General features: G+C 39.9%; 3 protein-coding genes and 1 non-coding gene across 5 annotated transcripts; all 4 read left to right on the top strand.

The window, feature by feature from the left end:
- The first annotated feature begins 39,695 nt into the window (after positions 1-39,695).
- Positions 39,696-44,168, top strand: LOC117701894 (olfactory receptor 1468-like). 2 transcript variants are annotated; one of them, XM_076706317.1, is made up of 3 exons: positions 39,696-39,797; positions 42,336-42,516; positions 43,176-44,168. In XM_076706317.1, exon 3 carries the CDS (start codon positions 43,214-43,216, stop codon positions 44,147-44,149), a length of 936 nt encoding a protein of 311 aa, XP_076562432.1. In that variant the 5' UTR covers positions 39,696-39,797; positions 42,336-42,516; positions 43,176-43,213; the 3' UTR covers positions 44,150-44,168. The 2 variants fall into 2 exon arrangements, with proteins under 2 accessions (XP_076562432.1, XP_034349196.1); XM_034493305.2 differs by having other exon boundaries at positions 39,777-39,852.
- A 10,677-nt stretch (positions 44,169-54,845) lies between these two features.
- Positions 54,846-58,474, top strand: LOC117701896 (olfactory receptor 1468-like). Its single transcript, XM_076706316.1, has 2 exons — positions 54,846-55,106; positions 55,507-58,474. The coding sequence occupies exon 2, from the start codon at positions 55,548-55,550 to the stop codon at positions 56,487-56,489; it is 942 nt and encodes a 313-aa protein (XP_076562431.1). The 5' UTR covers positions 54,846-55,106; positions 55,507-55,547; the 3' UTR covers positions 56,490-58,474.
- On the top strand, positions 58,307-58,413 carry LOC117701898 (U6 spliceosomal RNA). Its single transcript, XR_004605890.1, has one exon. It is a non-coding gene; the product is annotated as a U6 spliceosomal RNA (small nuclear RNA).
- An 8,506-nt stretch (positions 58,475-66,980) lies between the features above and the next one.
- Positions 66,981-68,373, top strand: LOC117701895 (olfactory receptor-like protein I9). Its single transcript, XM_034493306.2, has one exon. The coding sequence runs from the start codon at positions 66,984-66,986 to the stop codon at positions 67,926-67,928; it is 945 nt and encodes a 314-aa protein (XP_034349197.1). The 5' UTR covers positions 66,981-66,983; the 3' UTR covers positions 67,929-68,373.
- Positions 68,374-72,089: the final 3,716 nt, after the last annotated feature.

Genomic DNA, 72,089 nt, shown 5'->3' with positions numbered 1-72,089 from the left:
GTCAATGTGCTGCAGTAAGGATCAAGCTCTTTTGGACAGGAGATCCATTCAAAGTTTCAAAGCTAAGGACTTGTTAAAAGAAAGCTTAAGGACTCCAGCATTGTCCCTACCATAAAGAGTTGTTATTAGGTTAAAATATAAAAAGTTTGTCCAGCAAGTAATTCTAACAAACCACATTGATACAAAAAAATGATTATCAATGTAACTGTGTGTAGATTTGTGGGCCCGTCTGCTCTACCACTGGGCACAGCAACTTGGGGAGGCAGAAGAGGCAGAGTTTGTTTGTGCTCATCCCACGCTGCTTCTGGGGCAGGTGCTGAACTCTAGAGAAGCACCAAAACACTAATCTGTGGGTGGGAAAGCACAGTCTCAGATATGGGACAGCCAGAGCTGGTTGGGGGGCGGGGGCAATCCTGGGCCTGTAATGAGGCTGGGCCATAGGATTCTCAGACTATTGGACATCCAGGCACCGATAGGAGTTGCAGAAGAGCTGAGAATGGAATCAGGGGTGGGTAGGGCATGGGATGGGAGCAGTGTCTATCCTGGGGCCAGGGGAGAAAGGGGAGCTCTGGCTTGTCTCATGGGGATGATTGTCCTTAGCTTGAGGTGGCAGGCTTGGTGGTGGTTGTGGCTAGGAGCACAGGGAGGCCTTCTATGGGAGATTAGGCTGTGGCTCTGTAGCCAAAGGCCTTCTTCATGGCTTCCTATGGCAGATCTTGGTGAAAAGAGGCAGACCATGCCTCTAAACAGTTTATTTGTCATGGTGGAAAATGGGTACATAAAGCCATACCCCACTTCTCAGGGTGGGCCTGAGATTAAATACCTTTTTCAGGAAGGAATGTCTGAGAAGGGAAGTTTATTGGCAATGCCCTCCAGGCCTCTATGTACCTCATTAGCAAGGAGAACTCTGTTTTGAGCCCACTTGACTGTGGTTATGTCTCTTTTTCTATTGCCTTGGTCTGAGATGTTAGGGATGCCTCATCTACATGTTGAAGGTATTGGGAAGTTGCCCTTACATGACTGATGGCCACAAATCTATGCAAATCTATGGGGGGCTGTGGGTATGTGACAGGGGCCTGGTGCCAGGAGCAGGTGAAGCTCTTACCATCCCTTCAGGGTCTCTAGGGCTTCTAGCCTTTAGCTTAACCTTACCAGGATTCCTTTCATGGTCCACTACCCTGCAACTGTAGACCAAGGTATTTCTACAGACTGACAATGTGTTGCAAAGTATGCAGATGGTAAAGAATATTATCATACTTGAAAATTGCCACGAAATATCATAAGACTGGGAATGCAAAATACATAGTTTGGAGGACAGTAAAGTACACCCTGACAATTTATCTAGGATGACTGAAGGTGTATTGAGATTCCTGCTTCAGATCCTGGTTATCTTTACTTATTATAAGCACAGGAAAGGACATCTTCTGCAGTCAATACCTCCTTACAAGTTCCCTTATAGCCATTGCTGAACCCAAGGGGCTCTGCATACCAGAGGAGTCCAGATCCTGTGTATCAGAAAAATATGGTAATTACCCATGACATAAATAGGACTAACACCCAGAGCCCTGAAATGGAGACTGAGGATGGCCACTGATCACTCCTGAGTATCTGTAGTGGGGAGGTGGAAATGAAGAGAGCGTCATGGACAGGATTTATGTGTAATAAAGCTTAGATTTTGGTAGAGTAAGGGTTGGTTATTTGAAAACCACTGAAATAATTGTAAAGGCTTTGTGTTTAAGGAAATTGGCTGCTTTGATATAGATTGTCCATTTTCGGGATAGAGATGTTCACAGCATTCTGTTACTGAGTTTTCTTGACATGAATGACATGTCTCACATGAAGACAAAGCTTCACATTTGTTACATATGTGTAGGAGGCCTTGGTTGTCCATTCAGTCTCTGTAAATCCTTATCGGTCCAGGCTCGTTGATTCTGAAGGTTAACCAATGACTACATATCTATGTGAGTTTCATGCTATCTCCACCTTCCCCATAAACTTAGCCAGATATGATTAGCAGTGCAATCAGTCACAACTGTAGGACTCTTAATTGGTCCTGATTAATGGGTGTCTATACTGAGTTGTTTCAGGACCTGAACTCCTTAGGCTTAGGGATGAGTAGAATGGCAGATATGAGCAGGGATAGTACACAGATTATGGCCACAGAAGCATTTTTATGGTCTTCACAAACTTGTAATTTATTAAGGACACAGGATCTTAGGTTAGGGTTTTAGAGCCCCCTGCAGATATTCTAGGGGAGTTGGGAAGGATAGTCACTATCTGACTTAATGTTTTCCTAACCCAAAGGTCGAGTGTTCTTAGACCGAATGATATTTTGCAGAGTAGTTTTTTTTAAAAAATAAGTGTATGCATTTATTCATTTATTCATTTACATCCCAAACTTTGCTCCCCCTACTGGTACTCACAGAATCCTTATCTCCTTCTCCTCTGAGAGGGTGGAGCCCCATCCTGGTACATTAAGTCTGTCAGATTAGGCACATCCTCTTCCACAGAAGCCAGATGAGGCCATCATGAAGACTGAGCTGCCAGTCTATTACATATGTGCTTGTTCCAGATCACGTATATTCTTTGGTTGGTAACTGAGACTCTGAGCTCTCCCTTGGTTCTGGTTTGTTGACTCTGTTTGTCTTCCTGTGGGGGCTCCAATCCCCTTCAGGGCCTTCAATTCTTCCCCCCACTCTTCTACAAATGTCCCTGGCCTCTGTCTAATGTTTGATTGTGGGTATCTGCATCTGCTTCAGTCTGATGCTGGGTAGAGCCTCCCAGAGGACAGTTATGCTAGGCTCCTGTCTGTAAGCATAACAGAATATCATTAATAATTTCAGGGATTGGTGCTTGCCTAGGGGATGGGTTTTGAGTTGGGTCAGTCATTAGTTGGCCTTTCTTTCAGGAACTCTGTGAGAACAGAAAGTAGAATGGAATTGGCTGTAGATGTTTGGTGATGACAGTATGTGTAAATGAACCCAGGAGTCCTTTGGGGAATTATGGCTTCTGTAAAATTGTAAATTGCCGTAAATTACATTGAAAAGACTAAGATGACTCTCCTACTGCCTCTCCTCCACCTCTATTAGATTCCTGACCCATACAGGTAAGCTTCCCTTCCCCCACCCTACTTCCCTGCCCTCTGAGATTTCTGGGCCAAGACAACCTTTCCTGAACAGCCTGATGTCCCAAGGGAACATTCATTCTCCTGCCACCTCTCTGTCCACCTTTATCAGACCTGAGGCATACAGAACTGCAGGCCCAAAACCAGACAGCCCAAGGATATCCATTAGAGACCTGCCACACCAGGACCATCAAGGTTCACCATCTCCCAGTACTGACTGTTAGTATTCTGTTTATAAATACTTCACTGACTACAACAAGAACATCCAGGGACCAAAACCATCCAGAAGGCTAAAAACCCTTGAAAGAACACAATCAATAGGGTCCAGGGCAATATGACACCTCCAAAGCACAACTACCCCAGTACAGCAAGGCCTGGATATCCTAACACAACCAAAACACAAGAAACTGACCTTTAAATCCAATCTTATAAAGATGAGCAAGGCCTTTAAATATGAAATGGGTAAATCCCTTAAAGAAATACAAAAAAAACAATAAACAGATAAAGGTATTTAAAAGAGAAACAAATCTCTTAAAGACTTACAAGGAAAATACAATTAATAGAAAAGGAATAAATAAAATTGTACAAGACCTTAAAGTGAAAATAGAAGCAATTAAAAAAAAAAAACCCCACAAACAGGGAATCCTGGAGAAGAGAACAGGAAAAACAGATGCAAGTGTCACCAACAGAATATAAGACATGGAGGACAGAATCTCAGGCATAGACAATACAATAGAAGAAATTGATACATCAGTCAAAGAAAATGTTAAATCTACAAAATTTCTGGCACAAAACACCCAGGAAATCAGAGACACCGTTAAAAGACCTAACCTAAAAATAATGGAAATAGAAGAGTCCCAGCTCCAAGTCCCAGAAAATATTCTCAACAAAATCATAGATGAAAACTTTCCCAACCTAAAATAAAAAGATACCTATATACATACAAGAACCTTAGAGAACACCAACTAGACTAGACCAGAAAAGAAAATTCTCCCAGCACATAATAATCAAAACACAAAATCTACAGAATAAAGAAAGAATATTAAAAGCAGGAAAAGAACAAGGCCAGTTAACATACAAAGGCAGGCTTATCAGAATTACACTTCTCAACAGAGACTCTAAAAACTGGAAGAGCCTGGGCAGATATCCTGCAACCTCCAAAAAAACCACAGGTGCCTACCAAAACTACTTTACCCAACAAAACTCTCAATCACCATAGAGGAAGAAAACAAGATATTTTAAGACAAATCCAAACCCAAAAACATCTATCCACAAATCCAACCCTATAGAAAATACTAAGAGGAAAACTCCAACCCGAAAAGGATAACTACATTCAAAAAAAAAAAAAAAACCCACAGGAAATAAGTAATTCCATACCAGCAAAAACAAAGAAATCACACACACACACACACACACACACAAAACATCACCAACATCAAAATAACAGGAAATAACAATTACTGGTCATTAATCTCTCTCAATATCAATGGACTCAATTCCCCAATAAAAGACAAAAACTAACAGAATGGATGTAAAAACAGGATCCATCATTCTACTGCATACACAAAACATGCCTAAGCCATAAAGATCGACATTATCTCAGAGCAAAGAGATGGGAAAAAGTTTTCCGAATAAATGTAGTAGCCATCCTAATATGTAATAAAATAGACTTGCAATTAAAACCAATCAAAAAAAACAGGGAATGACACTTCATACTCACCAAAAGAAAACCTACTGAGATGATATCTCAATATTTAACAGCTATGCCCCAAACACAAGAGAACCCACACTTGTAAAAGAAACATTGCTAAAGCTTAAATCTTACATTGAACCCCAAAAATTAACGGTGGGAGATTTTTCTTAAATAAATCTTTTTTTCCCAAAACACTTTATTTGTCAGTATTTGTATATACATACATACTTATACATGTATACATATATACATACATATATGAACAATAATTAAATAAAATATACTTGAAAAGTATTAGGGGTTGGGAAGAGTGGGAGGAAGGAGAGAAAGAAAAAAATTATGTAAATACAGTACTCATATATGAAATTCTCAAAAAGGAATCCATTTTTTAAAAAATGTTCAACAGATTAACTTGCAATTTACAATATGAAAATAAATATGACCTATAATTATGTTGAAGGACATTTTAACTCACTACAAACTTTGAAATTTAAAATGAAATCAATAAAAATTATTTTACCCAGCATACTAACAAAAACCACAATAACATTTTATAATTCAAAGTATTTCTGAGAACAAGAAACTGGATTGTCAGAAGCTAAGTCAGCAGAGGCAGGGGGACACTGTGTGTTATTTCTTTTCTTTTCATTTCTTTTTTTTCTTTTATTATTATTATCAAATCATAATTTTTACTTTTTAACACAGGGGTTATAAACACGAAAATGCAGGATGTGGGGAAGGGGATGTCACAGGAGCATAGATGTTCAGGGGGAGTACAGATATCTTTCAGGACAGGGTATCAGCTGGGTGAAGGTTCAGGGGTCAGGTCACTATGACTCTGCCTATGATTCACTTGTCCTTATCTAAGTTGGTACTATCCACCAAGGCTGCCTATTTACAAGGTCTATAACTACTCAAGCTGGTAGATTTCCACAAAAGCTGCCTATTTACAATAGTTTATAGACATCTGTTTCAGTATTTTTCCAAAGACCCAAGACTTTGTGTTAGCAGGCATGTATGTCATGCCTATTGCTGATTTTAGGCTTATGGCTGATTTTAGGCCTTCAGTGTATAAGCAGGGCAGCCCCTGACATCTCCTCCCTTCTCCAATTATAGAAGGGCTGTGGCGATTCTAATCTTGCCAAGGCAGGGATAGAGGCCTGACCTCCAGTAATTAAAGGGGACCTTGTAATGGCTCCAGTCCTCCTGTCGTTGTCCAGTGAGGCATGAGGGCCATACCCGTCCCGATGTCTTTTTCCTGGAAAGGGGATACTTTTGACATCAACCCCTATGCTCAGGCTTGTCCCTCAGAGAACCCAGAAACATATTTTTAACTTTTATTTATATTCCCTTGCAGTACTTAGCCTCGCAGCCTAAGCAATAATTCAGATCGCCAGTCAGAGGGGGTTCTGGGTGGCCCCTCTCTGCTTGGTCTAGGGGCAGAAGTCCCCTCTTTTAAGTTGGGTGGAGATGGGTCTTGGGAGCACCCTGGATAGAGTAACAACCTCATCTAGAGTCTCATGGTCCTCCATAGCTAACTTATGATAATGTATCTGAATAGATTTTGCTATCAGATTATCTATCTGTTGTTTCACAAAGTTAGTCAGCCTATTTAAGGCCCAGGAACCAAAGGAAATAAGAAAAATAACCTAATTAATGGTCCCAAGATGGAAGGAAGTAGGGTTAACAATCATGGAGAGGTTGAAGAGTAATTCTTGTACAAGCTCTCATTTTTCTCTTTCTCTCTCTGTCTTTTCTCAAGACCTTCTCTGGCCTTTTTCATGCTCTCTTTAATCATCCCTGTTTTGTCTATGTAAAAGCAGCATTCATCTTTAAGGGCTGTATACAGTCTAGAGCTGTACACAGTCTTTTCTATTGTAAAAGAGAAAATCAAGTCCAATAAAGTCCTTTGCAATTTGGGGGGATTGCATCAGACATCGAAACGAGGGATTTATTCAGATTAGTGATGTCAGTCTATAGCTATTTGAATGGTGGGAGATTTTAACACACCGCTCTCACCATCTGACAGGACATTTAGACAAAAACTAAACAGAAACAATGAAACTAATAGACATTATGGATAACATGGACCTAACAGACATCTATAAACTATTTCACCCAGAAACAGAAGAATGCACCTTCTTCTGAGTACCTCATGGATCCTTCTCTAAAATTGACCATATAAAACAAGCCTCAACAGATATAATAAAATTGAAATAATGCCTTGTATTTTATCAGACCACCATGGATTAAATCTGCGCTTCAACAATAACAGAAGCACTGAAAAGTCTACACATTCTTGGAAATTGAATCTCTCTCTCTCTCTCTCTCTCTCTCTCTCTCTCTCTCTCTCTCTCTCTCTCTCTCTCTCTCTCTCACCTACCTGCTTCAGGAATCCTTGGCAATACCTCCTTCTTCTACTAATAAAAAGCCATTTTGTATTGCTGTAGCTTCTTGTGCTTTCTGCATTTTTTTTCCTAAATGTATTCATTGAAGACATTGGTTTAGTTCTTGAATAGAAAAAAATTTTTAAACGCAGTGAAATGAAGTTGTGTTTCTTGATGGCCTAGTAATTGTATTATGAAAAATCTTTATAGTTATTCCTTCCAAAAAAACACAATTCTTCATTTAAAATTTTTTCTAGGCGCCTAAAAATGGAATTTGACCCATTTGGATGCCTTATCTGTACTTTGCATATCTATATTGCATAATTTCCCTGCCCATGAGCTTGAACAGAGACTCTCTGTATAGATAATTAGCAAGCATTTCTTCTTTCTTCAAGCTTAAGTAAGACTGACCTTATACTTTCTAAGCTGTACTCTACTGTTCATGACTCAAGCATTTATGTATTGCAAGTGCCTGAAAATATTCTAAACTTCAGTTACTTTGGAATTTAAATAGTCAGATGTTGGGTTGTAGTATGCGTGGGACCTGTTGTTGGGTTGATGTGTAGGTCCCGTGTCTGACTCACCACCTGGATAGGCCGGCCTCTCATGGGGACAGAGGCATGGGAATTTGACTTTGCTCACTCCATGCTGGTGCTGGGCAGACATCGGATTATGTGAAGCCATGGAACTCCACTCCAGAGCACAGTCTGAGGTCCCGCGGGGAGCCAGAGTTCTTAGCTTGGGGGTCCCCAGGCCAAAAGGCTGGTTCTCAGGCCCTTGGGCCTCTAGGCACCACTGGAGGTGTGCCACAGAAGGGCCGAGAAGGAAGTGAGGCCATATGAGCTGGATTTGCCCACAGCCAAAGCGGGGAGGGGGAGAAGCTCTGGCTGTACCCCCGCAGGGAAGAGTTCTTGGTCCCGGAAGCTCCTTTGGCTGGGTCACGGCTGGCTCAGCTTGCTTGCTTAGGTTGGGTTGGCTGGTAGAGAACTCAGAGAGGTCGTCAGCGTGGTAATTCCCTGTGGAGGGGCTAGGCAGAATTCTCCTACATGACTGAAGGACTCCACTCTATGGAGGACTGTGGGGCTAGTATCAGGAGCCTAGAGTCTGAGAGAGTGCCGAAATGCATGCCATTCCTTAGGATCATCTGGGGTCTCTGGCAATTTCTAGCCGGTGCTCTATCAGAAACCATGCTGTCCTTTCACAGTCCTACAGTTAAACTCATGATCAAATTTCTGTTTTGAACAAACATTACCAATCAAATGGCCTCTGACCTCCTTAAGTATTTAATGGCCATCAGTTGACAGCTTCACTGGTCCCAGACTCCCAGAATGAAAAACATTTAAACTCGATTTTATTTTCATTTGGGGGAAGAAAGGAAGAGCAAATTGATTTTGTTAGGTTTACTTGTAACTGAATAGGTGTTTTGAGTTTTTTTAAAATATTCCTAGCAGTGCAGAACTAAATGGATATCTACATGTAGAAGAATTCAAACAGATCCATACTTATCACCCTGCACAAAACTCAAGTCCAAGTGGATCAAGAACCTCAACATAAAACCATATACACCAGATCTCATAGAAGAGAAAGCAGGAAATACGCTTGAACAAACTGGTACAGAAGACAACTTCTTGAACAGAACACCAGTGGCACAGGCTCTAAGATCAATAATTGATAAGTTGGGACCTCATGAAACTGCAAAGCTTTTGTAAGGCAAAGGACACTCTCAATAGAACAAATTGGCAGCCCACAGATTGAGAAAGGATCTTCACCAACCCTCCATTTGACAGAGGGCTAACATCCAAAATTTACCAAAAACTCAAGAAGTTAGATACCAACAACTCAAATATCACAATTTTAAAATGAGGTGCAGAACTAAACGAGGAATTCTTAACAGAAGAATCTCAAATGGCCAAGAAGCACTTAAATAAATGTTCAAATCCTTAGTCATCAGAGGAATGCAAATCAAAACAATTATGAAGTTCCACCTTATACCCATCAGTATGGAACCTGAAGAGGCCACCTCCTGTAACCACAGGAACTGTAGTGGGGAGATAGAGACACCGACCCACCCACAATACTTTCAACCCAAAATTTATCCTGTCTGTAAGTAATGCAGGCATAAGGGAGGGAGCAGAGACTGGGAGGAATGACCAACCTATAACCAGCCCAACTTGAGACCCATCCCATGGGCAAGCACCAATCCCTAACACTACTAATGATACTTCGTTATGCTTGCAGACAGGAGCATGTCGTCCTCTGAGAGGCTCCACAGAGCAGCTGACTCAGACAGATGCAGATGCCCACAGCCAAACAGTAGATGGAGCTTGGGGACTCTTACTGAAAATAGGAGGAAAGACTGGGGGCACGTAAGGGGATACGAACTCCACAGGAAGACCAAGAGTCAACTAACCTGGACCTTTGGGGTTCTCAGAGTCTGAACCACTAACCAAAGAAAGTACCCAGGCTGGACCCAGGCCTCCCCTATTATATATAGCATGCTCAGCTTGACCTTCATGTGGGTCCTGAACAAATAGGATGGGAGCTATCCCAAAATCTGTTGTCTGTGGGTGGATATGTTTTAATAGCTGTGCTGCCTTGTCTGGCCTCAGTGGAAGAAGAAGTACCTAGTTTCACAAAGCTTTAAAGGGCCAGGGTGGTGGAGGACATCTAGAGACCCCCCACCCAAGGAGAGGATAGGGGAAAGGGGTGTGGGAAGGATTGAGTGAGGGGGAGACTGGGAAGGGGCAGTGAGTGGGATGTAAAGTGAATAAATAAAAAAAATAAAAATTAAATTAAGTTTGAAATGAAGAAAGAAAATACTAAGCTATTTATACTTATGGAAGTGAATGTCACAATTCTTAGGAATTATTGAATTAGAACTTGAGCCCACCATAAAACCACTTTTGCTTCCTATGTCAAGCAAAACACGGAGTATGTGCATCATTCCTCTTGGAGTTCCTCTTGAAAGCAATCCATTAGAAAGCATAATGTGTTTATTCTAGACAACCAGAGCAGGCAGCACTGTGTCTAAAATACTAAACACATCCTTGGATCCCACTTACTATTTACACACACAAAGACAAAAGTTATTCTTTAAGAACTCAATAAAGGTTAGACCAATAAAGATAAAGATTCCTTGGGTTGAAAGTTTGTATTTCATTATTATGTACAACACTTCATCTATATTATGACTGCCTAGTTTAGGAAATTATCCTTAAGGACGGTATTATAAATACCACCTATGGCCTCTTGACCAATGGTAAATTCATGGAACATGAAAGTAATCTCACATGTATGGCAGGTGGTTGAATACTGGTAGTAGTAGATACAATTGCCGTTTTCATAGAGAGGTAAGAAGACAAAATGAGTGAACAGGCACAGACACATGGACTGTTTTCCTATTGGCTTGAGGAAGCCTTAAACATGCCATCTGCTTGCCATTTTTCTTCCATTTTCACATATGGGCCCACATAAAAAGTTGGACGATGAAATTTAAATTTTTCTAGAAGGTTGTATATGTGCCCTAAGTTCTCTTCTTACATGTGCTCAGTCATGTTGAATTGAGAGTCTGTAATTGGAAGCATTCCCAGTGTGTGTGGCTTTCTATGTTCTCATTCTGCTTAAAAACTACTGTTGGATGGGCAGGAGATATGACTTTGCTATTAAAGGCTAGGCTTACAACCCAAAATATAAAAACTACTGATGACTTCTTATGCAAATTTTTGTTGTGTGAGACACTTTAAGTCATTAATAATCAGAATAATTCCTGATGACATAGGGTGGCATCCTCACTTTTCCCTGTAACAAATTGGGTTCCAGTCAACAGAAGCCTTGTTTGTTATCTGAACAATGAGTATGCATCTTTTCATGATTCTTTTGTTCTGCTTTTGCTATTTGTTTCTTTGTTGTATTGGCTGTTGTTCTTTAAATTTTATTTTCCCCTAAGTGTAGAAAATAGTGATTGGTGACTATAATTGGTCTCCACTTGAGATCCCTTAGGTAAATTGGTCCTAGAAAGGCCCTGCATAATTACTATGTCTTTAATGAGTTACTCCAGACCTAAACCCCTCTGAGATGCAGGGATACAAAGGCCCAGGGATGGCAGCAGTGGGTGTGAGTATGGAGATGCAGATAGGTGATCAGTACAGACAGATCCCGCACCTGCAAATAAATGAAGGTGAGCAGGATCGTGAACCAGAATGTATGACTCAGTTTCAACAGAGCTGGATACATTCAGGAAAATGATGTGTCTTGTGTGAATTCACATGAATTTCCAGTGTATGCAGAACAGTTTCCCAGGTATGATAACATTCTTCTTTTCTCTCTCTCCCAAAACTTCACACGGTGTAAGTATTTTTTTCATGATCATATTACCTCTTTCATATTGGTGGGTTCATTACAATTTCTCCTTATGTATTTTTCTCTCAATATCCTACCATATCAACACAAGAGCAGCCCTGTGAGATGGAGTTCGGTACTATAGTTCTGAGGGGTTGTTTATTAATACTTTTACCTGTGGGATCCAAACAAACTCTAAACTTGCCAAGATGATGATTAATTTTATTTGTACAAGCTCACAATTTCTGTTTTACTGGTATTGTATGTGATTGCTCCTAAGTGTAGTGCATCGGGGTAACACTAATATCATCTAGGTGTTAATCTAAACTTACAGAAATTATTACTCAAATAAAGTCAGTGATTCTACAGAATTCAAGATGATGAGCAGCTGTACTAAATATTAGAAATATATCCCTCGTGGGTTTTATGTGCTGTTTCATTTGAGCAATGTGGGCTTGGCATCTAAAGGTTATGAAGTCCATTAACCATGAGTAATAATACTTGATGGTGATTTCTCTGGCTTCTGATCTCCACACACGTGCCTACATAACACAAAGGCACTGTTCATTTAGATGAGAACCAGAAACTGGGCATGGCCACATGCCTGTCATCTCCATGCTCAAGATGCAGAGTCAGGACTGTTACACGTTCAAAGCAGTTTTGGATACATGGTGAATCTTTTTTTCATATGTAGTTTCCCCCCCCCCCTTAATGCTAATCCACAATGTCTAACTATGTACACTTTGAATTCAACTGGATCAAACTCTGTCAATCTGTGAAGCTGAAAGCAGTCAGACTTGGTTGTAGCATTTCAGGGAAATATTATTTAGGTCTCTTGATATTTTTCCTGTTCTGTCAACTCTGAGACAGAGGGTTGATTTATTATTCAGTGTTGTCCAGAATCACAGGTTAACATTCGTGTGTGTATGTGTGTGTGCATGTGTATATGTGTGCATACCTGTGTGTGTGCATGTGTGCTCATATGTGCATACATGTGACTATGATATAGACTGCATCATGACGGGTACTAGCTCTAGTTGGAGATTAAGAACAACTGTAAACAACCAAATGGAATGAAGGCATGTGTGACCTTTTCTACATACAGTTTATAATTGACGGGAAGAAAGTTTAAAGAGGTGACCAAAGTATAAAGCGCGTGGGATATGTATAGGACTCTAGGGAACGTGGCTAGATACCTCGCTTAGTATACAGAGACAGAATAAAATTAGCTGAGTACGTGAAATGTAATATGCCTGATATGTGAGTGAGGATGAGCCAGGTGAAAGGGACACAGAGGGGAGGAAATGATGGGCAAGAAGAGGAGCAACTGTAAAGGGCAGGAGGCAGAGAGATTTACTCCAGCACTAAATAATGAGAGAAAATAATGTAAGACCGTATGGGATGTACCACTGGAACCTGTGAAATAGTGAAACAGCTTTGTTTCCCTGATAGGAGCTTTGACTTATCCTCAGAGCAACAGCAGTAAAGTGAAAAATAATTCATAAAAGATGTGAAGAGACTCCTCTGATAGAATGCTACAGTGTAAATGAAGCATGGTTAAGGAGAAGAGAAGGGTCAGGAGACATGAGATCATGGACATGACTGAGTCTGCATCTGTGTTCCAGTAAAGATAAGATGTGGTCCTGATATATTTATATAAGCCCACAGAGAGGAATAGATAAAAATGGAGGAGAGAGGGGAAAGACAGTGGATAATGTATGAAGGCAGTTTAATTAAGAAAAATGAATAGATCAAATTCACATAGATCTGACTCAAACCTGAATTTTTTCCATTATACTATGTCAGACTGGAGAGGTGAGAGAATGCTGAATTTGGAGACAATAAAGTGAACACATAAATTTCACTTGGGGCTTTTGAACTTCTGGTGTCTGTCACACATGAAATGGAAGGAAGGTAATTAGTTAACAGTGTAGCAGAAATCTGTGTGTTACATAGACATGTACATCTGAGGTTGAAATGGCAATCTAATATATTATAATATGTGAGTTTTTCTTGGAATTTATATAAAATTATGATAATAAAATTTTTAAAAATTCTTCAAGAGCATCAATATACAAAATAATATAAAGAAAAATACAAATGAATGGACAATAGTTACCCAGGATAAGGAGGTAGCAGAAGAAAACTAGTCCATTATATATATCTGTAGAAAAGCCACAGATAAAACTGGGAAATTGCGAACACTGGTTCCTTCCGGTCTGGGCCAAAACACTGAGCAGATCTTGGGTGGCAGCTCTGCCCCTAACATCCAAGAACCCAGAGGAAGCAGGGATCCCAGGAGCTGGAACTCAGGCAGTATCTTAGGTAAGCAGACAAAAGGGCCCGCCCTAAACAGGGAGTCACTGGGAACCAAAAGGACCCAGGAAGTCACTCCCAGCCCGGAACACTGGTTCCTTCCGGTCTGGGCCAGAGCATTGGGCAGATCTTGGGTGGCAGCTCTACCCCCAACATCCAAGAACCCAGAGGAAGCAGGGATCCCAGGCACTCGAACTCAGGCAGTATCCTAGGTAAGCAGACAGCAGGGCCCGACCTAAACAGGGAGTAACTGGGAACCAAAAGGACCCAGGAAGTCACTCCCGGCCTGGAACACTAGTTCCTTCCGGTCTGGGCCAGAGCACTGAGCAGATCTTCTGTGGCAGCTCTGCCCCCAACCTCCGAGAACCCAGAGGAGGCAGGGATCCCAGGCGCTCTAACTTGGACAGTGTCGTAGAAACTAGTTCTCAGATCTGAGGCCTAGATCAGACCTCTGCCAGGTCTGCTGTTGTGTGGACCCCGGATTCCACCTGAGACATACTGGAAGGTCCACTCAATCCAGAGACACAGAGGAACAAATGAACTCAGAGCTTCAGACAACATATCCTGAGATATTCTAGAGGAGACACTGCACCCAGAACAGTAGACACCTAGCTGGACTACTACCTTGGAGGCACCATATCCTGAGGCATCCTAGAGGTACCACTGTAATCAGTGCAGCTGGAAAAGATCACAGAGACATCTGGACCCCTAGGAGATCAGACACAAGCTAGATAACTAGAAAGACAGGCTTCAGTCAGAGACAGCAAGTACAGGCAGCACTAAAGTTAACCAGATGGCAAAAGGCAAGAGCAAGAATGTAAGCAACAGAAACCAAAGTTACATGGCATCAGAACCCAGCTCCCCCATCAGAGCAAGCCCTGAACACCCCATCACACCAGAAAAGCAGGAATCAGAATTAAAATCACTTCTCATGATGATGATAGAGGGCTTTAAGAAAGACATAAATAACACTCTCAAAGAACTTAAGGAGAGCACTGATAGACAGATAGAAACCCTTAAAGAGGAAACACAAAAATCCCTTAAGGAATTTCAAGAAAATGCAACCAAACAGGAAAAGGAATTAAACAGAACCATGCAGGATCTAAAAATGGAAGTAGAAACAATAATGAAATCACAAAGGGACAATACCCTGGAGATAGAAAACCTAAAAAAAAGATCAGGAGTCATAGACACAAGTATCACCAACAGAATACAAGAGATGGAAGAGAGAATCTCATGTGCAGAAGATACCATGGAAAACATTGACACATCTGTCAAAGAAAATGCAAAATACAAAAAGCTACTAACCCAAAATATACAAGAAATCCAAGACACAATGAGAAGGCCAAACCTAAGATAATAGGTATAGATGAGGGGGAAGACTCCCAACTAAAAGGACCAGTAAATATCCTCAACAAAATTATAGAGGAAAACTTCCCTAACCTAAAGAAAGAGATGTCCATAAATATACAAGAAGCTTACAGAACTCCAAATAGTTTAGACCAGAAAAGAAATACTTCCCGCCATATAATAGTCAAAACATCAAATGTACAAAACAAAGAAAAAATACTAAAAGCAGTAAGGGAAAAAGGCAAAGTAACATATAAAGGCAGACCTATAAGAATTACACCAGACTTCTCACCAGAGACCATAAAAGCCAGAAGATCCTGGACCGATATCATACAGACCCTAAGAGAACACAAATGCCAGCCCAGACTACTATACCCAGCAAAACTTTCAATCATTATTGATGGAGAAACCAAAATATTCCATGACAAATCCAAATTTACACAGTATCTCAACACAAATCCAGCACTTCAAAGAATAATTGGTGGAAAATTCCAACACAAGGAGGGAAACTACAACCTAGAAAAAGCAAGAAAGTAATCTTCCAAAAACCCCAAAAGAAGATAGTTACACAAACATATCTCCACGGATGTTAGCCCAAAAGCTTGGATTAGCGAAGACTCAACCCACAGACCACATGAAGCTCATGAAGAAGGAAGACCAAGAGGGGATGCCTCAGTTCTACTTAGAACAAGAAATAAAAATGCTCAAGGGAGCAAATAGGGAAACAAAACATGGAACAGAAACTGAAGGAGGGGCCATCAAGAGACCTTTCCACCTGGGTATTCACCCCATGTACAGCCACCTAATCTGTTATTGACCCCAGGTGGAAAGCAACAATACCAAACAACCAGAGCCCCCCAGGGTCTAAACCACCAGCCTGGGAACACATAGGGAGGGACCCAAGACTCCAGAGGTATATGTAGGGGAGGATGGCCCTGTCCCATAAAAAAAAAAATGAATGAAAAATGAATGAATGAACACACAGTGGGGGAGGATGTGAGGGCGGGGAGGGGATAGTGAGGGGGGTAGGTGTGGTCACTGCCTCATAGAAGCATGAGGAGGGGGATGGGATAGGTTTCTGGGTGGTGGGAGGAAGTAGGCTAAGGGGATAAAATCTGAAACGTAAATACTACAACCAATTTTAACAAGTGAAAAAAAAAAGTCTTCAGAACCATCATCTTTAAAAAAAAAAAAAGTCAGCCCCCTGGGGGTGGGAAATTTTTTTTTCTTGATACTAAAACTTGTTCTGAGAATTGTATATTGCAGAATACACAGCCTTGGTGTATCTACTCATCAAGCATACTGAGCAGACCTGCCCAAACCTCTGATGTCCTGGAATTCCATCTGGATTCAGTGAAGACACAGCATCAGAGGCTTATCAACTTACTCTCCCCCCCAACCCCTCTTCTAAAATCTCAACACCCTTAATCAGCTTGAAGAAGTTAAAGAAGAGTCAGCGCCCCTATTCCCTGAGCTTGGGGACTAATGTGGTTAATAATGGTCTGTCTTTCTAGGGACAAGTAGTGGTTTTGTTGGAACAGGGGGGATTCGCTAGGACTTATTGCATAGCCATAACCTACTGGTATAAATCTGTATAATTATAATCAAGATGAAGTTATAATTTCTTAAATGGTACAAAATTTACTTTGATCTCAAATTTAAGGTTTTCATTGGTACGAGCCTCTTATTAATATAAAAATGAGATGAATATTGATACACTCATGGGCATTGTGCCTGTATAACACATTTAGGAATACAATGCCTAGACCCAGCCCTTTTTTAACTTTTTTAACTGATTTGGGACGGTTAACCTATGAGTTAAGGGACTATAGCAAATTCATATTTTTGAGTTTATTGTTAGGGTGTTTTCCATATTTTACTTAGAAATAGCTGAGAGGAGTTAACGGAAAACAGTCCAGGTTACCTTACATGGATAGTTGGTTTTCAAAACATCAGAAGTCCATAGAACTGATGCTACAAATATTTATATATTAATGTTCATATTGATTAGAGACCTGTCTGCTCCTGACAGCTTCCTGTCGTGGATTCTAAGAAGAAATCGAGCATCCTTGGAGTTACTCCAGTTGTGTGGTAACAGCCACTAGGCAAGAGTTGCCTCTCTCCATCTACAGACAAATTACTGTCCAGAAAAGGACACACATGCAGAATAGTCGACTGATTATATCTGCCTAGACAGAGTAATCAGTCCTTAATAATCCTGCATCACCAAGGTCTGTCAGATGATTCTGGACCAGAAGGCTGAAGATTTGATGCTCTAACGTTCGGTAGTATAGGGGCTTTTCAGGTGTTCAGAGGTCTCTATAAATTGGCTAAGTTTTAGAAGCTATGCTTTGTGCTTCCCACAATTATAGTTAACTCAGTCATTCTGGATTTCTGACGGGGTTGAAAACTTATAGCTATTTACCGTAAGAGAAAAGATTTGAGTGGATGGTCGTCCGCTGACATTCATCCTAAAGCCAGGTTCTGATTTATGATTATAGTAGACTTCATTAAAAATCTCATTGTTTTTTGGTTTGGTTTGGTTTGGTTTGGTTTGGTTTGGTTTGGTTTGGTTTGGTTTGGTTTGGTTGTTTTGCTTGTTCTGGTGAGTTTAACCCTAGGTTTCTGGGAAACCCAATCCCTGGTTCCTGGCTATCCATCCAGGCAGTATAGAGCATAAACTTTCTCTTATGGATGGCCTCAAGTTAAACCAAATGTAAGTTGGACACTCCCACAAGTTCTGCACCACCAGTATTGCATCATGTTTTGCAGGCAGGACAGATTGTAGGTGGAGAGGTTTGTGACTGAGTAGGTATCCAGGTTTCTCTTTCTGAAGCCTGCAGAGTAACTCCCTGAGCCAAAAAGACTAGAATGTAGGGGAGAAGGCTCCAAGCCCCCAACAACTCAACTTCTGTTTTCAATGAGATATGTGGATGTTGTCCTCAATAATGGGGGCCCATTGTCAGTTATCAGAGAGCTAGCCTCTGTCCTAGCATCATCCTGGGTTATTTAGAAAGCTCTATGGGAACTCCTAAGGCAATAACTCAACCCAATTCAATAAAGTCCTACCACTGGGAACCTTGGCTTGCTAGAAAAGAAAGTCACTTCAGACTCTGCTTCCATTAGTGGGAATCCTCAATAGATTCACCATCATAGATTGCAGGAAGTTTCCACTGAACTGTCTCTACACCATTCCCAAAATGCCTCCAATTTCAGCTATCTCTTCCCACACTCTCTTCCTCCATCTCTTCTCTCCTACCTGATTCCTCATGCTTCTGTACCCACATGTCAACAGTTTAACCACAGAATATATTTTGTTTCACCTTCACAGGGAGATCCATGTTTTTCCTCCTATATCCCTCCTCTTTGCATGACCTTGCTGGGTCTGTGGGTTGTGGCTTATCATTTCCTTAACAGTTAATATCCAATTATAAGTGAATGAGTAGTGTATTTGTCTTTCTGTGTCTGGGGTACCTCACTCAGAATGAATTTCTGTAGTCTCAATCATTTGCATACAAATTGTACGATGTCATGGGTTGTTTTGTTATAATAGTTGAGTAATATCATGTAAATGTATGGTATTTTCTTTATCCATTTTTCAGTTGAGAGATATCTAGATTGTTTCCAGTTTCCAGATATTATGAAGAAAGCCACAAGAAATAGAGTTGAGCAAGTGTCCTGGGGATAAGATGGGCGTCTTTTGAGTATCTACACAAGAGTGGAATAGGTCTTAAGATAGACTGATTCTCAATTTTCCCAAGATTTTTTATTTTATCCAAATTCCTGTTGACTATCCAAATTCCTCTGTTAACTGCAGTATAATATTTAAATGTGAATAAGTAATATATCATAATCTTTGGCTGATGCTTCACAGCATCCAAATATCTCAAACACAACTTTTTTCTAATGTCTCCTACTGTTCTTACTACACTGTTTTTTCACATCACTTCCTCTTTTAACTTTCCCTTCTCTTTTTATATTTGTTTTACCTTTTCTGGCCTGTTCTCACCCTCAAGAAAGTTCTGAGATCCTCTTGCATAATGGTGTTATTTGTGCCATTTTTCTTTTCTGAAATTATTAGCAAGCAGCCATTTAAGTTATATTCACAAAACCATGGGAAAAAGCAGAAATCAGAAAAAATAGCTTTTAGCATTGTGTCTCATATACTCTTTAGTTTGCATGTAATGTTCCTTATGTAGATATTTTACAGTACTTGAAAACTATGCTGTGTATGACAGGCAATTAAAACCTATCCCTGATTAGCTTACAAATAAATGAGACTCAGACTGCAGTTATTTTATTTGGCTCTGACAATTACTGGATGGTAACCCCTACTCATCTCTTATAACTGCTGGCCTGACTACTTCCCCAAAGGTGTACCCCAGATACTTGCTGTTTTTCCAACCATGTGTTCATGTTCCATCACCCCTCATGATGGTATTTTGGTAGATTTTTTGCCTTATTTTGCTTTGGGAAATTTTTTATGTCATATGGATCTTTTATGTCTTGGCATCCAGTTTGTGTGGTGTGTGTGTGTGTGTGTGTGTGTGTGTGTGTGTGTGTGTGTGTTTTGTTTGTTTGTTTGTTTGTTTGTTTGTTTTTTAAAAAAAAGAGAAAAGGCATGGAGTGGCTGGGTAGAGAGGTAGACAGGATCTGGGAGGAGTAAAAGGAAGAGAAAGCATAAACAAAATACATTGTATAATTTTTTTCACTTAAAGACAGAGCTGGGCAGTGGTGGCACACGCCTTTAATCCCAGCACTTGGGAGGCAGAGGCAGGCAGATTTCTGAGTTGGAGGCCAGCCTGGTCTACAGAGTAAGTTCCAGGACAGCCAGGACTACACAGAAAAACCCTGTCTCAAAAAAACCAAAAAAAAAAAAAAAAGACAGAAAAGAAAGAACAAAAGACAGAAAGACAAAAAGAAAGAAGCCAATGCCTATTTGGTAAAGAATTTCAACATGAAACTCTAAAACTGCTCAAGAAAAAATAGGAGATACACTTGAAGATATAGGTATAAGTAAATGGGGCACCAGTAGCTCATTAAATTTTCAAGTGGTATTTCATGAAGTTAAAACATTTCTGTACAACAAAGCAAAAAGACTAAGAGCTAGATACAGTCTATAGATTGTGAGAAAATATTTGGCTGCTATACATGATATGGACAATAATATATGTATTATACAAAAAAACTCTAAAGATATATAAATATAAGTTTATATATAAAGATACATAAATATCAAGAAAACAACCAACCTAATCAAAAAGAGGCTCTATACAAATAAATAAAATTGCATAGCATATATGTATGACATTTCCGTTACTATTTCATCAGTTAAAGACATCTAGATTGTTTCTGTTTCTAGTTAGTGTAAACATAACATCAGCAAACAAGGATGAACATACATCTAGATAGTAAGACATATAGTTCTTTGGATATACAACCAGGAGTAGTATAGCTAGTTTAGGTAGTAGAGATATTCCCTAGCTTCTTGAGGCACATTCCTACTAATTTCCACAGTGGCAATACCATTTTTATTACCACTAACATCAAATAAGAGCTACTCCTTTTCTCACATCTTCACCAACATTTATTATCACTCATTTTCTGAATCTTGGCCATTCTGCCTGGGGTAAGATGAGAAATCAGTCACTTTGATTTGCATTTCTCTGATTGCTAAGGATGTTGAAACTTTTTCAAAAGCCATTTGACATTATTTTAAGAACTCACTGTACAAATCTAATGGACAATTTTGATTTGACTATTTGATTATTTGATTCTTTTCTTTTAGGATTCTTGAAAATTATATGTCATATTTTTCCCCACTCTGTGGCCTTCTCTTACAATAAATTGTTCATTTCCTTTCTTTTTTTAATTTCACAAAGCCCTATTTCTTAGCTATTAGCAAATGGAGTCCTATTCACAAAATCTTTACCTGTGCTTATATGCTGATAAATAAAGAAAATGAAATTTTCAAGTAAATGAACAGAATTGAAAAAAATATAATAAGGTAAATTGGGGATTCAATAAATAAACACTGTATGCTCTCTCTTATATAGATTGGCTTCAAATCTTTAATTTTCTATGTTTAATTGTGTTATTACTTGTAGGAATCAAGAAATTAAAAAATTACCAGGAGGTTGTGGAAGAAGATTAATGGAGGAGAATAGTAAAAGACAGAGGTATAAAAAGGGAAAGGGAATAATGGGGGGAAACACATTAAGGTAGAAGGATATGGGAGAATAAACCATAGAGAGTGGAAAGAGAAATGACTAACACTGGGGATGTATGAAAATATGGAGTTACTCTTCTTAAGCTTCCATATATATGAGTGTTTTTATATATAAATATATTTACACTATACATATATGAGACTGGTTAATTTGAATTTCCCAACTTATGATGATAAGGCTATACCCAGAAGCCTTACACACAAAGTCCACATGGGATACCTTCCTTTTAGTTGTTATCCAGGGTTCACAGAGACTCCCACAGCAATTAAGATTATGGTTATCACTCTTGGTTGCCTGCCAAAACTTGATTCTTAAGATCTTATTGCTGAAGATACTGTATGTGTGATCATACAAAATGAAGAAATAAAACTAGTACTGACCTAGAAGATCCCTCCATGCCAGACAGCTGTCATGCTGCTAGAAGGTGACATATTGGCTGTTGGTGAAGAAAAATGATCCATAGTCTTACACAGCTATGAACTCTGAGAGCTACAAGAATGGGGTGCATCTGACAAGACATGGCATTAGTGCAATGGTGCCCATAAAGTTATAGAAGTAACCAACAGCTTTTTAATTGGACTTGTGGCCCACTGCTCAGGAAGGAACTCATGCCTAGTACTGTAATCCTGACCAAGCACCTATGGCTGGGGAAGCCATAAGCAATAGTTCAGAACTTACTGCTATTATTTTGTTAGACAGATATAGTCAAACATTCTTATAAATGCTTATATTTGCTATACTCATAGATTAGTGCAGCTCTCGACACTTAAACAGAGAAATTTCTTTTTCCCAATGAATAGAGGTTAAAACAGACACAATTATCATTGTGTCAAGAAAAAGTGATTGTGGAGTATTTAGCCTTAGTTGAAATACCTGTAACATTCTTCCATCCCTCAAGGCTAAAGAAACATCACAAAAGAGAAGGCAGAAAAATTGTAGAAGCCAGGGAATAAATAGGACTGGAGGAAACGTGTGTATCCTTTTGATAGAACAAAACCATTACATCTATAAACTCAGAACTTATGGGTGTATGGACAAGACCAAGCCAGTCAACATTTTACCACAGAAAGGTGAGAGAAGCCGGGCGGTGGTGGCGCACGCCTTTAATCCTAGCACTTGGGAGGCAGAGGCAGGTGGATTTCTGAGTTCGAGGCCAGCCTGGTCTACAGAGTGAGTTCCAGGACAGCCAGGACTACACAGAGAAACCCTGTCTCGAAAAACCAAAAAAAAAAAAAAAAAAAAAAAAAGGTGAGAGAATCCTGAGACCTCCATCTTTAACTAAGGAGCTATTGACAGTTGATGGCTACTAGAAGAGAGACATTTTCTTCTGGTATGTTACCTCTGGTAGATTCCTCATGGTGCACTGAATATCACTACACCCATGCACATGTGAGCATCAATAGATTTGGTGACAATTTTAAAAAGAGAATATGAAGTTGAGGGAGTTTGGGAGTAGATATGAGCAAAATACATTGCACAAGTATTTGAAAGTCTCCAATAATCAATAATTATCTTAAATAAGTAAGGAAATAAATTTTAAAAATAAATAAATATCTCTAAAATTGAATGGAAATTTCAAAACAAGGCATATTAAACACTAATGTATACTTTAACACATGTTTAACATCTGTAGCCATCATATAAACAAATTAAAACTACTTTTGAGACTCCAGCTTACTCAAATAAAATTGGAAATAGCTCAACAGTTGGTAACTTTTTTACTCTTCACTCTTTTTTACTCTTGCAAAGAAAATGAATTTCATTCCTAGAACCTCCAATGTAGCTCAAAGCAATCCAAAACTCTATCTCCAAGAAATTAAATGTCTTTTTCTGACTTCTGTGTGTATTAGGCATTCACATGATACACTTACATAAATATTAGTAAAATATTCATAAAATAAATCTAAAGCCAGAGAATGGGTATTATAAAAATAATATATCTCAAGACAGGGGAAGAGGAGAATCTTCCAGGAAATATTATATAATATTATAAAAAGATTTAAAGGGAAACTAGAATAGAAGGATTTCATGGAGTGGAAGGTCAAAGGGCAGAGTATAGGAGGGAATAGGGAGAGAGATAAATAATACCAATGGCCTCTTAAGAAGATACATTAGGCTGGGTGTGGTGGTGCATGCCTTTAATTTCAGTACTAAGGAGGCAAAAACAGGTAGACTTCTGTAAGTTTGAGGCCAGTCTGTCTACATAGTATCTTCCAGAATAGCTAGGGACACATAGAAAAGCCCTGTCTCAAAAAAAAAAAAAAAATAGTTTCCTTCCAGTCTGGGCCCAGGAACTGAGCAGATCCAAGATGGCAGCTCTGCTCCCAATCACACAGAACCCAGAGGAATCGAGGATCCCAGGTGCTCTAACTCGGGCAGTCTCTTAGGTAAGCAGATAGCAAGGCCCGCACCAAACAGGGAGTAACTGGGACCCACAAGGACCCAGGAAGTCACTCCCGGCCTGGAATACTGGTTCCCTCTGGTCTGGGCCAGAGCACTGAGCAGATCTTGGGCGGCAGCTCTGCCCCCAATCTCTAAGAACCCAGAGGAAATGGGGCTCCCAGAGCTCTAACCTGGGCAGCATTTGGGGCCCCAGCACTTACCCCAGTAGTTACACCCACCCCATAAAGTTCTAATACAACGAAGATAATAGGAAAGACAGGCTCCAGTCAAGGACAGGGCAGGTAGCACTAAGGAGATACAGATGGCAAAAGGCAATCGCAAGAACATAAGCATCAGTAACCCGGGGTACTTGGCATCATTAGAACCTAGTTCTCCCACACTAGAAAGTCCTGAATTCCCATATCACCAGGAAAGCAAGATTCAGATTTAAAATCACTTCTAAGGATGATGATAGAGGACTTTAAGAAGGACATAAATAACACTTTCAAAGAATTTGAGGAGAACACAGCTAAAGAGGTAGAAGCCCTTAAAGAGGAAACACAAAAATCCCTTAAAGAATTACAAGAGAACACAACCAAACAGGTGAAGGAATTGAACGAAACTATCCAGGACATAAAAATGGAAGTAGAAACAATCAAGTAATCACAAAGGGAGACTACGCTGGAGATAAAAAACCTAGGAAAGAAATCAGGAGTCATAGACATAAGCATCACCAACAGAATACAAGAGACAGAAGAGAGAATCTCAGGTGCAAAAGATACCATAGAAAATATCAACACAACTGTCAAAGAAAATGCAAAATGCAAAAAGTTCTTAACACAAAATATCCAGGAAATCAAGGACACAATGAGAAGAACAAACCTAAGAATAATAGGTATAGATGAGAGTGAAGATTCCCAACTTAAAGGGCCAATAAATATGTTCAACAAAATTATAGAAGAAAATTTCCCTAATCTAAAGAAAGAGATGCCCATAAACATACAAGAAGCCTATAGAACGCCAAATAGACTAGACCAGAAAAGAAATACCTCCCGTCACATAATAATCAAAACACCAAGTGCACAAAACAAAGAAAAAATATTAAATGCAGTAAGGGAGAAAGGCCAAGTAACATATAAAGGCAGACCTATTAGAATTACACCAGACTTCTCACCAGATACTATAAAAGCTAGAAGATGCTGGACAGATGTCATACAGACCCTAAGAGAACACAAATGCCAGCCCAGGCTACTATACCCAGCAAAACTCTCAATTACCATGATGAGAGAAATCAAGATATTCCATGACAAAACCAAATTTACACAATATCTTTCCACAAACCCAGCATTACAAAGGATAATAGCAGGAAAGCTCCAATACAAGGAGGGAAATTATACCCTAGAAAGTAACCCTCTTCCAACAAATCCAAAAGAAGATAGCCACACAAAGATAACTTCACCTTGTTGGGGACCGCACTAGCCCCAAGTTGGGGCGGCCAAAATAAATGTTGCAGCCCAGGCAAAATGTTGAGGCCCAGGCCAACCCACGTTTGGGTGGCCACTGTATCCCGGCTCAAGCTGCTTCTCCGGTCTGCAGGTCGGGCTTCAGCAAGAGCGAGGGTGATGGCAGATTCTACCTAAAGTCTGAGATTCGTCTCTGATGATCCCCCTGTATTCTCTGATCTCCGTCTATATTCTCTGATCTCTGGTTCTGTCTTCTATAGTCTGACTAATGTCTTCTATCATCTCAATCCTGATCTGTTCTGTCTCTGCCTTTTATATGTCTCACTTCTAAGCCACGCCTCTAAGTTACACCTTTAATCATGCCCTTAGGTCTTGTCTCTAACTCTGATCTCTATACTTCTAAGTATACTATTAAGTCACACACCTTTAATCTCACACACCTTTAATCTCAAGGTATCTAAACCAAGATTATCCGAGTGTTCTCAGCTGTTGTAGGCTATTGTAATTTAAATCTCATGTCAGGGTATATGGCTCAAGATGGCTGCAAAGCTGATAGCCGCTTTCTGCTAAAAGTCAGCCCCCAACATCACCTCTAATAACAAAAATAACAGGAGACAACAATCACTGTTCCTTAATATCTCTTAACATCAATGGACTCAGTTCCCCAATTAAAAGATATAGGCTAATGGACTGGATACATAAACGGGACCCAGCATTTTGCTGCATACAGGAAACCCACCTCAGTGCGAAGACAGACTCTACCTTAGAGTAAAAGGCTGGAAAACAATTTTTCAAGCAAATGGTCCTAAGAAACAACCTGGAGTAGCCATTCTAAAATCTCCAGCCCAAGAACACAAAGGGGGGGACTCATGGCTCCACCTGTATAGGTAGTTGAGGGTGGCTTTGCCAGGCATCAGTGGAAGTGGACAGCCTTGGTACCTGAAAGTTTGGATTCCCTAGTGTTGGGGAATTGCAAGATCAGGGAGGTAGGAATGAGAGGATGGTGGGAGCATACCCTCATAGTAATTGGAGGGGGGAATGGGGTAAGGGGTTAGGCATCAGTGGAAGTGGAGGGCCTAGGTGCCCAAAAGTTTGGATTCCCTGATGTTGGGAAATTTGAGAGCAGGAAGGCGAAAATGGGAGAATGGTGGGATCACACCCTCATAGAAACTCCCAGAATTATATGGATTAGACATGACAGAGGTAGGCCGCCAGAAGACTAGATTCCAGAATTCAAACAAACAATTATCTTGATAACTAAAATTTGTTTTGAGAATTGTATATTGCAGAATACATAGCCTTGGTGTATCTACTCATCAAGCGAGCTGGGCAGACCTGCTCGAACCTCTGATGTCCTAGAATTCCAGCTAGATGCAGTGAAGACACAATGTCAGAGGCTTATCAATTTACTCTTCCCCCAACCCCTCTTCTAATATCTCAACACCCATAATCAGCTTGAAGAAGTTAATGAAGAGTCGGCACCCCTATTCCCTGGGCTTGGGGACTGAGGTGGTTAATAATGGTCTGTCTTTCTAGGTAAAAGTAGTGTTTTTGGTGGAACAGGGAAGATTAGCTAGGATTTATTGCATAGCCATAACCTACTGGTAGAAATATGTATAATTGTTATTAATATGAAGTTATAATTTCTTAAACGGTACAAAATTTACTTTGATTTCAAATTTAAGGTTTTCATTGGTATGAGCTTCTTATTAATATAAACGTGAGATGAATATTGTTACTATCATGCGCCTGTATAACACATTTAGGAATACAAGGCTTAGACCCAGTCCTTCTTTAACTTTTTTAACTTATTTGAGATGGTTAGCCTATGAGTTAAGAGCCTATAGGAAATTCATGGCTTTGAGTTTATTGTTAGGGTGTTTTCTATATTTTCTTTAGAAATAGCTGAGAGGAGTTAACAGACAATAGCCCAGATTGCCTTACATAAATGGTTGGTTTTCAAAACATCAGAAATCCACAGAATTGACATTACAAACATTTCTGTATTAGTGTTCATTCTGATTAGAGACCTGTCTGCTCCTGACAGCTTCCTGTCATGGATTCTAAGAAGAAATTGAGCATCTTTGGAGTTATTCCAATTGTGGTGAGACAGCCACTAGGAATTGCCTCTTTTCATCTACAGACAAATCACTGTCCAGAAAAGGACACACCTGCAGAATAGTCGACTGATTATGTCTGCCTAGACAGAGTAATCAGCTCTTAATAATTCTGCATCACTAGGTCTGTCAGATGATCCTGGGCCAGAAGGCTGAAGAACAGATGCTCCAATGTTCTGTAGTATAGGGACTGCCCAGGTGTTCAGCTGTCTCTATAAATTGGCTATGTTTTAGAAGCTATGCTTTGTGCATCTCATAATTTCAGTTAACTCAGTCATTCTGGATTTCTGATGGGGTTGAAAACTTATAGTCTCATAGTGAATCCTGGCAATTTACTTTGAGAGAAAAGATTTGAGAGGATGGTTTTCAGCTGACGTTCATTCTAAAGCCAAAAAAGCCAGGTTCAGAACTAAGTTTTTTATTTAGGAGAGATGACAGAGGTTCTGCTTAGTCAACAAAATGATGGACTGGGTATTAGGTCTATCTTGCACCTTACTGACATAAATTGGTATAGTTATGCTCTAACTGTATTTTGAGAGAAAAGCTTTATTTTAACAGGAAGGGTGATATGTTGGAGAAGCTAAGGTGGGAGGAGTAAGGAGAGGAGGAGTAAGGAGAGGAGGAGGTAGGTGATGAGAGAGAAAGAGAGAGGGGGCCAGACATGAAGGCAGATGTTCACATGTCTCTGCCAGTCAAAGATAGTTGATATATCTAGGTTGGGTATTAGGTTACACTTCTGATTGATATTGAGCATTACCAAATTTATAAAGCCATTGGTTAACATTTTAAAAAATGTATAAAAGCAAAAAGGAGAAGGGGGTATGGGATAGGGATTTTCTAGGGAGGGGAAATGGGGAAAGGGGATGGCATCTGAAATATAAATAAAATATCCCATAAAAAAATAAATAAATAAATAACAAAAAACAAATACAGGGGGTTGGAGGTAAAAAATGAACAGAAACTCCAAATTAAAAAGTGTGAGTAACCAGTTTTAGTCACATACAAGATATATGAAGTTAGAAATGAAGCAACAGAATAGATATATTGAAAAATCATAATATATTACAGTCTGTTAATGAGCATTTGTGATGTTTCAGAGATTGTCATGAAATTTGATTTATATAGAAAGGGAGTATTAGTATAAAAAAGAGAACAATTACCTAATTTTAGCAATCTCATTAATCAATATATAAAGTTAGATAAAACAAAAGAATAAAAAGGCTAGCTTCTATGGCATGTCCATGTTCTCTGATATTCAAACAATTTAAAGGTATGTGAGGTCTTCCTATTTGAAGAGCTTTTAATGCCCAACAAAGAAACTTAGTGTTCTCTGGGTGCTTCGGAAACTTTGAGCGTTTCTATTGGGGGAAGAGTATGGAAAAGAAGGTGCTGGCATTTAGGCATGAAGATATTAGGTACAAGAGTTAAGGGTGAGAGTGAAGAGGAGCACTTGAATCCTTTAAAAGGCAAGCACAATACAGAAATTCCTCTCAGGAACAAAGAATAAAAGACCAGTGTAAAGAATGTCTAATGTTAACAAAGGGCACTGAAGTTTCTCCTGTAGGCCTCTAATGGTTTTCTTCATTTTTCCTATCCTTGAGGGTAGGAAATTTAACAGTTGTTGAGATATTTGTCAAAGGAAATATTTTCAGGGTTTCAGATAGTCAATAATAGCTTGATCAAGAAATTTCAAACTGGCATAAATATTATATTTAGGATGTATAACTATGTACATAGAGTTAATAGTTTAAAACATGTTCATCTAAAACAATCTTCAAGTCCTTAAACTTATACTTCAATGTCTGAGGGGTCACCAATCATCCTATCACTCCTCTGAATAGTGATTAGATTGTTTATCTAGCATAATTGACTTCTCCACTTATCTGAATTTTCTATTAAATCACAAGTTTCCTCAGGCTAGAAATCATTTCTTTGTATAGTATGCAACATGCTATTCTCTAATTATCAGCTAATGGTTCTTTCCATTTTGTGAAAATTAAAAATAGTATTATTATAGACATTCACACTCAGTTACTCATTTGAATATTATCTTTCTTTTGTTTTTTTCTTTTTTAAAGAAATTTTGACTTTCTATTATAATTCAATATGTAATTTTGCAAACATGAGCAATATCATGAAGCTTTACATATGAGACTTACTCAATTTACCAATTCAAATGATACTCAGAAGTTCTTTATACTTCATCCCATGTTGTATCATTGATATCATTATGCTTAAAATAAATATGGTGAAAATTTTAGTATGCTTGGAAATAATTCTACCCTCATTTTTGACAGTAATAAATTTCACTGTTCAAATACACATGTGTCAAGTGCTCATTAACTTTATGTGTCAACGCAGCCTGGCCCTAATATGAGTTTTGTACAGGTTTTGCAATCTGGTTAACCTTTATTCCAGTACTCTTTGAGTGAATCAGATTGCATGTCATAATGTGATACGCTTCATACACACAGTGAAGGCATTAACAGAAGAATCTTCAGTCTCAAGAAGGAAAAGACTCTGAAGCTAATAGTCTATAGTTCCAGGAATGTCTTGGACAACAGATCACATACAGATCTAAGATTGTCCAGTCTCTATAATCCAGGGAGATGATTAAAGTGAACTTTAATTCACTCTGGTCTGTCTCTCTCTGACTCTGACTCTCTCTCTCTCTCTCTCTCTCTCTCTCTCTCTCTCTCTCTATCTTTCTCTCTTTCTCTCTCTCTCTCTCCTTTCTTTCCTCCCTCTTTTAACCCCTATAAACATATATGGATATATCACTCATTTCAATCTCTGTGGTATTCTCTTTTTTCTTTTTAAACATTTATTTTATTTTTTTGTTTTTTATTAAATCTTTTATTTACATTTCAGATGTGATCCCCTTTCCCCATTACCCCCACACCCAGGAACCCCCTATCTTATCCCCCCTCCTCCTGCTTCTATGAGGATGTGCTCCCCACCCACCCACCTACTCCTACCTCCCCACCCATGAATTCCCACACACTGGGCCATCCAGCCTTCACTAGACCAAGGACTTCCTCTCCCACCTATGCCAGACATTGCCATCCTCCCCTACATATAGAGTTGGAGCCATGGGACCCTCCCTATGTGCTCCCAGGCTGGTGGTTTAGACCCTGGGAGCTCTGGTTGGTTGGTATTGTTGTTCTCCCCATGGGGCCACAAACCCTTTCAGCTCCTTTAGTCTTCTCTCTCACTCCACCATTGGGAACCCCATGAACAGGTCAATGGTTAGCTGTGAGCATCCACCTCTGAATGTGTGAGACTCTGGCAGACCTCTAAGGAGACAACTATATCATCTGTCAGCATGCACTTCCTGGCATCCACATCAAGCGTCTACCTTTGGTGACTGCACATAAAATGGATACCCATGTGGAACAGTCTCCAGATGACCCCTCCTTCAGTTTCTGTCCCATGATCTGTCTCCATATTTGCTCCCATGAGTATTTTGTTACTCCTTCTAAGAAGGACCAAAACACCCACACTTTGGTATTCCTGGTTCATGAGCTTCATGTGGTCTGTGAGTTGTATCTTGGATATTGTGAGCTTTTGTGCTAATATCCACTTATCAGTGAGTACATGCCATGTATGTTCTTTTGTGATTGGGTTATCTCACCCAGGATGATATTTTCTAGTTCCATCCATTTACCTAAGAATTTCTCAAATTCATTCTTTTTAATAGCTGTATAATATTCCATTGTGTACATGTACCATGTTTCTAAAAAGTCTTTTTTTTTTTTTTCCTTTTGGAGAAGGTACCATGAGGTGCTGAGAAAAAGGAAGAAATAAAAAAAGAACTTAAAGACTTTTTAGAATTTAATAAAAAGAAGGACACATGATACCAAAACTTGTGGGACTCCATGAAAGCAGTACTAAGAGGAAAACTCATAGCTCTAAGTACCTACAAAAAGAAACTGGAGAGATCATACATTAACAACTTGACAGCACACCTGAAAGCTTTAGAATAAAAAGAAGCTAATATACCCAAGAGGAGTAGACAGCAGGAAATAATCAAACTCAGAGCTGAAATCAACCAAGTAGAAACAAAAAGAACTAAACAAAATATCAACAAAACCAGGAGCTGGTTCTTTGAGAAAATCAACAAGATAGACAAACCCTTAGCCAGACTAAACAAAGGGCACAGAGACAGTATCCAAATTAATAAAATCAGAACTGAAAAGGGAGACATAACAACAGAAATTGAGAAAATTTAAAAAATCATCAGATCCTACTACAAAGGCCTATACTCAGCAAAATTGGAAAATCTAGAAGAAATGGACAATTTTCTAGACAGGTACCAGATACCAAAATTAAATTAGGAGCAGATAAACCATCTAAATAGTCCTATAAACCCTAAAGAAATAAAAGAAGTCATTAAAAGTCTCCCCACCAAAAAAAAAGTCCAGGACCAGATGGTTTTAGTGCAGAATTCTATCAGACCTTCAAGGAAGACCTAATACCAATTCTCTTCAAGCTATTCCATCGAATAGAAACAGAAGGAACACTACCCAATTCATTCTATGAAGCTACCATTACACTCATACCTAAACCACAGAAAGACCCAACAAAGAAAGAGAACTACAGACCAATCTCTCTTATGAATATTGATGCAAAAATACTCAATAAAATTCTCGCAAACCGAATCCAACAACACATCAAAACAATTATCCATCATGATCAAGTAGGCTTTATCCCAGGAATGCAGGGATGGTTCGATATTAGGTCTTCCTTTATATGTTACTTGACCTTTTTCACTTACTGATTTTAGTATTTTTTTTCCTTTGTTTTGTGCATTTGATGTTTTGATTATTATGTGACAGGAGGTATTTCTTTTCTGGTATAGTCTATTTTGAGTTCTGTAGGCTACTTGTATGTTCATGGGCACCTCTTTATGTTAGGGAAGTTTTCCTCTATAATTTTGTTGAAGATGTTTACTGGCCTTTTAAGTTGGGAATCTTCACTCTCTTCTATACCTATTATCCTTAGGTTTGGTCTTCTCATTGTGTCCTTGATTTTCTGGATGTTTTTGGGTTAGGAGCTTTTTGCATTTTGCATTTTCTTTGACAGTTATGTTAATGTTTTCCATGGTATCTTCTGCACATGAGATTCTCTCTTTTATCTTTTGCATTCTGTTTGTGATACTTACGTCTACAACTCATAATTTCTTTTCTAGGTTTTCTATCTCCAGGGTAGTCTCCCTTTGTGATTTCTTTATTGTTTCTACTTCCAATTTTAGATCCTAGATGGTTTTGTTTAATTCCTTCACCTGTTTGCTTGTGCTTTCTTCCAGTTCTTTAAGGGATTTTTGCTTCCTCTTTAGGGGCTTCTACCTGTTTACCTGTGTTCTCCTGTACTTCTTTAAGGGAGTTATTTATGTCCTTCTTAAAGTCCTCTATCATCATCATGAGAAGTGATTTTAATTCTGAATCCTGCTTTTCCAGTGTGATGGGGTGTTTAGCACTTCCTATGATGATGGAACTGGGTGGTGATGATGCCATGTAACTTTGGATTCTGTTGCTTACATACTTGGGCTTGCCTTTCTTTATCTGGTTAACTCTAGTGCTACCTGCACTGACTGTCTCTGATTGGAGCCTGTCTTTCCAGTTATCTTGCTTGTGTCTGAACTCCTCAGAGTCCAAAGGCCTCTGCGATCCTGTTATCCTGAGCTCCTGGGTGGAAAAACTCCTGGAACTCAGGCTTCCTCTGGGATCCTGAAATCCTGCTGCTCTGAGTGCAGTGGTTCCTTTGCTGCTCTGAGTGGAGTGTCTTCTCTAGAAGAGCTCAGGATATGGTGTCTTCACGGGAGACCAGCTAGGTGTCTGCCCCAGCCAAAAGGACCAAGAGAGGGGAGGAACAGGAGTGGCATTCCAGAGGGTTGGGGTTTGGGTGGCTGATGAGTCCTAAGTGCCCCAGACTCACAACTGTATCTCTTGGGTGTAGGGTAGTAGGAGAGGGTTCTTACCCGCTGCTCTGAGTCCAGTGGCTCCTCTAGAATGGCTCAGGATATGGTGTCTTGATCAGAACAGACCAGCTAGGTGTCTGCCGGAGCCAAAAGGAGCAAGCGAGAAGCTCTCTGTGATAGTCTAACTTCAATAAAACCCATTATGACAAATGAAACATTAAAAGTCACAGAAAACCCAACTGATAAAGTCTCTCTTCTAAAATATTTACTTCAGCAGCAATAATAATTTTCATTTGTAACTTATCTACTGGTATTAAGGGGGAAAATATCCATTAACAACTCAGTTTGTCAGAAGTTTGCTTCCCTTGCCCCTGAAAAGACCCAGTCTCAAGTGTTGAGTATGACTAGGAATCACAGATGAGAATGTTCACACGTAGATGCTGCATGGAGACAACAGTGTCATGTCTCCCAGAACCATGAAACTATAAGTTCTTCACCTATAATTAACCTAAGAATCATCAAATTTGGTGCCTCTAAAATTTAATGTGAGTGAAATCACCAGGATATTTTATTCAAATACTACTTTTTATCATTAAATTTAGATGTTATATTTTTAATTAACATCCATAGAAACTCAATTATTATGATAAATGGACTGAGCTACATTCTAATTTATAAGTCATCAGATTCTTCAGAAAATTGAGTAATTCCTAAGTGGAGGTTTATCCAAAAAGTTTGAAATCTCTTCTGATGATTTTGAAATAGAACAAAATTTAAGGACTACTGCATCAAACCTACTTGGATGACAGAGTTGGCATTACACTGAAGTGATAGGGTATCATGATGAGTCAGAACCTTTCCAAGAACAATTACAAGCCCTACAATTGTGACTGATTACAGTATTGATCATATTTGATTATTTTTATGAGGAAGGTGGAGATGGCATGAACCTCATAGATGGATGTGTACTCATTGTTTCCATTGAAGACTGGTAGAAATGGCATAAGCATAGAACCCCTTTTTGGAGGGTGAGGGATGCAAGTGGGAAATTCCTAAAGTGCTAAAGACCAAACTGTGCATGAGTTAAAATATCTCAGAACTATAACAGTACTCACTAGAATCCATCACATTTGGTGGCAGTATACCATCCTGAAAAGGACATACTCTGAAAAAAAATTGCATATGACCCACTCCAAATTCAACCCAACTTGCTGTAAAGAGATCTTTGAAGAGATATATATACATGCTACTGAGAAAGATCAGGTGTACATGAGCCAATTTTATATATTTGCTAATACATAGGAAGGACCAGAATAATAAAAAATAACTCCCTCAAGGCATGTTCAAATATTTGTCAGATCAATATTTTTTAAACCCGAGATTTTGATTCTTACAGCTGTCTTTGGATTTCTGTTTAACACACTCTCCTTCTGCATCTTGGTTGCCATGGGGTGAACAGATTTTTTTCTCCCATATTCTTCTACTAATGTATCACCTCAATATGAGATCAGGAATTTTAAGAAAAAGTCTGAAGAGCCTTTCAGGACTCAAGGAGAGAACAACTTCTTCAAGGAAACCTGCAAGGGCCCAGAAACAACCATCTTGAAACCCTTCCTCACCAGTTCCCTAACTGTAAGATCCACCTGGGGCATAAGGAACAAAAATGAGATCACAATGTCCTCTGGCCTCCATCATCTGGCCCATGGCTCTCCAAGCCTTCTTCAGGAGGTTTTTGGGTCCCCAGGTGTGCTCAGCTTAGAGCTCTCCCCAGACAATCCTCTGCCTCCTGGGACTACCCAGCAGAGGAGAGCAACATTCTGTTCCATGAGATCCATTTATTTTCCATTGTATAGTTTTGAGTCTTCATAAAAAAAAAAATCATGTGTCCATTGATGTGTGCAGTTTTTTTCTGGGTCTTTGATTCAATTCCCTTGATTGACATGTCTGTTTCTATACCAGTAACATGCAGTTTTAAATCACTATTACTCTTAGGTACAGCTAGAGGTCAGTGATGGTGATTCCTACAGATGTTATTTTATTGTTCAGAATTGTTTTGGCTATGTTGATTTTTTTTTCCTTTGAAGTTGAGAATTGTTCTTTCAAGGTCTATAAAATTGTGTTAAAATGTAGATGGGGATTGTATTGAATCTGTAGATTGCTTTTGATAAGATGGCCATTTTCACTATGTTAATCCTTTCATTTTCACTATGTTAATTTTCACATGTTAATCATGAACATGGAAGATCTTTCCATCTTCTGATATCTTCTTCAGTTTCTTTCTCCAGGGACTTGAAATTCTTGCCATACAGATCTCTCACTTGTTTGGTTAAAGTTACAACTAGATATTTTATATTATTTATGGCTATTATAAAGGTTGTTGTTTCCCTAATTTCTTTCTCAGCCTGTTTATCATTTCTATAAAGGAAGACTACTGATTTCTTTGAGTTAATTTTGTATTCGACCACTTTCCTGAAGGTGTTTATCAGCTGTAGGAGTTCTCTGGTATAATCTTTGGGTTTACTTATGTATGCTATGATAACATCCATGAATAGTGATACTTTGACTTCTTCCGTTCCAATTTATATCACTCTGATCTCCTTTAGTCGGCTTATTGCTCTAGCTAGATTTCAAGTAGTATGTTGAAGAGATATGCAGGAGTGGTTGTTCCTGATCTTAGTGTAATTGCTTTAACTTTCTCTCCATGTAGTTTGATGCTGCCTATTGGCTTGAAGTATATTGCCTTTGTTGTGTTTAGGTATGTATCTTGTATTCCTGGTCTCTTCAAGAGATTTAACATGGAAGGTTGTTGGATTTTGTCAATTTTTTCTCAGCATCTAATTAGATGTTCATGTATTTTTTTTCTTGGACTTCAGTTTTGTGCAGGGTAATAAATATGGATCTATTTGTATTATTCTACATGCAGACATCCAGTTAGACTAGCACCATTTGTTGAAGTCCAAGTGTATGAAGAACCTCAACATAAAACCGGATATCCTAAATTTTATAGAAAAGAAAGTGAGAAATAGCCTTGAATGTATTTGTACAGGAGACTGAACAGAACACCAATGGCTCAGGCTCTAAGATCAACAATTGATAAAAGGTACCTAACAAAAATTAAAAGCTTCTGTAAGTCTAAGGACACTGTCAATAGGACAAAACAGCAGCCTACAGATTTCTTGGTGAAAGAATCTTCACCAAGCATCTGACAAAGAGATAATGTGCAAAATTTATAAAAACTCAAGAGGTTAAACACCAACAACCCAAATAACCCAATTGAAAAATAGGACACAGAGCTAAACAGAGAATTCTTAACAGAAGAATTTCAAATGGCCAAGAAGTTCTTAAAGAAATGTTCAAAGTTCTTAGTCATCAGGGAAATGCAAATCAAAACAACTCTGAGATTCCAACTTATACTGATTTAAATGGCTAAGATCAAATACTCAAGTGACAGCACATGTTGGTGAGATGTGGAACAAAGAGAACACTCCTCCATTGCTGGTGGGAGTGCAAACTTGTACAACCTTTTCTCAGAAAACTGGGAAATTTTTTACCTCAAGACACAGCTATACAACTCCTGGACATATAGCCAAAAGATGTTCCTCAATTCCACAAAGACGCTTTATCACCTATGTTCATAGAAGCTTTATTCATAAAAACATTGAACTGGAAACAACCTAGATATTCTCAACTGAAGAATGGATAAAGAAAATGTAGTACATCTACACAATGGAATACTATTCAGCAATTAAAAACAAAGACATGAATTTTGCAGGCAAATAGATAATCTTGAGAATATCATCCTGAGTGTTGTAACCTAGTCCCAAAAGGACAGGCATGGTATCTATTCACTTATAAGTGGATATTAGCCATAAAATATAGGATACCTATGCTTCACTCCATAGACCAAAAGAAGCTAAGCAAGAAGGTAGGCACAAGTAAATATGCTTGAATCTCACTTAGAAGGGAGGATAAAATATTCATAAGAGGCAGATGGAGGGAGGGAACTGGATGGGAGGGGAGTGGGGGAAAAATGGGGGGATCAGGATCAGATGTGCGGAGGAACAGAGGGATGGTCAGATGACCATGAGAATGAATGGAAATCTTCAACTGATGGGGATGGAGAGGTAGGCTACTTTTACAGGAAGAGAAAGAGACCTGGTATAAGGGAAGTGCCCTAGATTCAATGGGAGTGTCCTTAGCTATGACTCACAGCATTAGGGATATGGAACCTGAAGAGGCGACCTCCTGAAGCTAGACAGAAACCCCAATGTAGCAATAGGAACATGAACCCTCCCACAAAAGTTTCCATACAAAATTTATCCTGTCTACAATAAATGCAAGGACAAGAGATATAACAGAGACAGAGGGAATGGCCAAACAACAATCAGCCCATATTGAGACACATACCATGGCCAAACACCAATCCCTGATACTATTTAAATGGTACTCTGATTTGTTTGCAGACAGGAGTCTTGCATGCCTGTCCTCTGTGAGGTTCCACCCTGCAGCTGATTCAGACAGATGCAGACACCCACAGCCAGTGAATGAAGCTTGGGGACTCTAGTGGAAGAACAGGAGGAAGAATTGTGGTATCTAAGTGGATACAAACTTCACAGAAAGACCAACAGAGTCAACTAACTGGACCCTTGGGGCTCCCTCAGAGACTGAACTATCAATTAAAGAACATACAAAGACTGGACCTAGGCCTGCTTGCACATAAGTAGCAGATGTGTAGCTTGGTCTTTACTTGGGTTCCAAACAACTGAAGTGGGAGCTATCATTATTAATTATCAAAAAAGCTCTTGCCTGTTTGTGGGATATGTTCTTCTAGCCAGGTTTACTTGTCTGGCCTCAGTGGGAAAGGATGCATATAGCCTCACAGAGACTTGATGTACCAGCATTGGGGGATATGCAGGGGGATCCCACCTGCTCAGAAGAAAAGAAGAGGGGTGATGGGGGAAGGATTGTTAGAGGGGTGACTGGGAAGGGTGAAGTTAGCAGGATGTAAAATGAGTAAGTAAAAAATAATATATAAAAATAAGCAAAAGAAAAGAAAGAAAATAGAGCCTTCATAGTGTGAGAAAATCTTTGGCAGTTGCACCCCTGACAGATTAATATCCAGAATACACAAACCACTCAAAAATATGAAGAACAAGAAAATAATAAACTGAATTAAAATGGATAAAAGACTACATAGAGAGTTCTCAAAAGAAGATAATCAAATGTCCAATACACAGTTTTTCAAGTATTCAACATCCCTTACCTCAGGGTAATCAAAATGAAAATTAACTTGAAATTCCATTTTATTCAATAAGGAAAGGTCATCAGAAAGAGAGCAAATGTCAACAAGAATTGGCAAGAGACCTTGTTCACTGTTGACCATGACACATCTCTACAATGACACTTTGTAGGGGTTAAAAATAAATCATTGGCACATAAAATTACACAAATCTTGAATTATGAATGCCACCTCTAACCTTGTGATCAATGGTCAACTCATTCAACATGGAATTATAAAGTAATCTCACATTTATGGAGAGGGTTTGGATAATAATGGTAGTATGCACAATTAATGTTTTCATGGGAAAGTAAAAAGGCAAAATGAGTGAACAGGCATGGGAACATGGACTGCTTTCCTATTATCTTGAGGAAGCCTTAAACATGCCATCTGCTTGTCATATTCCTGTCTTTTTCACATATTGCCATGAACAGAATGTTGGATGATGAAGTTTAATTTTTTCAGAAAGTGGTATATCTGCACTGAGTCTTCTCATGGGTAGTCTGTCATGTTAAACTGACATGCTTTCCTTTGGAAGCTCCCCAGTCTGTGTGGTTTTTGATAATCTCATGTTGCTTAAAATCTACCATAGGATGGGCTGTAGACATGGCTTGGCCATCAAAGACTATCCTCACATCCAAAAATGTTTAAAAAATAATGTTTGTGTAAACTTTTGTTTTGCATGAGATACTTTAAGTCATTTATAATCAGAAAAGGTCCAGATAATTTGGAATAGTGTTCTGTCTCCCTTCTTTCCTTTCCCTGCTAACAAAGTGAGCTCCAGTCAACAGAAGCCATATTCATTACCTGAATATGGAATCTTCCCATGTTTTTTGGCTTTCTTACTAGTGCTATTTTTAATTATTTTTACTTGTTGTCCTGTTTAAATTCTACCTTCTCTTAAGTAGAGGATAAAATAATCAGTGGCCATAATTGGTTTCCAGCTAGAGATCCCTGTAGTAAATTGGTCTGAGAAAGGTCCTAAGTAATTACTATGCCTTACTTAATGAGTTGTACATGATCTGGACTCCTCTGAGATGCTGGGCACTTGAGGCTCAGGGATGGCAGGAGGATGTGTGCAGGGATGGTGCAGATAGGTGATTGGTACAGAGGCTGCTAGTCCTGTGTCTGCAAATAAAATGAAGGTGAACAGAATCATCAACCAGAAACTAGGACTTGACCTCAGGAGAAATAAGCAGGTGTGTTTCTATGAATCCAAATGAATTTCCAGCATGATGCAGGACAGTTTTTCAGGTACAATAACATTCTTTTCCCTGTCTTCCAAGATGTCACCACACTGTACAAGTATTAGTTTCATGGTCCTCATGTAACAGCCTTCATATTGGTGGGTTCATTATAATTATTGATTATATTTTTTTCTTTCAGTATCATACCATTTCATCATAAGAGCAGCCCTGTGAGATGGAGTTCACAGCTGCTGTGCTGAAGGGTAGTTTACTATATCTTATCTTGTAGGATCTTAGCAAACTCTTAACAATATCCTCCCCATGATGAGGATTCTTCATGAGTTCACAAACCTCTGTTTTACTTGTATTGTATGAGATTATTCCTAAATGCAGTCCATCAAAAGTGACATTTTTTCCAGGGCATGAATAAAATGTTTATTGAATTCAACATAAAACAAGTGGTTGATACTCTAGAGGGCAATAATAAATATCTATATAAAATTAGAGGACACTAATGAACAGAATTTCCAAAAATGAAATACTTGGATAATGAAAACAAATAAAGAAATACTTGTTACCTTCAAACAAATCAACTCAAAAGACAAATTAGAAAATAAACCAGGTTTTCATAAAGAGATTACATATTGTTGAAAACAGAAGTTCAAAACTAGCTTGTGAAAAATGGGAACTGGATATAAAGGTTTTGCCATAAAGTAGTTTTAGAGTTTGTCAAAAGTGACATTTATATCATCAAAGTGTTTGAGTAAATGTATAATGAGACCTACTCAACAAAACTCAGTGATTCTACAGGATTCAAGATGATACACAGATGTAGCAAATGTTAGAAACATATCTCTTGTGATCATCCTGTGCCGTTTAATTTAAGAACTGTGGTTTTAACATCTAAAGAAGGCATGAAGTCCATCAGTCCATCAGTGGTAAGAGCTGATGGTGATTTCTCTGGATTCTGATCTTTGTACACATGCATACAAAACACAAATGCATTGCTCATTTACTGAAGAAGCAGAAACTGAGCTTGGTGGCCCATTTCTGTCATTCCAGTGCTCAGGGAGGAGATTCTGGAGTGTTGTTTTTTTTTTTTTTTTTAAGGCAGTCTGGGATACCGAAGGAGAGCATCTTTTTAAATAGTGCATAATATTTTTTTCCTATATGGTTTTCCCTCTGTAATGTTTATCCACGATGCCTTAAGTGTACAAGCTCTGACTATAGCTGGACTAAATACTGTCAGTCTGTGAAGCTGCAAGCATTCATACTAGGCTGTAACATTTAGAAATCTTACTAAAATCTATTGATGTCCTGTATTGTTAACTTTGAGATGTATTATGGATTCAAATTATACATTGTTGTCAGGAATCACAGTGTGTGTGTGTGTGTGTGTGTGTGTGTGTGTGTGTGTGTGTGTGTGCTCCCATTCATGTGTCTTCTGATATAGACTGATGTTAAAGACTGATATGGCCAATATATGAAGAATTATCTAAAACACTGGAATCCCTGAGAAGAGTGGAGGTTAGAGAGTTGTATCTAAGGGAGAAGATGCAAACTTCTTCTGTAGAGAACTATATTCTTCATCTGATTGGATGATGTTCATCATGGGATGGAGTATTTCTAGTTTACTCAAAGTCCACACATTTTAATAATATTTAGAGAATTTCTGCATATCAAATAGGATTATTTAAAATTAGTATTCAGCTTGACCCATTTGATTCATAAATTAAATTAACTACCATATATAGAATAAATTTCTTAGAAATAATTCAAATGAAGACTCAGAGTAATTTTGATACTTCTTCATTTTATAATTTATAAACACTTCATCATATCTGTGTTCTGCATCAAAATCAATTACATTTTGAAGATTAAAGCATATGGATATGATCTTTAGTCATATTGATACTTCTGAGAAGTGAAACATATGATTAACCCTAACACTGAAAAAAATACAGTAAACCTCTCATACCCATGATAGAGTGTAAAATTTAGTATTAAGTATTCAAGTATTTATATTCAAATGGTAATTTTTCTACAATTGAGGTTGACCAAATCTGTATCAGTTTGAGCTTTAGGGAACAAATCTTTACTGGCCAAATTCATACAACATGATATAAGTATTGACCCTAGTTGGAGATTATGAATGATTGTAAACAACCAAATGGAATGCAGGTGACCTTCTCTGCATATACTTTACAACTGGTGGGAAGATAGTTTAAAGCCATAAATCAAAGTGTTAGGTATGTGGGATATAAGTATAGGATGCTATGAGGCATGGCTGAGGTCTTACATAGTATAGGAGGACAGGGTAAGTTTAGCTGTGTATTTGACAAGCAATAACTGTTACATATGAGTGAGGATGAACCAAATGAAAGGGAAACAGAGGGAGGAAGTGAGAGGCAAGAGAACCAACAACTCTGTTGTAAACATATTGACCCCAGCATTGAATGATGAGAGGAAAGCATGTGGGAATGTATAGAATGTACTGCCGACACCATTCAAAGCTGTGAGATAACAAAAGAGCATTTGTGTCCCTGATAGGAGCTTTGTCCCTATGCTCATAGAAAGAGTGGTGATCTGAAGAATAAATCAGAAAAGATGTGAAGGAACTCCTCTGTTAGAATGCCACAGTGTAAACGAAGCATGTTGAAGGAGAAGAGAAGGGTCACAAGACAGAACAAGGACATGTCTGAGTCTGCCTCTGTATTCCAGTAAAGACAAGGTGAGGTCCTGATAAATGGATAAAATCTCACAGAGAAGAATGGATTTAATAGAATGGAGGAGAGACTTTGTAGAATGTGCAACAGTAGCTCAAGTTAAGGATAGAATGAATCAATCTAAAATCAGATTTCTGATGAAGCTCTTATTGGCTTTGTTGTTCTATGGGAGACTGGAATGGTAGGAGAACAAGGAATGCTTTGGGAAATAATAAAGTGACAGCATGAATTTCACATGGGGCTTTTGAGATTGATACCTGTCATACATGCAATGAAAAGAAGATGATTGGTTAACAGTGAAGCAGGAAGCTGTATATTACAGGGACATACAGGTCTGATTTTGAAACTGTAATATAACACATTGGAGTATACAAGATTTTCTTGAAACTTAAATTGTGTTGACAAAGTTCATCCAAATTCATTAATAACATCAAACATAAATCACATAGAGCAAATTATAAACAACAATTGAGCAGGAAGCAAGAACGAGAAAAATTAGTCCATTTTTTTCATCTCAGTATAAGTGCATAGAACTATTTGGAAAATAATTGGGGATAAAAATGTGTTAAAGAAAAGCTAAGAAAAATGTTAATAATTTGAATGATTGATTGGTTGTATAGAATATATTCCCTAGATATATGTTGATTTTTTTTTTATTTTAAAGGATATGATATTTTCTCATTGGGATACTGGAGAAGAAGAATGATAATGAACAACCAGACTGTCATCACACAGTTTCTCCTCCTGGGCCTGCCCATCCCCCCAGAGCACCAGCACCTGTTCTACGCCCTGTTCCTGGCCATGTACCTCACCACCATCTTGGGAAACCTCATCATCATCATCCTCATTCTACTGAACTCCCATCTCCACACACCCATGTACTTGTTTCTCAGCAACTTGTCCTTCTCTGACCTCTGCTTTTCCTCTGTCACAATGCCCAAGTTGCTCCAGAACATGCAGAGCCAGGACACATCCATCTCCTATGCAGGTTGTCTGACACAAATGTACTTTTTTGTTCTTTTTGGAGGCCTGGAAATCTTCCTCCTTGTGGTCATGGCCTATGACCGCTATGTGGCCATCTGCCTTCCCCTTCACTACACCAGCATCATGAGTCCCAAGCTCTGTATGTGTCTGGTGCTGCTGTCCTGGGTGATTACCATGCTGTATTCCATGTTGCACACTCTACTCTTGGCTAGGTTGTCATTCTGTGAGGACAATGTTATCCGCCACTTTTTCTGTGACATATCTGCCCTGCTCAAGTTGGCATGCTCTGATATTTATATAAATGAGCTTATGATATTTATCTTGGGAGGGCCCTTTACGGTCATCCCATTCTTACTCATTGTTGTGTCATATGTACAAATTGTCTCCTCCATTCTAAAGGTTTCATCTTCTCGGGCCATCCACAAGGTTTTCTCCACCTGTGGATCCCACCTGTCTGTGGTCTCACTGTACTATGGAACAATTTTTGGTCTGTACTTATGTCCATCAGCGAATAACTCTACTGTGAAGGAAGCTTCGATTGCCATGATGTACACAGTGGTGACTCCCATGCTGAACCCTTTCATCTACAGCCTAAGGAACAGAGATATAAAGGAGGCCCTTATAAAAATTCTTATCAAGAAAATATCTTTATAATGGCAACAGTGATGCCATCCTCTGCATTAAATGTGTGATTCTAGATAAACATTAAGTAAAAGCCAATGTTTTATCAGATTCTATTCCTTACATTCTTTTTATTATTATGGAAAATAGATTCTTCTCTCATACAATACATGCCAGCCACAGTTTCTCCTCCTTCCACACCTCTTTGTTTCTCCCCCAAATGTATTCCTTTTCCCTTTCGTCTGCTGAAAAGAGCTGGCCTCCAAGAGAGGACAACTAAACACCACAAAACAAGATACAGTATATATGTATATATATCCTCATATCAAAGATGACTAAGACAACACAATGAAAGAAAAAACTCTTAAGATCAGGCAAAAGATTCAGAGATAAACCTGATCCCACTCTTTGGAGTCCCACAAAAACACGAAGCTAACAATCCTAACATATAGGCAGAGGGCCTGGTAGAGACCACTGCAGGACCCCTGCTTGTCTTTTTCAGATTTTGGCAGCCCATGTGAACCACTGATAGTACGGAACCATGTTCTCCTGGAGTATTCCATCCCCTTAGATTTCTACAATTTTTCCTCCCCATCCAGAAGTTTCCCCCATCTCTTAGGTGAGGAACCCAGTAGAGACTTCCAATTTGAACTCTTTCTGCATGTTTGGGTATGGGTCTCTGCATTTGCTCCCATCTGATGCCAGAAGAATTCTGTCTAATAACAACTGTACTATTGTCCTAGCCCTTGGCCCCTCAGCATGGTGCTTGGAGGTAAGAGATAAGGAGTGGAATCAATGACAGAAACTCTGGGAGCCAGGTAAGAAATGGACGCAGACTCATTTATTGTAGTAGTGAGGAATGCCTTTATGCCCTCTGCCCATGTCCCCTCAGTCTGTAACTGCTTGTCCCATACAGCTGGAACCAGACAATTGGCTATGCTGGTCACAAGCTCTGTCTTTGTTCATCTTCCAGTATCAGGCAGGTTCTGGAGTTAGTAAATATGAAAGCACCTGCTGCACTTGCATGGGCCATTGCAGACTGCTAGTCAGAACATGCCAACTCACTCCTTCTACATATTCACTCTTTTTCTTTTTAAAGTTGGCAGCTCAGTGGGAGCCAGAGTTCTATGCTCTGACCTTATTGACTCCACATCAGGGGGTAATCAACATAGGGAATCATGCCTGTCTTAGGTTGCCCTAGTTATTGGGGTCTTTCTAGCCATTGACTACAGGCTCTGGAAGGTCACCTCCTTGGAGAACATGCCAAGATGGAGCAGGTCAGCCTATTGGGAGGCCTTTTATATCTCTGAGAACCATGCCTCTATAACCTCAGGAAGGGGGGCCTGTTCAGGGTATTCCAGGGCCATCAACACTTGGAGCATGGTCTTATTGATGGAGACTTGGAACAACATATGCTGCATAAGACACTTAAAGAGAATGATTACTAAGAACAGAACACCCACTAATATTGTGTAAGTATCTATCCAAGAGGGGTTAAAGGCCTTTTAAGGCCTTTCCTTTAAGGTTCCATACTTTAGTGATAAAGCTCACTTCCAAGGACATAGCTGGAGGTCTAGTGAAATTTAACTTATGTATTTGTTCTCTGAAGATTATAGAATAATTGAGGAACTTTGGGGACCATGTCCTCTCAATGCAATGGGCCAACTTCAGCCTATCTGTGGTAGAATTATGTACCTGGTAAGGGGTCAGGCAGAAAAGCTTAAACCTAGAGTCACACACAAGAAGAGACATGTCCTGTACCATCTCAATTTCTTCAGACAACAGGTCAACCTGTTGTTGTAAAATATGGATGGTCCAGTAAAGATGTTGTTTAAGCATTTCCTGTGCCTAGAAGGCATCAGAAGAATGAAACACTGCTCTGTCTAGCATTTCTACCATTGTCAGTTTGCATCAAGGCCACTGTCTTTGTAGTTGTCCCCACTACAGCTGCCAAGATGGCAATAATGATGGCCACTGTGATGCCAAAATCATGTTTGACCTGTTCTAAGAGTTGTAAGTGAGTTTTAGACACCTAAGTGATAACATGGGAATGAGTTGTATTAGCCCCAGGTATCCCTATCACAGCAGGTTCACATAGGAGAATGGCCAATTTGGTGTGGTAGGACCAGCATGCCACTAGATGGCATGGTGGAGAACAGTTTAGCACTTCTTAGAAGTCAGAAGCATTTGTGAGAAGAAAGAAGAATGAGGGGAGGGAATGAACACATACTGGGGTGTGGGGCAGTGGACCATGAAAGAAAGCCTGGTCCTTGGTTGAGCTGAAGGCTTGAAGCCCTGGAGACTCTGAAGGGATGGTAGGAGCTTTGCCTGCTCCTGGCACCAGGCCCCTGTCATGTAGCTGCAGCTCCCCATAGATTTGTGGTCATCAGTCACATAAGAGCAATGCCCCAAGCCCTTCCACATGTAGATGAGGCATCCCTTACATATTAGACCAAGACAATAGGAAAAGATCTGAGACCTGTGGTCATGTAGGCTCAAGACAGAGATCTCCATGCAAACAGGGTACCTAGAAGCCTGGAGGGTGTTGCCAATACATTGAGATCTGCCATGGGAGGCATGGAGAAGACCTGTGCTTACAAAACCACAGTCTAATCTCCTGTAGAAGGCCTCTCTCTACTCCCAGCCACAACTGCCACCAAGCCAACAGTCATCAAGCCAAGGACTCTCCCTGTGGGACAAGCCAAAGACCCCTTCCCTCCCATCCTGGGCTAGATGCAGTTCACAGCCCCCAACTCCATTCTTTGCTTTTCTGCTGCTCTCAGCAACACCTGGGTGTCCAAAGGTCTGAGAACCGCACAGCCCAGTCTCTTCACAGGCCTGGGGACTCACAAGCCAGCTCTGGCTTTCCTACACCTCAGACTGAGTTTTCCCACCCCTAAGCAGTGCATCAGCACTTCCCTACAGCCTAACTCCCGCCAGGCACAGTGTGGTACAAGTGCAGTCAAACTCCCCACATCCCACCTCCCCAAGCAGTCTTGTCCAGTGGCAGAGCGGTCATGGGTCCAACATAACACTACACTGGGGCAGGGGCCCAATTAATCTGGGATGGTGTTATTATCTTTACATTCATACCATTACCAGGTGGATCAGTAAAGTCTCATTAAAGATAATACTACCCCTTAACCGAAAGAGGAGGTACAGGTCAATATTCCTTTTAAGGCCCCACAAATGCCCCAGTTTTCCCAGAATGGTATCATATATAGTCTGGGTGGATGTTCTAAGGGGATATGGCTGGTCCTCATCCAGTAGGAACCACCACAGCCCTAAGGTATAGGGGAACACATAAGAATCATTGAAGTTAACAGTACATACCGTAAAATCCTGGACTCAGCAAGAGGCAGGTATAGGTTGACAATGTTCCCATGGGATTGGAAATTCAACTATGGTAGGCAGTCTACTTGTAGGGAGACAGTGAGAAGGAGTAGGGTGATAGATACGCCCCTGAGGTAAAAAGGAAGCAGGGCCAGCATAGGGCCAAATACAGGGAAAGTGTCTTCATACCCAGCATCTTCCCTGCAGTTTTATTGCCATGAAAATTCCCTGTTGTGGAGTTCTTGAGTTGAATACAAGGGGATTCCCTCAGCTTCTATTACAAAGCAGATGGTCCTAGCTACAGGCCAAGTGCTGGTAATCATCTGAGTTGCATCTATAAGGTCCATGAATGGACGTGTCAGTGTGGTGTTAGTCATAAAAAGTGCAAGGTATGCAGCGAAACCTGAGCCAAAGGGCAATAATGGGGGTGGCAAAGGCACAAGGGCCTACAACTCCTCACACATACAACGAGAGAGTAAAATGAAGAGAAGAGTCAGACTCCCCCAGCATCCATGGTCCACTATGATAGGTCTCATATCCCTCACTGCCACCCATATCTGTATTGCAATCCCTGAAGAAAACCACAATCATAACCTTACCCCTGTGTCAGGAGGGAGACAGGTGGGTAGCTGCCATTATGAGGTAAGAGGGTTTCTCTACCTAACCAGTGGAAGAAGAGTGTTGCAAGGCTAAGTGTTTATAAGCAGGGCTAAGGCCCTTATCAAAGGTAAGAAAATTCATGTGAAAAGGGGCTTCTACCAAGGCCAGATGCAGGTCAGGCTTAGCCTCAGATGATGTGACCTTTGCCAGTAGAACTTTTAGAGATCTGTTGGTCCTCTCCACAGTGACCTGTCCTTGTGGGTTGTAGGGAATGCCAAAGGCGGGATCAACTTTCCAGGAGATCAGGAAATCAGCAAGTTGTCTAGAATAGGCAGGGCCATTAACAATTGTTAAAGCCCAAGGCACTCCCATTACCTGCACAGCCAACTTAAGGGCCTTAATCACATGGGAAGCTTTTTCTCCAGCAAGCGCCAGAGCATAGGCATAAGAGCAGGTGTCTACTATTACGAACACATAGTGGAGCTTCTCAAATGGAGGATAGTGAATAACGTCCATCTGCCATATGGTGTTGGGTAATAGGCCTCTGGAATTCGTGCACCTCATCCCCGATTGAGGGGACCTAGGGACATCAGAGGTGTACAAGTGGCACAGGAATGAGCCAGATTTTTGCACTGAGACATTGAGAGCCCTGGGATGAGTTTGTAAAGGCTCTATGGGGACAGGTGAAATTGTTGGTGTAGCATCCAGGCCTGTTCTAGGAGCTCAGGGTCCACAATCACAATCATGCATCCATTTGATCATTCCCCCAAGCCAAGGCACTGGGGATCCCTGGATGGGACCTAACATGGGACATGTACCAAGGTTGGGCTCTTTGCTGTAGTGGCTCCTGGAGTGTGGTCATTGTCAGATGGAGAGGGTTCAAGTGCTTTTTAATCTGGGAGAAGGGAAGTACACAGGCCACCTAAACTGCACATTGACTATCAGAAAAAAAAAAAAAAACATTAACAACCTCATCCTGGCATATCTCAGGAATCTTTACTATCTCCATTAGCTCTCCAGCTGAACTGACCCAGGGTTGGGTAGTAGTCGGGTAACATCCCCAACAGGGAGCTGTATCAAGATGCTATATCTGAGCTTGTTACAGACAGAGAAAGCAAGGATGACTCCTCCCACTCCTGGTGAAGAGAAGGGGAAGCTATGAGGCATAATCATGAAGGGGAGTAGAGGGGTAGGTGGTTGTCTAATGCCCTGGGAATCCAGTCACCGTTTCCTGAAAGTTAATTGAATTTGACCAGAGGGACTGGGAGTGCCTCACTGAGAAAGGCAAAAAGATTTTATCTGACTCTCAACTGTAGGTCCTCCTGGCCACTGCCCATGCTTTAAGGCTGAAGCAGAAGGTCAATTAAAATTTGGAATTGATCTTGTGGAGGGCAGAGTAGACTTGGTGTAGCCACATCAGAGAGCCATCCTGCCAAAGTGCACCCATCTTCAGGGTTGCCTCCATTTGTGTTTTTTTATTACTTCTATTTTTATTTTTGAGTCTTAGACAACTTTATCCATTTCCTTCACCCGTTAGATTGTATTTTCCTGTATTCCTTTAACGAGTTTATTTGATTCCTCTTTAAGGACTTCTACCTGATGGTGTTTTCCTGTATTTCTTTATGGGAATTATTTATATCCTCTTTAAAGGCCTCTACCATCTTCGTGAGATGGGATTTAAAGTCAAAATCTTGCTCATCATGTGTGTTAGGATATCCAGCGCTTTTTGTAGTGTGAGAGCTGGGCTCTGATGGTGCCATATTTTGTTTGCTTCTGTTGATTATATTCTTGTGCTTGTCTTTTGCCCTCTGGTTGTCTCTGGTATTGGCTGGCCTGGATGTCCTAGGTTGGACCAGGCCTCCCTGGAGGCAGTTGGAGCTGTATGTCCCAGATCAAAGCAGTACTCCTGAGAGGCATGTGGGGCTGGGGTCTACAGGGGGGGATATTCTAGACTGCAAGTGTAGGTGTGGACTGGAAGGAAAATGGAGCTCTGACATGGAAGCAGAGCCCACAGCTACTGCACTTGCACAGGTTCTAGAAGATGGGGGGATTGAGTAGGGGATCTCACCTGTGTGTCCCAGGTTAGAACAGTCCTCCCAGGAGGCAGAAGGAGCTGGGGGTGGGGGAGGGCAGTGAACTAACCTAGGACTGTCAAGTTAGTCATCTTTAAGTGCCCCAAAAAGGTTAGACCAATAAGGATCAAAATTCCAGAGGTTTGAAAGTTTATGTTTTATTATCATGGACAGACCTTCTTCCAACAGATGACTGCCAAGTTCATGAAACTATCCTGAAGGAAAGAATTATAAACACTATCTATGGCCCTATGAACAATGGTAAATGAATACAACATAGACTTACAAAGTCATCTCACATATGTGAATGGGGGTTGAATACTGGTAGTAGTAGATACAATTGCCATTTTCATAGAGAGGTAAGAAGATAAAATGAGTGAACAGACACAGACACATGGACTGCTTTCCTATTGGCTTGGGGAAGCCTTAAACATGCCATCTGCTTGCCATGTTCCTGTCTTTCTCACATATTGGAACATATAGAATGTTGGGGGATGACGTTTAAAGTTTTATAGGTTATATATCTGATCTAAGTCCTCTGTCATGTAGAATTGAGATGTTGTCCTTGGAAGCCTTCCCTGAGTGTGTGGTTTTATATGGTCTCATTCTGCTTAAAAACTACTGTTGGGTGGGCTGCAGACATGGCTCAGCAGCTAAAGGCTAGGTTCAAAACTAAAAATATAAAAACTACTGATGTTTGTTGCGTAATTTTTTTCTTGATTGAGACACATTAAATTATTAACAATCAGAATAATGGCTGGTAAGCTGAGGTGGTTTTCAGTCACCCTTCTTCACTCCTCACCCATAATAAAGTGGACTCCAGTCAAGCAGACAGCCTGTTCATTACCCAAGCAGACAATGAGTATGATTCTTTTCATGCTTTTTTTTTCTCTTGGTGCTACTATTTATTTCTTGTGTTAGTTTTCTTTGTTGTTATTCTTTTAAGTCTACCTTGCCCTACATGTAGGAAGGAGTGATTGGTGATTATAATTGGTCTCCACTGTAGATCGCTGAGGAAAATTGGTCCTAGAAAGACCTTAGGTAATTATTTTGTCTTTAGTTCATTATACAGACTCTGGAATCCTCTGGGATGTAGGACCCATAAGGTCCAGAGATGGCAGCAGGGGGTGTGGGTAGGGACAGTGCAGATAGGTGATGAGTACAGAAGCTGCAATTCCTGTGTCTGCAATATTAAGGTGAGTAGGATTATGAACCAGAAACTTTGACTTGGCCTCAATAGAGCAAGTACATTCAGAAAAATAAGCAGATGTCTCGCTATGAATCCACATGAATTTCCAGTGTGATGCAGGACAGTTTTTGAGGTATGATAACATTCTTCTTTTCTCTGTCTCCAAGACTGCACCGCTGTGCAAGTATTTTTTTATAGTCATCATGTAACCCCTTTCATATTGATGGGCTCCTTAAAATTACTCATTTTTTCTCTCAGAATCCTAGCATTTCAACACAGGGGCGGCCCTGTGAGGTGGGGTTCAGTGGTGTACTTCTGAAGGGTTGTTCACTATTCACCTGTAGGGTCTTCACAAGCTCTGAACAATTATGATGATCTAGTTTATCTGTACAAGTTCACAAATCTCTGTTTTACTTGTATTGAGTGAAAGTATCCTAAGTGCTGTCCATCAAGGTTACATTAATATCATCTATGTGGTCATGTAAATAAGAGCTACTCGCCGGGCAGTGGTGGCACACGCCTTTAATCCCAGCACTTGGGAGGCAGAGGCAGGCAGATTTCTGAGTTCGAGGCCAGCCTGGTCTACAGAGTGAGTATCAGGACAGCCAGGGCTACACAGAGAAACCCTGTCTCGAAAAAAAACAAAACAAAAAAATAAGAGCTACTCAACCAAACTCAGTGCTTCTACAGCGTCCAAGGAGATAGAAAAGTGTAGAAACAGTTCCCTTATGATTTTCATGTGCTGTTTCATTTGAAAACTGTGGACTTAAGGTGTAAAGAAAGTATGAAGTCCATTGGCCCATCAGTGGTAATAGTTGGTGGTGATTTCTGTGGATTCTGATCTTTGCACACATGCATACAAAACACATAAGGAGTGTTCATTACATGAGAAGCAGAAACTAGGCATTGTGGCACATTCATGTCATCCCAGTGTTCAGAACACAAATGCAGCAGTATTGCATTTTTGAGGCTGAGCTGGGGTACATATAGATAACATTTTTTAAGTTATGTTTGGTTTTCTTCTACATGGTTTCCCCTCTGTAATAATAATCCACAATGTCTAAGTGTGAAAAATCTGAATTCAGCTGCAACAAACACTGTCAATCTGTGAAGATGCAAGCAATCAGAATAAGTTTTACCATTTGAGAGAAAGTTGCTGAGGTTCGTTGACATTTCTTTAGTTTTTTCAGCTTTGAGAGATGTGACAGATTCATTAGACAGTGTTGTCCAGAATCAAAGAATGTCTAGGGTGAGTGTGTGTGTGTGTGTGTGTGTGTGTGTGTGTGTGTGTATGTGTGTGTATGTGTGTGCATGTGTCTATTCATGGGATTTAGGGCACAGAATTGATAGTGTTAGAGACTGATAAGGGAAACATTTGAAGAACTATCTAGATTATTGGAGTCCCTGAGAATTTTAGAGGTTAAACACTTGTAACTAAGGCAGAAGATGCAAACTTTTTCTCTAATAAACTTTCCTTTTTCCCTAATTGCTTCATCTGTATGCATGAAGCTCACCAAGAGATGAAGTATTAGTTGTTTACTCAGTCTATAGGTTTTAATGCTATTTAGAGAATATCTATATAGAAACTAGGATTTGTCCTGACAAAGTGGGAGCCAGTTAAACATAAGCCTTGATTGTTACCTAAACAAAGAATGAGTGTGCACCTTTCCATACTTTGTTTGACTCAATTTTTGCTATTTCTTTCTTTGTTTTGTTTGTTGTTGCTGCTGTTGTTATTGTATAAATTCTACTTTCTCATAAGTGTAAGAAGGAGAGATTGATGATTATAGTTTGTTTCCATGGAGATCCCTGAGGTAAATCATTCCTAGTAAGGTCCTGCATAATTACTATCTTTAATGAGTGTTATACGCACCTCCCGTGTCCCCTTTCGCCCGCGAATGAGACTTGAGAGGCAGTATTCGGGTATTACCACAGCGAGGGTTTAATCTTAAGTGAAGAACGTGGAAGGGCCAAACACAGGAAGACCTTAAATACACCCTAGAGTGACGTGTTCACTTCTGATTGGCTGTTCACTCATTACCCATAATACGCCCTGGGATGGGCAGTGACTTTGGCGTGCTTTCTTTGCCTTTGCACCTTCTGCAGTTAATTGTTTGCTAGTGGAGAGGACACGATGTCCGCGCCATCTTGGAATGGTGAATGCTGACAAGCTCACTGCGGCTCCCAACAAATGAGTTATTCAGGATCTGGACTCCACTAGAATGCAGGGCTCCTAAGGCCCAGGGATGGCAGCAGCAGTGGGGTGTGAGTAGGGATGGTATAGATAGTACAGAGGCTGCTAGTTCCTGTGTCTGCAAATGAAATGAAGGTGAGCAGGATCATGAAGAAGCAGCTATGATTCTGCTTCAGCAGAGCTGAGGCCATTCAAGAAAATAGGCAGGTGTCTTGCTGTTAATCCACATAAATTTCCAGAGTTATCATGACTGTTTTCTTGGGTTTACAGATTTCTGACAAAAAAAATGAATTTTTTTTTTTTTTTTTTTTTTTTTTTTTTTTTTTTTGCTGTACTATGACAGACTGGAGAGGTAAGAGAATGAGGAGTGCTTTAGAGACAATAAAGTGAAGACATGAATTTCACTTGGGCCTTTTGAGCTTCTGATGCCTGTTATACAAGCAGTGGAAGGAGGATGATTAGTTAACAGTGGAACAGAAATCTGTATGTTACAGGGACGTGCACATCTGAGTTTGAAATGCTAACAGGCACTGGGATATGTGAGATTTTTCTGAAATTTATATAAAATTATGATGGTAAAGTTTAAGCAAATTCTTCAAGAACATCTTCAAGAATATGCAAAATAATAGCAAATTACAAATGAACAAACAACAATTACCCAGGATGAGCAGGTAGCAGGAGAGAAAAGCATTAGTCTATTTTGTCTCTCAGTAGAAATGGCACAGAACTGTCTAGAAACAGATGAGATATTGGAACCTATCAAAGAAAAATTGAAAATTATTAATGATTGTTATGATTACAAGCATTAGGAGTTTTGAGATTATAATTACTGTCACTTAGAAGGAGAATAAAATAGTAATAGGAGACAAATGGAGGGAGGAAACTGGGTGGGAGAGAGTATGGGTAGGGAAATGGGGAGGGTTGGAATCAAGTGTGGAGAGAAACAGGAGAGAGGGCCAGAGGGCCAGAAGAATAAATGGAAATTGGCAGCTGGTGTGGGTAGGGGGTGGGAGTCATCTTCATGACATGCCAGAGACCTGGGATGAGGGAGACTCCCAGGAGTTTATGGGGGTGATTTTAGCTTAGACTCCTAGAGTGATCATATGAAGTGGCCACCTCCCAAATCCAGGAAGAACCCCCAGTGGAGAGATAAGAACAACAACCCACCCACAAAACTTTTGACCCAAAATTTGTCCTTTCTACAAGAAATGCAAGGGCAAAGATGGAGCAGAGACTGAAGGAATAGCCAACCAATAACTGACCCAAATTGGAACCCATCCCAAGGGCAAGCACCAGTCTGTGACGCTGTTAATTATACTGTTATGCTTGCAGACAGAAGTCTAGCATAACTGTCCTCAGAAAGCCTCCACCCAGCAGCTGACTGAAACAGATGCAGAGGCCCACAGCCAAACATTGGACACAGCTCAGGGAATCTTATGAAAGAGTTGAGTGAAGGACCCAGGGCCCTGGAGGGCACAGAAGCCCCACAAGAAGACCAACAGAGTCAAATAACCTGGACCCTTGGGGACTCTCAGAGGCTGAACCACCAACCAAAGATCATACCCTGGCTGGACCTAACCTCCCACCACCACACTCACATAGGTAACAGATGTGAAGTTTAGTCTTCATGTGGTTCCACCAACAAATGGAGCAGGGGCTATTCCTAAAGCTGTTGCCTATTTGTGGTTTGAATTCCCCTAACTGAGCTGATTTGTCTGGCCAGAGTGGGAGAGGATGTGCACAGTCCTACAGAGACTTCAAGTGCCAGGTTGGGGGATACCTGGGAGGTGCTTCACCTTCTCAGAGGAGAAGGGGAGGAGAAGTGGGGGAGAGTAGAAAGGACCATGTAAGGCGGGTACCCAGAGGGGGGCAGTGATCCAGATCTAAAAGTGAATGAATAAATTAATTAATGGAGAAAAATATAATTTCTATGATGACTGGCAGATCAATTGTTGTAGAACATGTATCATAGATAAATGTTCATTTTTATTTTGAATTTTAGAGGACAATGATATTCACTCATTAGAATACTGGAGATGAAGAATGATAATGAACAACAAAACTGTCATCTCTCAGTTCCTCCTCCTGGGCCTGCCCATCCCCCCAGAGCACCAGTACCTGTTCTATGCCCTGTTCCTGGTCATGTACCTCACCACTGTCCTGGGAAACCTCATCATCATCATCCTCATTCATCTGGACTCCCATCTCCACACACCCATGTACTTGTTTCTCAGCAACTTGTCCTTCTCTGATCTCTGCTTTTCCTCTGTCACAATGCCCAAGTTGCTGCAGAACATGCATAGCCAGGACACATCCATCTCCTATGCAGGCTGCCTGACACAAATGTACTTTTTATTGGTTTTTGGAGACCTGGAGAGCTTTCTTCTTTTGGTCATGGCCTATGACCGCTATGTGGCCATCTGCTTCCCTCTGCATTATACCAACATCATGAGTCCCACACTCTGTGTGTGTCTAGTGCTGATGTCCTGGGTATTTAACATGTTGTATTCCATGTTGCACACTCTACTCTTGGCTAGATTGTCATTCTGTGAAGACAATGTTATCCACCACTTTTTCTGTGACATATCTGCTTTGCTTAAGTTGGCCTGCTCTGACATTCATATTAATGAATTAATGATATTAATCTTGGGAGGGCTTACTATGGTCATTCCATTCTTACTCATTGTTGTGTCTTATGTACAAATTGTCTCCTCCATTCTGAAGATTTCTTCTACTCGGGTTATACAAAAGATTTTCTCCACCTGTGGATCCCACCTGTCTGTGGTCTCACTGTTCTATGGAACAATTTTTGGTCTGTACTTATGTCCATCAGCTAATAACTCTACTGTGAAGGAGACTGTCATGGCTATGATGTGCACAGTGGTGACCCCTATGCTGAACCCCTTTATCTACAGCCTGAGGAACAAAGATATGAAACAGGCCCTAATAAGAGTCCTTTGCAAGAAGAAAATCTCTTTGTCATGATTCCACTTGAGTATTGATTTGCCACACCCACAGAAGGTGTGCATACCTGCTGGGAGCTCAGAGCAGTTTAACATTTTACCACTACACAAAATAAAATAACTACTGGAGGTATCACCATCCCTGACTTCAAGAAGTACTACAGAGCAATAGTAATAAAAACTGCATGGTAGTGGCATAAAATGACTCAGACACAAATCCACATATATATGGACACCTGACTTTTGGTAAAGAAGCCAAAAATATACAATGGAAAAAAGAAAGCATCTTCAACAAATGATGTTGGTTTAATTGGATGTTTGTATATTTTGTGACTTGGATGGTGTCACAGTCCCACCAGCAGAAGCCTTGCTAGTTTAAGTTAGTATTCTCTGTTACTAGGAGTACTCACTAGGGTCACCCTCATAGATATAGAGTTCATAAAAATCTTTTCTCATTCCTTAGGCTGCTATTTTGTCCTGTTGACCACGGTGTCCTTTGCCTTAGAGAAGCTGTACTGTCAGGTTTTGTGTGTCAACTTGACACAGGCTGCAGTCATTACAGAGAAAGGAGCCTCCCTTGAGGAAATGCCTCCATGAGATCCAGCTGTAAGGCATTTTGTCAATTAGTGATCTGTTCCGCGCCCCTTCCGAATCCTCTCACCCACAAGAGAGACATGGGAGGCAGTGTTCGGGTAGTTACTACAGCGAGGCTTTATTCTTGTATCAACTGAAGCGGAAGACCCCAAGCCCGGAAAAGGCACTGCTTATATGCACCCTAGAGTGGCGTGTTCACTTCTGATTGGCTGTTCACTCATCACCCCATATTATGCCCCGGGATGGGCAGTGACTTGGCATGATTTCACCTCTTGCACCTGCGCAATTTAGTTGTTTACTTGTGGGAGCACCGGATGCCAGCGCCATCTTGTAATGGCGAATACTGTCACCCCTCACCGCGGCTCCCTACAGTGATCAAGGGTCGGAGGGCCCATTGTGGGTGGTGTCATCTCTGGGCTAGTAGCCCTGGGTTCTTTAAGAAAGAAAGAAGGCTGAGCAAGGCAGGGGAAGCAAGCCAGTAAGCATCACCCTTCTATGGCCTCTGCATCAGTTCCTGCCTCCAAGTTCCTGCCCTGTATGAGTTCCTCTCCTGAATATTGAAATATTGATGTGTATTCCTGTATACATTTACCTTGAAATACAACATAATAATAGAAAATGATTAAAGTGTATATTATACCGTCCAATTGATTCAAATACTAACAATAGAGAAATGCATGGAGTAGAATGTGTTCCTCTGGCTGCATGATGTTTGGCTAGAGAAAATTCACAGTAGCAATGAGTGGCACAGAAATTTGTTTAAAGAAAATGATTGTGTGACAACTATACAAGTAAATGCACAAAAAAAACTGTATAATTATACATTTCATAGTAGTGAATAGTGGGATTCTCATGGATGGTTCTATCATGGAATGAAACACAATGTTTTATCAAATTGGAAGTTGAGACAACTATGAGTTCTTACCTAAACCAATATATAGAAAATTCATAAGTGGTTCTCAACTGTCCTAATGCTGTAACCCTTTCATACAGACCTTCAGGTTATGGTGATCCCAACCACAAAATTATTTTCACTGCCACTTTATAACTGTAATTTTTCAATTATTATGAATTATAATGTAAATATCTGTGTTTTCTGATGGGCTTATGTGACCCCTGTGAAGGGGTCATTCCACTGACTGCTGGAATAGAGGTATCATTGTACCTGGGGTTGTTGATGCTTATGACCAAGCAAAATATAAAACTATGTATTTTCCTGGTACATCCTTTAAAACAAAATTGGTAGTGCTCGCTTCGGCAGCACATATACTAAAATTGGAACGATACAGAGAAGATTAGCATGGCCCCTGTGCAAGGATGACACGCAAATTCGTGAAGCGTTCCATATTTTTAAACAAAAAAAACTATACAAAATATCAACAAAACCAGGAGCTGGTTCTTTGAGAAAATCAACAAGATAGACAAACCGTTAGCCAGACTAACCAAAGGGCACAGAGACAACATTCAAATTAATAAAATCAGAACTGAAAAGGGAGACATAACAACAGAAACAGAGGAAATTAAAACAATTATCAGATCCTACTACAAAGGCCTATACTCAACAAAATTGGAAAATCTGGAGGAAATGGACAATTTTCTAGATAGATACCAGGTACCAAAGTTAAACGAGGAGCAGATAAACCACCTAAACAGTCCCATAACACCTAAAGAAATAGACACAGTCATTAAAAATCTTCCCACCAAAAAATGTCCGGGGCCAGATGGTTTCAGTGCAGAATTCTTTCAGACCTTCAAGGAAGACCTAATACCAATCCTCTTCAAGTTATTCCATCGAATAGAAACAGAAGGAACACTACCCAATTCATTCTATGAAGCTACCATTACACTCATACCTAAAGCACAGAAAGACCCAACAAAGAAAGAGAACTACAGACCAATCTCTCTTATGAATATTGATGCAAAAATACTCAATAAAATTCTCGCAAACCGAATCCAATAACACATCAAAACAATTATCCATCAAGATCAAGTAGGCTTTATCCCAGGAATGCAGGGATGGTTCAATATTCGGAAATCCATCAATGTAATCCACTACATAAATAAACTCAAAGAGAAAAACCACATGGTCATATCACTAGATGCTGAGAAAGCATTTGACAAAATTCAACATCCCCTCATGTTAAAAGTCTTGGAAAGATCAGGAATTCAAGGCCCATATCTAAACATAGTAAAAGCAATATACAGCAAGCCAGTAGCCAACATCAAACTAAATGGAGAAAAACTTGAAGCAATCCCACTAAGATCAGGGACTAGGCAAGGCTGCCCACTCTCACCTTACCTATTCAATATAGTACTGGAAGTCTTAGCTAGAGCAATTAGACAACAAAAGGAAGTCAAAGGGATACAGATAGGAAAGGAAGAAGTCAAAATTTCACTATTTGCAGATGATATGATAGTATACTTAAGTGAACCTAAAACTTCCACCAGAGAACTCCTAAACCTGATAAACAACTTTAGCAATGTGGCTGGATATAAAATCAACTCAAACAAATCAGTAGCCTTCCTCTACTCAAAGGATAAACAGGCAGAGAAAGAAATCAGGGAAATGACACCCTTCACAACAGCCACGAATAAAATAAATTATCTTGGAGTGAATCTAACAAAGCAAGTGAAAGATCTGTATGACAAGAACTTCAAGTCTCTGAAGAAAGAAATTGAAGAAGATCTCAGAAGATGGAAAGATCTCCCATGCTCCTGGATTGGCAGGATTAATTTAGTAAAAATGGCTATCCTGCCAAAAGCAATCTACAGATTCAATGCAATACCCATCAAAATTCCAAATCAATTCTTCATAGAGATAGAAAGAGCAATTTACAAATTCATTTGGAATAACAAAAAACCTAGGATAGCGAGAACTATTCTCAACAATAAAAGAACCTCTGGGGAAATCACCATTCCGGACCTCAAACTGTACTACAGAGCAGTAGTGATAAAAACTGCTTGGTATTGGTACAGAGACAGAAAGGACGATCAATGGAACAGAATTGAAGACCCAGAAATGAACCCGCATACCTATGGTCACTTGATATTTGACAAGGGAGCTAAATTCATCCAGTGGAAAAAGGACAGCATTTTCAACAAGTGGTGCTGGCTCAACTGGAGGTCAACATGTAGAAGAATGCAATTAATCCATTCTTATCTCCTTGCACAAAGCTCAACTCCAAGTGGATAAAGGACCTTCACATAAAGCCAGGTACACTGAAAATATTAGAAGAGAAGTTGGGGAAGACCCTCGAATACCTAGGCACAGGGGGAAAGTTCCTGAACAGAACACCAATGGCTTATGCTCTAAGATCAAGAATCGACAAATGGGACCTCATCAAATTGCAAAGCTTCTGTAAGGCAAAGGACACTATCAACAAGACAAAACGGCAACCAACAGATTGGGAAAAGATCATTACCAATCCTACATCTGATAGGGGGCTAATATCTAATATTTACAAAGAACTCAAGAAATTAGACGCCAAACAACAAAATAACCCCATTAAAAAATGGGGTACAGAGCTAAACAAAGAATTCTCAACTGAGGAAACTCGAATGGCTGAGAAGCACCTTAAGAAATGCTCAACATCCTTAGTCATCAGGGAAATGCAAATCAAAACAACACTGAGATACCACCTGACACCAGTCAGAATGGCTAAGATCAAAAACTCAGGTGATAGTAGATGCTGGCGAGGATGTGAAGAAAGAGGAACACTCCTGCATTGTTGGTGGGGTTGCAAGCTGGTACAACCACTTTGGAAGTCAGTCTGGCGGTTCCTCAGAAAATTGGACATAGCACTACCTGAGGACCCACCTATACCACTTCTGGGTATATACCCAGAAAATGCATCAACAAATAACAAAGACATATGCTCCACTATGTTCATAGCAGCCCTATTTATAATAGCCAGAAGCTGGAAAGAACCCAGATGCCCTTCAACAGAGGAATGGATACAAAAAATGTGGTACATTTACACAATGGAATATTACTCAGCTATTAAAAATAATGAATTCGAGAAATTCTTAGGTAAATGGATGGAACTAGAAAATATCCTGAGTGAGGTAACCCAATCACAAAAGAACACACATGGTATTTACTCACTGATAAGCGGAGATTAGCCCAAAAGTTTGAAACAACAAAGATTCAACTACCAGACGACATGAAGCTCATGAAGAAGAAAGAACAAGTGAGGATGCCTAGGTCTTTCTTAGAAGGAGTAACTAAATAACCAAGGGAGCAAATATGGAGACAAAGTGTGGGTCAGAATCTGAAGGGGGGGTTGTAGGGAGACCATTGTGTCTGGGTATTCATTCCATAGGCAGTCACCAAAAATAGACACTGATAGGGATGTCAGGATGGGAAAGCTGACAGCAGCCTGATAAGGCTGTCTCCTTAGAGGTCTCTCAGAGTCGGACATACCCAGAGACAGATACCCACAGCAATCCATTAATCTGATCAAAGTTCCCAATGGAGGAGTTAGAGAGTAAATTGAAGGAACCGTGAACCGTAAGGGCTGGTGGCCCTGTGAGGAGAGCAACAATACCAACCAGCCAGAGCTCCCCAGGGTCTAAACCACCAGCCCAGGAGCACATAGGGAGAGACACATGACTCCAGCTGTATATGTAGGGGAGGATGGCCCTGTTGGGCATAGGTGGGAGACAAGATCATTGGTACCCTGAAGGCTGAGCACTGAGGGGGGGGGGGATCTGAGGGTGGGGAGGGAGGCAGGGGGAAGGTGGGTAAACACCTTCATAGAGGCAGGAGGAGGGGGGATGGGATAAGGGGTTCCTGGGTGGTGGGGGAAATATGGTAAGGGGATAAAATTTGAAATGTAAATATTATATCCAATAAAAGAGGGGAAAAAAATAGAAAAGCGGTTAGAACCAACATTCTTAATAAAATGTCAGCCCTCTTTAAAAAAAAACTATCTTGATACTAAAATTTGTTTTGAGAATTGTATATTGCAGAATGATCAGCCTTGGTGTATCTACTCAACAAGCAAGCTGGACAGACCTGCTCAAACCTCTGAGGTCCATGAATTCCATCTGGAGGCAGCGAAGACACAGCATCAGAGGATTGTCAATTTGCTATCCCCCCCACTCCTCTTTTAATATCTCAACGCCCATAATCAGCTTGAAGAAGCTAATGATGAGTCAGCGCCCCTATTCCCTGGGCATGGGGACTAAGGTGGTAAATGTTGGGCTGTCTCCCTAGGGAAAAGTAGTGGTTTTGTCGGAATAGAGAGGATTAGCTAGGGTTTATTGCATAGCCATAACCTATTAGTAGAAATCTGTATAATTAATATCAAGATGAAGATATAAATTCTTAAATGGCACCATTTTACTTTGTTTACAAATTTTAAGGTTTTCATTGGCATGAGCTTCTTAGTGATATAAGAGTGAGATGAATATTGTTACTCTCATAGGCATTGTACCAGTATAACACACTTAGGAAAACAAAGCTTAGACCCAGTCCTTCTTTAACTTTTTTAACTGATTTGAGATGGTCAGCCTGTGAGTTAAGGGACTATAGCAAATTCATGACTTGGAGTTTATTATAAGGGTGTTCTCTATGTTTTATTTAGAAATAGCTGAGTGGAGTTAACAGGCAACAGTCCAGATTACCTTACATGGATAGCTGGTTTTCAAAACATCAGAAATCCTTAGAATTGACATGACAAACATTTCAGTATTAATGTTCATTTTCATTAGAGACCTGTCTGCTCCGGACAGCTTCCTATGTTAAATTCTAAGAAGAAATTGAGCATCCTTGGAGTTACTCCAGTTGTGGTGAGACAGCCACTAGGCAAGAATTGCCACTTTCCTTCTACAGACAAAATTACTGTCCAGAAAAAGGACACACTTGCAGAATAGTCGACTGATTATATCTGCCTAGACAGAGTAATCAGCCCTTAATAATTCTGCAGCACTAAGGTCTGTCAGATGATCCTGGGCCAGAAGGCAGAAGAACAGATGCTCCAACGTTTTGAAGTAGAGCGAGTGTCCAGGTGTTCAGAGGTCTCTATAAATTGGCTAAGTTTTAGAAGCTATGCTTTGTGCTTCCCACAATTATAGTCAACTCAGTCATTCTGGATTTCTGACGGGGTTGAAAACTTATAGCTATTTACTTTGAGAGAAAAGATCTGAGTGTATGGTCCATCAGCTGACATTCATCCTAAAGCCAAGGAAAAAGCCAGGTTCAGAACTAAGTGTTTTAGTTAGGATAGATGACAGAGGTGCTGGTTAGTCAACAAAAGGATGGACTGGGTATTAGGACTATCTTGTACCTCACTGGTACAAAATAGGCATAATTATGCTCTAATTGTATTTTGAGAGAAAAGTTTCCTTTTAACAGGAAGGGTGATGTGTAGGAGGAGCTAAGGTGGGAGGAGTACTGAGAGGAAGAAAAGGAGTAGAAGAGGAGAAGAAGAAGGAGAGGAGAAGCTAGGTGATGAAAGAGAGATAGAGGGGGGAGACAGGGAAGCAGATGTTCATGAATCTCCACCAGTCAAAGACAGTTGATATATCTAGGTTGGGTAGTGGGTTACACCTCTGATTGAACAATACCAAACTTATAAAGCCTATGATTAACATTTCTTAAAAAAATGTATAAATGCAAAAAGGAAAAGGGGGCATGGGATAGGGGTTTTCTAAGGGGGGGGAATGGGGAAAGGGGATGGTATCTGAAGTGTAAATGAAAGATCTAATAAATAAAAATTAAAAAAATAAATAAAAAAAATTAAAAAAAACAAAATTAGTAGCATTTTCATGTCCAAAAATAAATGTTAATATGACCTATATTGTCCCAATTAACATAAGAATAATAGATATGTAGATTTCCTCAGAAGGAAAATATGCATTATAACACATCAAAAAAAAACTCTTCCAACATCAGTTGCACACGTGGTAACGTGCAAGAAAGTAAAAAACATAATTATGGATATCAGCTATCACTGCAAAATAACATGGGCATTAGGCAGTAATATAACAACAAATAGAGAGAGAGTGTGTGGGCAAGTGGTGGTGGTGTTGGGTGCCATTGAGATTTTTCTTAGAGCCAAGAAGCCAAAAGTAATCTAATTGAATGGAAATGTGTGTTTTACTTTCTTAACAATTAAACATGATCCTGGGAAGTGTAACTTTCACATATTTCTATCCTTAACATTATGAGCAGCTTTAGAAATTTGGGTCATAAAAGTCTGATCTATGCCTGTAACATACTAATTCCTCAAAGGGCTTCTTTACCGAGTTACAACATAGTGGACAGACTGTCAACCTGCAACCTCTCTAAATAATGTGCCTTTAAAAGTCACTTAAAATTATCTTCTAAGAAATATTATTTTGTTTAGTATGTAGGCTCTGTTTACTTTGTAACTGTTCAAGACACTCCTCTTTGCCCCACAAAGAATAAACTACACCAAACAAACAAGTTAACGTTCACCCATAAGTTTCTCTCCTACTTCTCTACCCTCAAAGTGTAATCATCTGTGATCAGTGACTATTATCAGTCACTTCTATAGGTCACTGAGAGAACTGGCCTTATAGAGGTCCTGAATAATTATAGTCTTTAATGAGTTACTGCAGCTCCTGAACTCCTCTGGGACACACAGCCTCTTATTATAGAGATGTATTGCAGAGGAAGTGTGAAATGTGGTGTAGATACTGCAAAGGACCACAGACCTGATGACTACCTGTGTCCACACTGAATAAAAAGAACACAATCTTTTATCAGGATTTAGGAATCACCCTTGACCATCCACGGTAAATTATCTGGATAGTGAGCTATTCCTTTGCTGTCCTTCGAACTTGAGAGTATTTTCTTTTTCTTCCCAACTGCATATTCACAGGACAGTCTTTGGGGTATGATAATATACCTCTTTGTCATCTCTTTGAATTGTAGTATTGTCATATAGTTGAAGTATTTGGTTTGTGATTAATATTAATAAACATTTTAGTATCTATGTGGTTCCTTACAATCACTCTTTCTTCAATTATTCTCCTAAACCATATCATTTCAAGTAAATAACAGGTCTAGGAAACTGAGTTGAATTATGTAATTTAATTTGGATTTCTATGAGGAGATATTCACTGTGTCCTGAGTTGTGGTCTCCAGCTTCAGCCTTCCAAGTGCTGGGACATAAGTCTGCACTACTATACAGGGACAAGCTATATAGTCGTTCTGTTTTTAAGTCTCTTCTCTCTATCTCCTTTCTGTTCCTCACTCTGTGTCTCAGTCTCTGTCTCTCTATCCTTCTGTCTCTGTCTGTGTCTATGTCTTTGTCTCTGTTATCTGTCTATGTAGATGTCAGGAGATATCAGAAGTCATGTATATTTCACAATATGCAAGGACTTATTGTTGCTATAGTTTATGCCAAGCTACCTGGCCTCCAATCTTCCAAGGATTATCTTATCTTCCTCTTTAATCTTCCATAAGAGCACTGGGATTACAAATACATGCTACGACACCCATCGTAGCAGGATGTGGCACCTGTCCCAGGGGAAGCAGAATTTAGGAAACTAGGTTGTGGTTTACCTACATGCCTCATCCATCCATAATACTGAACATGATTCTGAAGTATGCCTCATTGCATACAGCTGCATTAATATCCATCAACAGAATGAAGAAACTTGTCATGTTATGAAGAGTGATTTGCTAGGTCTACTGACTTCAACATTGATAATACTAAAAATACCTTCCTAACAGCATTGTCTTCATCCTGAGGCAATTGTATGGTTTTATTAAACATTGGGCATGCTGGTCAAACACTATACAATTTGACTACACACCTAGCCTCACATGTCTCTTAATGCCCTTTCCCCATTTCTTTGCCAGCTTAAAACATGCTAAGGTTCATTAGTCAAGATTGTCTAGAAGAAGACAGAAAAACAGAACAGAAATGGCAATTTATTTAAAGGATACAGCCTATACAATGTTAGCAGTTGAGGGTCTAATAACCTGCAGAGCCAGCCTCAAGAGTCTCTACAAAGAGTAGAAGCTAAAGCCTTGAGTCTAGAGGCAGAATTTTTCTTTGGAAGACTTCACATTTTCTCATATATCCTTTAACTTAGAAATTGTCATGTTATTAAGAGTGATTTGCTAGGTCTACTGACTTCAACACTGATAATACTAAAAATACTTCCTAACAGCATTAAGAATTGACTGGCACTAGTCAAAACTTGTCATTAGGGCCTTAAAATATCCTTCCCTTAATGGTATACATGGATGAGGGAGAACTCAAGAACAACTTGTGCTTGTTCTTATAGTTTTCAATAATTTATAAAATTATCATCACATTGATTTTCCTACATCAATATCAGTAATATCCTCTGTAGGTGTTTTAAGCTATAATAATTACTAAAAACATTCATATATTCATATCCTTAGTGTTTAATAAATACAAAATTACCTCTCTGAACTTGATCACAAAGTGTCAAGTTTTAGAGTGGTCAAGTAGAGTAAGTTTTCATTCTGCAAAGCTTAAAGAAATATGTATATTCTATACTAATATATGTATTATATTATTAAATATATGAATGGATAGCTAAAGTATGGAAAACTTCTTTAGAAAAAAATCACGCCATGAGAAAATGATAAATTCACAAGGCAAAGCGATTCAATTCATCTAGGATAACTAACAGGTAAAATCCAAGAAGAGCAAATGAATTTCATGCCAAGACTAAATAGAAAAACTGCTTAGGAAAGAACTGTCTGATAAATTATGCTAAAGATAATTTAATAAGTCCTTAATAATTACTGATAAAGACATGTTGGTCTAAACAGTATACTACTTGTGATATTACTGAACAGCATGTAAATTTGTTACATCTTCTGAATGTCTGATGAATTTGAAATGTATTCACCTTCATTAGGAATGTTAACTGCTACTATTTTTTCTGAAAAGGCATTTATGTTAAACAAATGACTAGAAGAAACCAGACTGTCATCTCCCAGTTCCTCCTCCTGGGCCTGCCCATTGCCCCTGAGCACCAGCAACTATTCTATGCCCTGTTCCTGGCCATGTACCTCACCACCATCCTGGGGAACCTTGTCATCATCATCCTCATTCTTCTGGACTCCCATCTCCACACACCCATGTACTTGTTTCTCAGTAATTTATCCTTTGCTGACCTTTGCTTTTCCTCTGTCACAATGCCCAAGTTGTTGCAGAACATGCAGAGCCAAGTTCCATCAATTCCCTATGCAGGCTGCCTGGCACAAATATACTTCTTTCTGTTTTTTGGAGACCTTGGAAATTTCCTCCTTGTGGCCATGGCCTATGACCGCTATGTGGCCATCTGCTTCCCCCTTCATTACAACAGCATCATGAGCACCAAGCTCTGTGTGAGTCTGGTGCTGCTGTCCTGGGTGCTGACCACATTTCATGCCCTGCTGCACACCCTGCTCATGGCCAGATTGTCATTCTGTGAGTACAATGTGATCCCTCACTATTTCTGTGATATGTCTGCTCTGCTGAAAGTGGCTTGTTCTGACACTCATGCTAATGAATTAGCAATATTTATCTTAGGGGGACCTATAGTTGTACTCCCTTTTCTTCTCATCATTGTATCTTATGCAAGAATTGTTTCCTCCATCTTCAAGGCTCCTTCTTCTCAAGGCATCCATAAAACATTTTCTACCTGTGGGTCTCACCTGTCTGTGGTCTCACTGTTCTATGGGACAGTAATTGGTCTCTACTTATGTCCTTCAGCTAGTAACACTACCGTGAAGGAGACCATCATGTCTTTAATGTACACAGTGGTAACGCCCATGCTGAACCCCTTCATCTACAGCCTGAGGAACAGAGACATAAAAGATGCATTAGAAAAACTAATGTGCAAAAAACAAATTCCCTCTTTCCTATGATGGTAATACTTCAGATTTTTGTATAATTTCTTCTAGAAAATATTAATATTATAATGTTGCTACAGAATTTTTTCCTCACCATGGATCCCTCTGTTTAAAGGTCCCACCACATAACTTTTCACCACACAAATTAGAAGACGTTTATATGAGGAGTTGAATTTGGGCAGTGAGTTTGGGGTATCTGAATATGTACATTTTATCTTGTCCAGGTAATACTGGAAACAGTAATATAGATTAAAATCTCTAATCCCCATGGTTTTCTATATTAATTTATTTCATTTTATCATTTTGTCCAAATGTGTGCTTTGACTGTGTGCTTATAAATCTATACTCTATAATCTCAGATCAATTCTTAATAGCATCCAAGTATCCCAACTTACCAGCCCTTTTCCAATCTTATACATGTTCTTTCTACAATTTGTCATTAAATAATTGCATCACTTAATTCCCAAGACTATGTGTCTTGTCTGTGTTGTTTTTCTAGCATAGATTTTTGTTGACTATTTCCAGTGATGTCTAGAAGCTCCTAAAATTCTCAAAAATATTTTTAAAGGAGGAAAAAAGATAAAGATAGAAGGTTCATGGGGCCCCACTAATTTTTTAATAACTATTACCTGTTCATAGACTTTGGAAGTAGGTAGACACTATCTTTATTTAGTAGTGTATTTATAACTGATCTCTCCAGGATCCAACAGATAGATTTAAATCCATGTTTACATGGGCTGTACTAGTTAGCCTCAACAAGTCACAAAACAAAATGAATAGTCATGAATGTGAAAAGCAATTTGTAGAAAGGAGAGAGATGACAGAAGTGGTAGGGAAGTAAGAGATAAGAGTTGGTGTGTACATGTGAGAGATTATCAGAAAATGTCTAAAAAATAATTTAGAGTGACCATTAAAGAAAGCCACATCTGCATATAATACAAAGATCAATGATTTGGGGGAAACCCTGCCTCAATGGCTACAATGGCAGCATAGCTACTGTATTCTATGTCCAGGGAACATCATAGGAGAATCAATGGAAAGATTATGAGAACCAGAATATCAGGAAATTTGCTGTGTGACTGCCTTTCTCAGAAATGTCTACTTTAACAAGGCCTGAACAATGACAGTATCAGTAGACACATTAATACAGAAGTGAGCAAAAGTCTCACAGGGCCCCAACACCAGACAAAAAATTTCAGGCATCTAATGACTACTAAGGAGAGAATTAGGTACTCCCAGGGATGAGCCCCCTGATTAATTATCCAATACAAAGCAGTTAGCCTTGAAACCATATCTACCCAAACAACAAATATGAGCTCAGCAGGTTGTGCTTATATAGTTTTGATAAACAGACAGACAGACAGACAGACAGACAGAGGTAGGTAGGTAGATAGATCGATCGATCGATCGATAGATAGATAGATAGATAGATAACAATAAAAAAGAAAAGGAGGCTATTACTTTGAGAGTAAATTGGAAGGAGGAAAAGAAATGGGGAAATGATGTATTTACTTTTTAGTAACAAATTTAACAATAAAACAACTTGATAATAATGAAATAATAGGAGAGGACCACCCACCACCATGTCACCCAGTGAGGGTAGGCAAAAGATGCCCAAAGACATGCCCATTATGTGGACCCATCAGCAGCAGGAGCCACTACAATGTACAAATATGTGGTGGAGAGATGGGAGAGAAAGAGAAGCTGAAGAAGCAAGATGGTAGCGGGCTTGATTATTGCTGGTATAACAGCTTTAATTACATTAATTGCTAGCACCACTGATTCTGCAATTGCTGTGACACAAGAAGTTAAGACAGCTACTTTTGTTAATCATTTAGCAAAAAATGTTACTAATGTGTTGAATATACCAGAGGATTTAGAGAGGCATTTGGAAGAATGAATTGATGCTCTTACAAATTACTGAAAAAACGTTCAGAATTTAAGGGTAAGAAACCATCTCAAGTGTGATGCCAAATACCATTGGATTCATGTTAGTTCTAAAATTTACAGTGGTAATCATTATAATTAAGAAAAAGATTAAAGGCACTTGTGGTATATTTGGTATAATTCTAACACCTCTCTGGATGTTTTAACATTACATAGTGAGCTTATGAATTTCAAGAATGCTGCTCTGCTAAGCATTGATGTGGTAGATACTGCTGATAAAATTACCCATAGCCTGAGGTCAGTATTTCTATTTTGGTCAAGCTTCAAGAATGGCACATATAGCTTGCTCATGCTAGCCCTTTTTGTCCTGGGATTACTTTTATTCCTGCCCATCATGTTAAAGCTTGTCTTTAACAACATCAACATGTTGGCAGCCAAAGTACATGGCTTGAACCTGAAAATGAACCCCCAGATAGAGTTATTAAATTAACAGGCTGGCAAGCCAAGGACTGGTAAGATTCTGCACAGAGCCTTACCAATCTAAGTCAGAAGTGCACTGCTTTGGATAATGCATATTCCATGATGGTTAAAGAAGACATTCTTGTCAGAATGACTAAAACAGGCTCAGTCTTGTTAATGAAATTAAAAAGGGGGAGAGGCTGAGAGCCTTTGAGGTTGCTTGGCAAGAATCTGGTATGGGCCAAGGACAAGGAAACGGCTGCTTGGCAGAAATATGACATTGGCCAAGGACAAGGAAGTGGGCTTCAGGCAGGAATCTGACCTTAGGCTAGAACAAAGAGTAATTTCAGGCAGGAATCTAAATTTTAGGCTAGAACAAGGAAGTAGACTTCAGACATGAAAATTACTTTGGGCTAGAACAGGGAAGTTGGATCAGATATTTTGATCATCCTGATGGGCCCTTAGAAACAGTGATCACAGGAGTGTTCACGTAATTATGTTTAATGCCTTGCTTGGTTTTTGACTATTTGTGTTTATTGTCTTGCTTGTTCCTTAACTATTTGCATCTATTGTATTACTAGACCCTCAACCTAGAACTGACCTTAATACTTGCAAGCAATTAAAATGGTATAAAAGCAAAAAGGAGGGGGGATGAGATGGGGGTTCTAGGGAGGGGAAATGGGGAAAGGGATGACATCTGAAATGTAAATAAATAAAATATCCAATAAAAAACACATAAATAAAAGGAAAGAGAAGCTGAATGCATTGAGCACTATAAAGAGAGAAGGAACAGGAGATTTGAGGGTGAAAAGGAATAACCTGAGATGAACAGCCTGCCCTGTCACATGAGACCATAGTGAAGCTCCAGCCTGTGCTGCCACTGAAGTCCATGTCTAGGTCTGTAGCCATGTAGCAACCATGGGCCTGTGTCAATGTTTGTGTCTCCTATTACCAACAAAGGCCATTTTGAACGTCCCTGGTCTGGGCTGCCACCTGATTAGGAATGTTCAAGAGCTGTGCAGAGTTGGCCCCACCCTCACTGCCTTCAGCACTCTGGAAAACTAGTCTCATCCCTCAGCTGCTGCAGCACTCAGGAGAGAAGGTTCAGCACCAGGCCCAGCACCAGGCCCATGCAATGTACCCAGATCTGGGGAGTGGGGGGAGGGGGGAGAGGGGAGGTACAAGTGAGCCTGCTCCAAGCACATGAGTACTGGAGAGCTTGCCCTGCCATCCCTTTGCCATAAGGTAGTGTAGGCTAGTTAAAGATGCCCCTCTCACTCCTCACTACCTGCATCTGGAGAGCTGGCTCCAAGGTCCTGAGAGTAGGAGAGCTGGCTCTGTCCCTCACTGGCTGCAGGATTAATGAGAGAGGGACTATGCACCTCATCTGGGTAGCACAGTAGAGCTGGCACTTGTGGCATGGGCACAGTGAGTTGGCCCTGAGAGCAGGAGGGCTGGAGAGCTGTTTCTGCCCTTTACTGGTTGTGGCATTGAGTGAGCTAGCTAGAGCAGTGCTGGAAAGCTCACCCTGGTGGTGTGGATGCAAGAGAACTGGTGGACTGACCAACTCAGCTAAAGACAGGCCCAGATCCAGAGCTTTGAGTTGGCCCACCCTAACATCAACCCCATCTCTGAAATGCAAGAGCACATAAGGAGCTGGCCCTTTGGATCCAAGCTGGAGAATCTCCATGACACAGGACAACAATGGAATATCCAGGGAGGCCATGTAGCATCCTGTATTGGTAGTGTAGCAGAAGCCAGAGGCCTCAAACCAGACCAATGACTCATTCCAATAAACATTAAAGCAAAGATGTTTAACAAAGGGTATAC

The sequence above is a fragment of the Arvicanthis niloticus genome, unplaced genomic scaffold, assembly GCF_011762505.2.
Source record: "Arvicanthis niloticus isolate mArvNil1 unplaced genomic scaffold, mArvNil1.pat.X pat_scaffold_313_arrow_ctg1, whole genome shotgun sequence".
Taxonomy (NCBI): Eukaryota; Metazoa; Chordata; class Mammalia; order Rodentia; family Muridae; genus Arvicanthis; species Arvicanthis niloticus.
Note: the sequence above shows the minus strand (reverse complement) of the source record. Positions and strands in the feature narration are given on the sequence as shown.

Bases quoted from the DNA above. Each gene is read 5' to 3' on its own strand.
- LOC117701894 (XM_076706317.1), top strand. From the start codon at position 43,214: ATGATAATGAACAACCAGACTGTCATCACACAGTTTCTCCTCCTGGGC.
- LOC117701896 (XM_076706316.1), top strand. From the start codon at position 55,548: ATGATAATGAACAACAAAACTGTCATCTCTCAGTTCCTCCTCCTGGGC.
- LOC117701895 (XM_034493306.2), top strand. From the start codon at position 66,984: ATGACTAGAAGAAACCAGACTGTCATCTCCCAGTTCCTCCTCCTGGGC.